The following is a 72,089-nucleotide window of genomic DNA, read 5'->3' as shown; positions in this document are numbered from 1 at the left end:
TTTTTAAAGGGAAAGTACTTCGACTATCAAATGGTCGAATAGTCAAACGATTTTTACTTCGAATCGTTCGATTTCGATCGAATTCGAACGAATTTAACCAATTTGATGGTTGAAGTACCCAAAAAATACTTCGAAATTCGTAGTTTTTTTCATTCGAATCATTCACTCGAAGTTAGTGAATCTGCCCCTTAGTGTAACCACATGGATACGGCACACAAATATATATTTTTTTTAAACATAGTTGAAATACATCACTTTTATGCCACAGTATGGCCAGTAACATTAAAGGGATACGGTCATGGGAAAAAAACATTTTTTTAAAATGAATCGGTTAATAGTGCTGATCAAGCAGAATTCTGCACTGAAATCCATTTCTCAAAGAGCAAACAGATTTTTTTATATTCAATTTTGAAATCTCACATGGGGCTAGACATTTTGTCAATTTCCCAGCTGCCCCAAGTCATGTGACTTGTGCTCTGATAAACTTCAATCACTCTTTACTGCTGTACTGCAAGTTGGAGTGATATCACCCCCCTTCCTTTTACCCCCAGCAGCCAAACAAAAGAACAATGGGAAGGTAACCAGATAACAGCTCCCTAACACAAGATAACAGCTGCGTGGTAGATCTAAGAACAACACTCAATAGTAAAAACCCATGTCCCACTGAGACACATTCAGTTACATTGAGAAGGAAAAACAGTGCAGGCACAAGTCACATGACTTGGGGCAGCTGGGAAATTGACAAAATGTCTTGCCCCATGTCAGATTTCAAAATTGAATATAAAAAAATCTGTTTGCTCTTTTGAGAAATGGATTTCAGTGCAGAAGTCTGCTGGAGTAGCACTATTAACTGATGTGTTTAAGCAATCTCATTTGTTTAAAATGTAGTCAATCTGTATTAATCCTAATAATGTCTTTCTCAAGATAACCACATTCATGCCAATATTGCTGGCCAACATGAACACCCTTGAGCAGGGTTGCAGCTCACTGGTCTATGGGACAAAACTGTCAGCCTTCCTGAGTGATATTTGCTCAACAGAACCCCCTCCCCCATGTGATCCAACCATTGACCTGGGTCTGATCACCCTAATTAGTCACCTCATCTTCAGTGTATAGTCAACTTTAAAGCTGTAAAAAAAATGCTAGATTTGTATACTTCAATCCTCTTTTCTATTTTTTTCAGAATTTTTGAAATCACAGGTTAAGGCTTACATGTCAACCATCTGTGTGCTTTTTGATCGTAAAAGTTAGTTCCATCTCAGTGATTGAAGACCATTAATTCAGACAGTTTATGCTGTTCTCTGCCTCTCCTACAGTATAATTTGCCTCCTTCATTATACAGTACATTAAGACTCCTGTGTTGAACCATCTCCTACTCTAGTCCCTCTGGCTCAGGAGCATTTTGACCACTGCTGGGCTCCAGCGTGTAAAACCCCTAAGATCACATGTCACTGCTTTCTACATCAAAGTTTGAGACATGTTCTAATTTTGACAGACACAGACAGAATTTGATGGACCTTCCCTAGGCTAGTGGCACGCATTATGATTTTCTGTGCCAAAACTCAGCCCAGCCCCTCTCCACTCCATTTGTGTCTGCACTGACAGCTCTGTAATCTAGCAGTCACTGAGCACACAGAGTGGTCTTCAAACAGAAAATGCACATTTGAGTGGATTCAGTCCTTTCAGTGAGCGCACAAATTGATCCTATGGGGGCTGAATCAGAGTTTTCTCCACACTTTAAAATGCAGAATTGTCCTCTCCACTGAATTCTGTAATAGATGTTTCTTTGTTCTATCTCTACTTATACAGTCAGTTATTATCACATTTCTCTCTCTATCTCCTCCCTCTCTCTCTATCTCCATACACACAAATACACATGCACGCACACATTATAAAGCAGAACTACTCTCCCTTTCATTGTGTTTTTGAAGCATGTATCCTCCCACCAAATTAAGCATCATGGCTGCCTCCTTAGTGCTTAGCGAAGGGAGAGGTGTGTAATGGAATGCGGGGGTTAAGTAAGGGTTTGCATTTACACACCAAATGCAGCATCAGGAATATAGGTTCTGCTATCAAATAACAAGTCCAGCAGAGCCGCTTTACAGTAGCTGGCCAAACTCAATAATTTAAGACACAGAGGGGCCAGTTATGACCAATATGTGCAGTTGTAGTTTGGCAAACGAATGGTGCAATTGTTCAGCAGAGAGAATTGCATTCATTAAAGGTTTTTGCCAGTCCTTGCACTTCTGCATAATTGTTCTGGATGTTGTTGGATCTGTTCCACCTCCTCTGGCAAATCGTGCACAGTGTGCCTAATGTCACACAGGAATCCTCTAGCTCCCACCACCCTTGAATGTGGCAGAAGTTCCAGGGTTTCATCTGCAGTCTGTGTAACAAACTTGTGCCTAAAGGATCAGAAGCAGCTGTTATTGTAATAGCAAACGTTGGAAATTACATTTGAATCCCTTTAGACATTTAAGTGTTTGAATTATGGGGAAAATGCTACATTGTGGGTAAAAAACATGTTGACTTTTCTTGTAATTAGGATTTTAGGAGGAATAAAGGGGTTGTTCTCCTTCCAAACACTTTTTTCTGTTCAGTTGTTTTAAGATTGTTCCCCAGAAATAAAGACTTTTTCAATTACTTTCCATTATTTATTTTTTACTGTTTTTTCCGAAATTTAAGTTTAAATTTGAATGTTCCTGTCTCTGAAGTCTGGCAGCTCAGGCGCAGACTCTGTTACAATTTTGCAACATTTAGTTGATACATTTTTCAGCAGCAGCTATGAAGTATTAGCAAATATTGTATCAATTCTAACAGCTGCCTGTAAGGAAACCCAGAGATTCTGCTCAGCAGGGACAAAGATAAGAAATGTATCAACAAAATTTAGAACAGTTTACAGGGTCGGCGACCCCCCGTTTCCAGAGATGCATTAGAAGGTGAATAATGACACTTTACACTTCAATATTAGAAAAACAGTGACACATAGAAAATAGAAAGTAATTGGAAAAAGTCATTATTTCTGGGGATCTATCTGAAAACAATTTTGACATGCTTTTACTCTGCTAAAAACCATTTCCACATAAATAATCCAATATGGATTTATGCACCTTAGTTACCATCAAGTACAATGTACTGGTTTATTATTACAGAGGAAAAGGAAATAATTGAAAAACTTGGAATTATTTACTTAAAATTTACTATATGGGAGATGGCCTTCCTGTCGTTTTCTGGATATTGGGGGTCCAGATATGAGATTCCATACCTGCAAAAGATAAAATGAATTCTTCTTTACACTGCTGAATGTGGGTCCTTACAAGCTCCAAGGCTTTTGATCAGCCATGTCTCCAGTACTACCAATTCTTATAGCAGCTTGCCATTTTTTTTTTGTAAAATAATGACTAATGTAAATCTCAGATATGAAAACATAACATGAAAGATTTCCCAGACAGAAATTGGAATAACTTTAAGCTATTATCATGTCCTGACCTACTTTCTTTGCTGCTAACTTTTTCCTTATTCGCTTTCATTTCTCTGTGCTGGTTTTTTCTTTCTCTCTCCCAGTCTCTCTCCCTGTGCTGCGCATCCCTTTTACAGTTTTCATGAAACCAGATTGGGGGTCCAGAAATGACCTGATCATTCTTCTGGGTTTTTTTTAAAGAATGATGTGCCTGACAACCCTTGTTCCTCTGATTCACCAGTTAAAAAGTTTATGCATGTGTTTGCCTTTATCCAGAATGAAATAAACTATTTATATTGTCATTTTGAGTGGCTATATCAGCTCCCTTTGTATCAGTTGGGTAATGTTAACTCTGATTCTTATTCCGACTTATTGCCCCTTTTAATTTCTACATTACCTTGTACATTGTGTATGGCATATATTGTGAATACTACTGGTATTTTCTCTTTTATTGTTGTATTTACAGAGTTACAAAGACCTAGGGCAGATCTTATTTGGGCCAGACAATATGACTCATCTGGAGTGTGCAGGGGGATTTCACTTTTTTTCAGTATTGTATGCTACGCTAGTCTCAATTCTATCCACAGTTCAGTGCTTCCATCTCAAGGAATTCCAAAACTCCCTCTTTCTCCTTCCATCCCCCTCTAAACCCTGTTTTCTTTATGAGGCAAGTAAGGGATACAATTACACTTATAAAAAATGGAGGTTTGACAAAACAGTCTCCATGGAAAATAGGAAATTGAAGTTGTGCAGAAATGAAAACCAGATGTCCCCTCCACATGCACATACAATCGCTCTGACCCTAGTCTGAAAAAAAAAAACCAAGTGATTTGTTTATTTAAATAGTTGAAGAACACAATGCACGGTTGTGCCCAGTCTGAAACTAACCAAAGCTATATATATCATGCATTTTAATAATAGTATGAAGAGCGAACTTAAAGACTGTAAAAAAAAAAACAAAGTCCCCTTTCAGTTTGCTGTTCATTGAGTTTGGTTCATGTGAAGCCTTTTCATAGAAAAATAAGCAGATCAAATGTCTGTTGCAGAACGGAGACCGTTCCACAACAAAGCTTTTGTTTTAGCAATTCATCAGAAATCTTTGTTTAAGATACTAGGGCACAGGATCATTACATCAAGTATGAGCTTGATTGGGCGGAAACCGCTTGCTCCTAATTAAGAACAATAACTTTAGGGGAAAGAAGGAGAGATCATTTTTTAGGACCCATGCCCTGGGCTTCAATATATTTTCTTTCTACTCCCAAGACACTTGAGACCTAACATAAATAAGGAGTTGAGCACATCTGGTTGCTTTGCCTCCCACTGGCACCAATGGGTGTTACCAAGAAAATAGCCATATGTGTTTGACTCATAGTGAAATGAAGCCTTAGCTATGTCAAATTCCTAAGCTAAGCCTGTATTAAAATAAAGATTTATTCTGGAACTTAACTGCTATTGTTTTATAAGTAAAGATTTTCTTCTTGTACGGATACTAGATACTTTAACACACCCATGTGCTGCATTAAACCAAAACAGGACATTAAGGGGCCGATTCACTAACTTCGAGTGAAGGATTCGAAGTTAAAAAACTTCGAATTTCAAAGTTTTTTTGGGCTACTACGACCATCGAATGGGCTACTTCGACCTTCGACTACGACTATCAAAGGATTCGAAGTAAAAATCGTTCGACTATTCGACCATTCGATAGTCGAAGTACTGTCTCTTTAAAAAAAACTTCGACCCCCTAGTTCGCCATCTAAAAGCTACCGAAGTCAACGTTAGCCTATGGGGAAGGTCCCCATAGGCTTGGCTAACTTTTTTTGATCGAAGGATATTCCTTCGATCATTGGATTTAAATCCTTCGAAGGATTTAATCGTTTGATCGAATGATTATTCCTTCGATCGTTCGATCGAACTATCTGCGCTAAATCCTTCGACTTCGATATTCGAAGTCGAAGGATTTTAGTTCCTAGTCAAATATCGAGGGTTAATTAACCCTCGATATTCGACCCTTAGTGAATCAGCCCCTAGGTATTTCATAATCTATTGACCTACTTCCAATGCTTCGTCCCTTAAAAAATAGAGACTGAGTTGTCTTTTAGGGTTGCAAATAGGGGTGACTGCCCAGAGCCCCACATATAGTGCAGTAGTTATAAGTGGGAGAAGTTAGAGAGAGACCAGGTATAGTAGGGCAAAATAATGCCAGGTTGACAATATGGTATTAGCAAGGCAGAGGGCAGCATGTAAGCAGGTTGGCCTACCCATAGTTGTTCAGTCAATGGATGTAACTGGGTCTCCTAGTACTGCTTGGGTCCCTTAGAATTGATGCAGCCCAAGGCACGAGTGCATGATTCAGCTCTGCGGTGATTAGTGTGATCTCTCATTCATTAGTGACAACTTTAGATTTATTGGATTATGTGCTATCATTAAATTTGAATCAGTGCTGGCTGCGCAAGGAATATTTAATAGAATTCATTAGAGCAGCAGGAAACCTTCTAGTTAGAGGCACAAGTCTTCCTTCTGCTTATTAAACAGCATTCTATAGATGTTTTAACAAAAAAAATAGGTCGCTATTCATTTATTCCCACAAATAATGGAACTGGTCACTTTGTTGTCGATCTTTGGCAAATATTTGTAACACTGCTGAGGCTCAATATATTATTAAAAAAATATCCCACCGCTTCTATATTTTATAATAGCCTGCCAAATATGTTCAGATTGTCTGAATTTCTTGCAGAGTCCTTGTAACTTTGATATAGAACCTTATCTATATATTTATAAAACAAATCATATTCTTAAAGGCCTTCCAAAACAGGCCAGAGTTCACACAAACGTAAGGTTCTTTTATTATTTTATATGAACATGGAAATAGTAACCATTTTAGTAAATGTACTTCTGCAAAGTAAAACTAGTTTGTTCAGCCACAGAACATAACCTGCATCTTGGTAACAGCATGCCCTTACAAACTATGTACCTAACCAGTCCATCAAATACCCATTAGAAATATTAATGGTATGTCTCAACCTCAGCATTTGGCATGCCATTTGCAAAAATATATTTGAAACTGAGATTAATATTTTATAAACAAAGAGTCAGCGAAACATGTGGGGTGCATAGCGGCACTTCTGCCTATGCACATACAGTTGACTCAAAGTATATATTTCAATAATTGCGCTAATATCTAGCTGCACTTAGAGATAAACCAAAGCAGGAACTTGTGTTGCCATTACTGGCATTAAGTGAATGTGATATTATGCCTTGCACTTCCATTAAGGTCATTATATCTGTATGCTATTAAATTATCCCTGACATTTGTGAATCCTTAGTACATTATATAGAAAATACCACTTGGATTCCATACCTCCTTATAATAGTGGTTATTGCCCCTATATGAAAAATATATGAACATTAATTGCCATTGGCTGGGGTGGTGCTAGGAGGAAATATAATCAATATAAAAGTTGTAGAGTAAAAACCCACCAGTACAAGCACTCAGAACCAAAACCCCTCCCTACAATTTGTGTGTTTAGCACACTGTTCTTTCAAATATCTGATGCCTTTATTACACATGCATTAAAAATACAGTTTATAAACACCCTATGCAAGGTAAGAATGCAGCTGTGTAATGATGGACTATAAAATATAATACATAAGCCAGCTATACCAATAAAGTGCACTTCTTAATAAACTGAACCAAACAAATGGTTACCATGACTACCTTATGGACAATCTCCCTATATTTATGCATGCAATTGTAGCAGATACACTTAATATAATGACACCCATGCATCTTGCATAAGTAACATGGGGCAGCTCCTGACTGGGATTCAAAATAGGCCCTGGCATTTCAAATACACAGAGGACCAAACAGCCCCCCACAGGCCCAATAAATAATAACTGTCTATGGCATCTTAGGGCAGCCCATCTTGCATTTGCCAGTCCAGGCCTGAATAGGGGTCATTTATTTCTTTACACTGGGATTTAAGTACTGCTGCGCTAAGGACTGCAAGTGCCCCTTAGTTCTCACTTACAGAGCACATGCACCCCCTCTGCACTGAGCTCCAGATCAAATATCTGGATATGTGCCTCTCACTGCCCACCCTACGTAGACTGAGCACTGTCTAAAGCAGTGAGTACTCAATCCACAGGGTTTGCTGCACGCCTGCGGCATTCTTCACATGCCCCAGGCAAGTGCAAAAAAATGACATATTGCAGCCTTTATGTTGCACTTTGAATACTGCATGGAGCACTGTAAATGAGGCCTTCTGAGTTAATAGTCCTCCCCCATGGAATACAAATACTGGCAAACATTGCTTTCAACTAAATGTAGTCATAACTGCATCTCTCTCTCTCTCTCTCTCTCTCTCTCTCTCACCCATCAATACAGTTAATTTGTAAGGACCCCTTCTGAGTTTAAAGCACAATACACGAAGAAAAGTCAAATAAAAACTTTTATTTAAAATTGTTGCACAGTGTCACTCACAACACAGCTTGGTCCACTCGGTCCTTCCAACAGATTAATAGGTACTCAATACCACCCAACACCACACTGGACTTGCAAATCCAGCCAAGGCATATCAGTTGTACCACCTACTGGTCAAGTAATCCGTTGTACAACCTACGACCCTCCACTTCGGCCCAGCTAGGACTTTTCTTGTCCACACTGTCCCTATTCTCACACTTCTCCCTAACTGTGTTTGAACCATGGCTGCTAAGCCATTCTCAATTTGTTGGGGTGCCAGCTACCCATACTAAATAGCCCTGTCTGGCTAAAGCACCTAGTGCCTGTACTTAGGAGACCTATCTACCTATACCTGTAGGAACCGAAGACCACACCCTGGGCAGAACCCTCCTTTTATACCTTTTACCACCTGTCCCTCTATTGCCCTCCAGTGGTAAAGGGAAATACTACACCTGAACTCTATTGCCCTGCTGCCGTCTAGTGGAAGTTTTACCAAATTACTACTAACACATTAAGGGGCACATTTACTAAGCTCAAGAGAAGGATTTCGAAGTATTTTTTTGGGTACCTCGAACATCGAATAGGCTACTACGGGCTTCGACTTCGACAACGTTTCGAACTAAAAATCGTTCGACTATTTGACCATTCGATAGTCGAAGTACTGTCTCTTTAAAAAATATTCGACTACATACTTCATCAGTTTAAACCTACCGCGGTTCAATGTTAGCCTATGGGAACCTTCCCCAGCACTTTTCTAATGTTTTTATGATCGAATAGAAATCATTCGATCGATTAAAATCCTTCGAATCGTTCAAACGATTTTTATTCGATCGTTCGATCAAAGTATTTGCGCTAAAATCCTTCGAATTCAATATTCGAATTTGAAGGATTTTACTTCGAGGGTCGAACTCGAGAGTTTATTAACCCTTGAAATTCGACCCTTGATAAATCTGTCCCTAAATCTCCAACAGGTCAAATATATTTCAAAATTCCCATACACACAAACAATCATCACACTAACCAACATTTATAACAGCATTTTACACACATTACAGGTCACCTCCTTACATATTGCTCAAAAAGTGTTAGTGTATTGGAGTGATCTTTGCATTCAGGTGAAGACTAAACTTACTCTCTGTATCAACATGTCTGTTCAGGGAGTCTGATAATGACCACAGTCCTATTATGATGCAGAATTTCCTCTGCAAACACTGCAGCAAACTCCTCTGGATGTCTAGTTCCACGTTAGCTGTATAAATCAAAAAAGTTGTGCACCTAGAAATCAAAAAAGTTAAATGAAACAAAGTTCTAACAAATGGCAGTGGAAGCAAGGGTTCAGTGGCATCCAAGTAAATTGAAAAGACTGTTAAAGTTTAAGGGGCCCATTTACTTAGCTTGAGTGAAGGAATGGAATAAAAAAAAACTTTGAATTTCGAATGATTTTTTTGACTACTTCGACCATCGAATTGGCTACTTCGACCTTCGACTACGACTTCGAATCGAACGATTCGAACTAAAAATCTTTCGAATATTCGACCATTCGATAATCAAAGTACTGTCTCTTTAAAAAAAAACTTCTACCCCCTACTTCGCCACCTAAAACCTACCAAGGTGCAATGTTAGCCTATGGGCAAGGTCCCCCATAGGCATTCAAATGTTTTTTTGGTCGAAGAAAAATCGTTCGATCAATGGATTAAAATCCTTAGAATCGAACGATCAAACTATTTGCGGTAAATCCTTCGACTTCGATATTCGAAGCTGAAGGATTTACATTCGGCAGTCGAATATCGAGGGTTAATTAACCCTTGATATTCAACCCTATGTAAATCTGCCCCTAAATGTACCAAAATTCTTCTTCGATTCGCCCAATAATGTACACCCAGGGGAACATTTACCTAGGGTTGAATATCGAGGGTTAATTAAACCTCGATATTCAACCGTCTAAGTAAAATCCTTTGACTTCGAATATCGAATTTGAAGGATTTACCGCTATTCCTACGATCTAACGATCCAAGGAATAATCGTTCGATCGATACGAAGGATTTTAATCCATCGATCGAAGGATATTCCTTCGATCAGAAAATTGTTAGGAAGCCTAAGGGGACCTTCCCCATAGGCTAACATTGGCCTTGGTAGGTTTTAGGTGGCGAACTAGGGGGTCGAAGAATTTTTTAAAGAGACAGTACTTCGACAATCGAATTGTTGAATAGTCGAACGATTTTTAGTTCGAATCGTTGATTCGAAGTCGAAGGTCGTAGTCGAAGGTCGAAGTAGCCATATTCAACCATTCGAAATTCGAACTATTTTTCCTCTATTTCTTCACTTGAGCTAAGTAAATGGGCCCCCCAATCTCCCAGCCATACCTTCAACAGATGAGCAGTGTCAGGGGACATAAGCATATTGCATCAACATTTTGCACAAAAATTACTTTCAAGGCAATAATAAGAGTGTAGAGCCATTAACAGAATATTATGTTGTAAAGCTTGCCAAATGAGTGGATGCTTGCCCAGTCAGGCCACCAACACAGTGGACCAAATCTGGATCATCTGATTGTTTGAACCCTGGGCCAACAATTGAAGTCTGCTTTGCCCAGACACCTAATCACTACAAAAAACACATTATTGAAAAAAAAATACGGACATTGCTCAGCATTAACCTACTTGATTAAACTTTATTTGCTATAGGTCTGGCAAAGAGTGAAAATTGATCTGGACTGACACAAAAAGCTGACTGATTTATTTGGGCTGGTATTTTGCTTGAGTTTAGAGAACTAGAAAAACACAAACGAGTGAACGTTAAATGCCGAGCCAATGTCAGGCATTCTCACCAGTACATCTGAAAGCATCACAGAGTGTGACTGCACCTTTATATGAAGGGAAGGTTGGCTGGATCTTGCAAACAGGAAATACATGTCATTTCTGATAATGAATTATTATCATCCAATAATTAAAAATATTATAAGCTCAGTGGGTGACATCTCTGAGCGTTTGCACTGACATAATAAGTGTTGAGGACCTGCAGTGTGATTCTCCATTGACCGACTCTCAGATGTTATCCTGACAGTTGACTGAGACACAGCTGAGCATGTTCAGTTATTCAGAGAAACACTGAGAAATATATTAGTGTGATGGCTTCATAGCCTTATATTAATACAGGAATATTTAGCCTGTACAATTTATCATGAGATGTTCTAATATATACACATAAGGGATTTAAAAAAAAAAAGTGCCATTCTTTTTGCCCCTTGCCCTTCTTATTACACACAACTCTCTATATTCTCCTAGAATAGAAAGCAAATAGTTCTGCAGTATTGGGGTGTCCCTCGGAAAGCACTGTAGCCTTTTATCGGTGCATATGGGAGATCTTCAACTGAGTGTCAGGAGCCAGTATTCCTACAAAGTACAAAGTACTGTTGGTTCGGCTCATGGGTGGAACGTGTGGATCAGGGCTCTTTTGTATTGCAGAGGTTACCAAAGTATAACATGTAAGTAAGCAAGCAGATCACAAGACAATGGCCCAGTGTGTGGCTTTCATTATTCTGCCTCCTTTCCTTTCACCTACAAAAATAGTGACTAGTCAAACACCTGGCAGAGTTTTAAATGAAATATACAGTACATTGTCTATTTACAGAAACATTGTTTATACAAACTGCAGACAGTCGGTCTATAGATACAGGAATCAAGTTAGTATAATAGCTGTATGCTATTCAAACCTTTCCTCTCGTGATGTATAACTATAACCTAGCATTTTCATTTACATTTTCTCCTTTTCCCCATTATTCGATACACTGTTTTCAACGCTATAACAGTATTAAACAAACACAGCAATATAAGGCACCCCGTGGACTTTCATTTTGTACAGAGATAAGAACTTGCAGGTACTGTCAGATATATATATACTATTTATGCACAGCTTCACTGCGATTCCCCGCTGATCCTCTCGGCCTCTTACTGGTGGAATGCTCCAGTTTTGTTTATTTTGTGCTTTTAGAAAACAGTAAAATCTGCATATCGAAAGCAATCGAGAAGTTTATCTTGAATTCTTATTCATCTGATGGAGCGGAGACAAAAGAAGCCATCAAGCTATCAGCTCAACATTTTTATCTTTTGTCTAACTATACAATGTGTATTTAAATTCTGCAGAACAAAAGAACACAGTAGTAATTAAATTAACATATTTAACTGAGCCCTTGAAAAAAAAGAAAAGCCAATCATGGTTGAATGTTCAGTTTTCTATGCCAATCAAACCAGCTGAAAAAGAGTACAAATTAATTTAGCATGACCAGCATTTCAGAGGCAAATTATACCCATTATTTACCCTGCTTCTCTGTTTAGAGTGCTGCTTTTTAATTCCTAGCATAGTTCTAGCACTACAGGAAATTGTAAAGCTGGCCATAGACGTGAGGATTTTAGCCTCATATCCAATTAATGATCATACGTCACAATCTTCTGATCCGCAACTAACTGTTCAGATTAAATAAAGTCGTTATAAAGGTGTCATAATCTTTTGAAGCAAGCATAACTTTTTCGGTAAGACGTTTTATTATATTCACTGCGCATTGGCTCAATTCAAATTGAAAAAAATACAAAAAAAACTCTAAATGTCCGAATTGATTAAAACAGCAGCTCCCATTGACTTCTATGGGGCCTCAATTAGTTTTACTTGGAGACGTTTTATATTCAATGGTTTTTACGCTTATTCAATATTGACTTTAATGGGGGAATGTAATAAATGTCGGTAACGGGAAAATTATTCGCAATGCGAAAAATGTTAAGCCACTGTGCAAACAAATTTGCCTTTGTGCGAATTTAATATAGCTTTTGCGAACCCGGAAACTGTTTAGCGACCACTTCAGACAGTGGAAGAAGGTTTGCGAATTTTTATAGTTTGAATGTAATAAAACTTCATACTGAAAAAATTATGTTTGCTCCAAAAGATTACGACGCCTTCAAGCGCTTCTTAAAAGTGGGCAATGCGCAATTTAAATTCGCAATGTAATAACAAATTAAGGAAGAGTATTACATTGCAAAATGAGACTTTTTATTCTTATTTGTGCTAATTGTTTTGCTCTTTGCGACTTTTATTACATTCCCCCATTCGAGTTTTAAAGAAATTTTTTAAAAACATAAATATTTAGGGAAAAAATACAATTTGTGGGGGGAGAAAGAAATCTGAATGTGGGGTAGAAAAGAGTTATTAATGGCATTACAAATGGCTGCTTGTTGGTTTGTGTAGGAATTCTATTCACGTAGTCATTTGCAGAAATATTACAGGGTGGTAGATTATTCAGAGTGGATTGGTGTGGAACAGTCATCCCCAACCAGTGGCTTGTAAGCATCATGTTGCTCACTAAACCGTTGAATGTTGCTCCCGGTGGCCTCAAAGCTGGTGCTTATTTTTGAATTCCTGGCTTGGAGGAAGGTTTTGGTTGTGTAAAAACCAGGTGTACTGCCAAACAGAGTTTCCTATAGGTTGCCAGTCCTCATAGCGGCTAAAAAAAATACCCAATCACAGTCTTATTTTGTATCCCTCCCCCCAGGCTCCCAGGAACATGTTTCATGCAGCTTGTGTTGCATCCTATCTCTTTGAACGTGGCTCACGGGTGCCCCTGATGTAGAAGGTTTGTGATTGTGAGGAAAAAGTTTCCCATTGTAAGAGTATAATAAATCAGTTTCTGGCTATAGTGGGACAAAGTTTTGGGGGGAATGCATTGAGGATGGGTCTGAGGAGCAATTTACAAATGCTCATGTGTCTGGCTCTCAATGTACCAGTATGCTCCCTCAGCAGCTTATTCTGCAGTGTTGGGAACCTAATGCAATGGTGTACTGGTTTATTTGGCATCCCAGTATCGGGTGCAGTATTGGTATTCCGTCTCTTGCTAAGCCTCTTTGGTTTTGACATTCAACCCGAATACTGGCTCTGTTTTTGATGCATCTCCTGATCAGGGGCAATCCTGGTCCCTCCACCGCCTGCGCTAGAAGAGCCGGATATCCGGTTTGAAAATCGGAAATTCGGCTCATAAAATACCAGGAGCGACATTTTTGCCGCCCCTGGTACCTAGTGGGGCGCTGCCGCCTGAGGCATCAGCCTCAACTCGCTTCATTGGCGAAGCACCCCTGCTCCTGATACTTCACAGAAAAGCAAAGTGTAAACTCAGTGTTACCATTTATGATTATAGGCCCCTGGGGAACTAGTCTGGGTAGTGTTGTTGCTCCAGGGTTTATCATCTTCATGATCTTTACATTCAGGGGAATTTCAGGACCCAGGGCTACTATTCTCTTGTGATTTAGGGCTAAGAAGGGATTGATAAAGCCAATGGCTATCACTCTTCATCGGCAAAGAGGTATCAAGATAAACTAGGTTACACTGAAGTTAACATACCAACACCAGCATACAAATTTGTTGGCTCTCAAAATAACCTTCAAGTGATAACTGCCCATGCAGAATGACACTGATCATTTAGCCTAGATGTTAAAGGGGTTGTTCACCTTTGAGATAACTTTTAGTATGATGTAGAGAGTGATATTCTGATACAATTTGCATTGCTTTTCATTTTGTATTATTGAAGGTTTTTAAGTTATTTAGCATTTGCATCTTAAGCAATCTGGTAACTAAGGTCAACATTACCCTAGCAACCATGCATTGCTTTAAATAAGAGACTGGAATATGAACAGGCGAGGCCTGAATAGAAGGATCAGTAATAAAAAGTATCTTGTAGCCTTTTTAGAAGGGAATCAGTGACGCCCATTTGAAAGCTGCAGAAGAAAAAGGCAAATAACTATAAAACTATAAAAAAATAAATAATGAAAACCAGCGTTGCTTATAATTAGCAGTTCTATGACATAATAAAAGTTACCTTAAAGGTGAACCACCCCTTTAATTGGGCAAATTATTCTGTGATTGCATTGTCATTCAGGATAATGGGAACATACCTACCATATCTCTTACTTAACTTTTTCATTTGAAAGTAAATCCATAGAGTTTTGAAACCTATTAATTCAATCAAACATTTAGGTGGTCTACAATGACATCTTGGGGCTTCACTGGCAGCATACACAAGCAAGCAGCATGGCGGGAGGACATTATAAACTATTAAGACAAAGACAGAATCGCTACAGTAATTCTCCGAGCCTTTTGTGCTCATGGACGTATGACTCATTGTTAACCTATCTAATCCATCAAAGTGCTATGCATTGTGCAATTCCATTGAAGCCACTGAAGTGATAGGAAAAGCCAGTGATAGTGCACAATCCTTTACCCCTGCTGATACATTGCCCATTCCAAGGAAAGTTATTCCAGCCATCCCTATTTTCACAGCTGTAGAATTGGCTTGATTGATTGCAGCTGCTTTGACAATGAATTCTGGGCAAACACATGCACATTGTGGACATCAGCTTATCCACTTGCTTTCTTTTGTGCTCCAAACTTTTTTTCCAACATGGTGATCTGATCTATATCTCAATATCTATCTAAGCAGGTTGGATACACACAAGGAGAACCATGAAGGAGAACAACACTGACCTGATCTATTTGTTATATAAATGCAGACATTAAATGCATAATTGGTATACGTTAAACCAAACTCACAAAGGGAAATCAACTGTATGGACTTTCCACTATGAAAAATCAGCTCTTATAATCATTGTTATCAACGCTTTAAGTGTGGGGCACATTTGCAAACGGGTACTACCCCGAAACGTTGCATTTTTCTGCATATAACACGCAGGGGTGCTTCGCCAATGAGGCGAGTTGAGTCTGTCGCCTCAGGCAGCAGCGCCCCACTAGGTACCAGGGGCAGCAAAAACGCTGCTCCTGGTACTTTAAGAGTGAATTTCCGGGGGAGGGGAGGGGGGGGCAGCAGCAACTGCTGCTGCCTTAGGCGGCGGAGGGGCCAGGATCACCCCTGCTAACATGCATGGGTTTATCCCTGCTTGCACCAGCCTTGGGGCTCTTACTGATGAGTGTTTGAAGCTGCAGGGGAGCGCAGGAATAGACGCATTTATCTTTTTTCAATGGGGCTGTACTCACTACACAGACGCGTGTAGGCGCCGAACGCAGGAAAAATGCAGCATGTTGCATCTCAACCTGCGTTTGGCGCCTACACACGCCTGTTTGAGTACAGCCCCATTGAAATGTGTCTATTCCTGCACTCCCCTGCGGCTGAACGCAGAAAAACGGAACGCAGGGGAGCGCAGCTTCAACCGTTCGTCAGTAAGAGCCCTTGGAGTGCCAGTGATTCCTTTTTGTACTGTTCAATTTGGAGGGCGCCGACCCCTTCCTCACTGTGCACCAGACGTCGCTTCAGAAGGCCAAGGTGTGCGAGCGGTGCCTTTTTTCCTTAAAGTGGACCTGTCACCCAGACACAAAAATCTGTATAATAAAAGTCCTTTTCAAATTAAACATGAAATCCAATTTCTATTTTTTATTTAAGCATTCTTAGCTGTTGTAAGCTCATTTAAACATCTCAGCTGTCAATCAAATATTGTCTGCCCCTCCTCTATGCCCGTGGCATAGAGGTGGGGCAGACAATTACTTTCACTTTCCATTCAGCACTTCTTAGATGTCACTGCTCCCCAAACATTCCCCCAGTTCTCTTTACCATATAACTGTGTGGCCAGGGCATGGGGATGGACATTGGGTCCCCCATTCTGGTGCACAAACAAGATTCTGAGATGATACAAGGCTTGTCTTAATAACAGTGTCCACAACATGGCTGCTGCCTGCTTGCTATAATTTTGAAATTCACTGACTGAAGGAAACAAGATTCAAATAATTTATATAGTGTAATTAAAGTTCATTATCCTTGACTAATCTGATAAAATAGGATTTTAAATAATTTTTTTGGGTGACGGGTCCCCTTTAAGCACATATGCAATCCTCATGCTGGTTATTGGTTAATAGGGCACCAAGGTAACAATCTTGTTTTTCTTATTCAAAATTCTTAGCAAAATTGGGCATTTTCCTACTGCATGTTAATGATCACATATCAATAAGGAAACGTTTGCACAATTGCATTAATTATACAGAATAGCTGGGAAGGAATTTTGCAGTACATAATACATTGTTTCTATCAATACACCTTCTGTTCATACATATGAGGCGGTACCAATCTGGCACACGTAATGCTTTGATACTGTTTAAATACAGTTTTAAAGATGTTAGAAATTACAATTTGTCCCAGACTGTCTTGTTACTCCCTAAGGCTTTGTCTATGGGCAATGGCTCATATTTTGAACATTTTGTAACTCTGTGGATGGGGAGCAAAATGCTGTCTAGTGACAAGAGATTATTTATTGAAAATGCCACATTTTTCAGCAATAAGTGTATGTCACTGGGTGATTGCAGGCGATTACCATTGAAAGTGAGTAAGGGCAATTTCAAGCTATTTGCCCCTGTCCCACAAAACTACAAAATGCTCAGAATTGCCCTGTCAGGATTCGGCTGCAGTTATCCTGTGGGCAGACAAGACAGCTACAAATCCAACTAACAAGTAGTAATTAATTTGCATACATGCGTATTTGTTCAGAATCAAACTCACATTTATAGCTATTTTATACCTTTTTTTAAATTAACTGGTGCATGGGAAAAGTGCACTCCATATGCTTATACAGGTATGGGTTCCATTATCCAGACACCTGTTATCCAGAAAGCTCCAAATTACAAGAAGGCCATCTCTCATAGACTCCATTTTAATCAAATACTTCACATTTTTAAAAATGATTTTCTTTGTCTCTATAACAATAAAACAGTAGCCACACTAAGGTATAATTCATCTTTAGTCAAGGCTAAAAAAATTCTATTGTGTTTAATTAATGGTGAACTGATTTTTAGTAGATCCCAGGTCCCAAGCATTCTGGATAATAGGTCCCATACCTGTATAAATTATCTGCAGTAGCATTGCTGCCTTTTTGAATTATTGCACCTAAGGACACACATACCACATAATTTTTTGAGTAGATACAGTAATGGAAAAAAATAATTGGTGGGTCAAGCTAAATATACATTAGGCAAGCAGAATACAAAAATACAACAGAGGTAGATAGTCCTCAATAGAACCTACAATTTGAAAGATGCAGTCTCTGCCTTACACCCCCTGGTAGTAGATGACTATTTCATGACTTGCTAGAAGTCTGCCAATAGTTCTATTTTACAAGATGTTTCAGTGGAAAATGCAAAAATATTTCTGTTATGCTTGTAAAGTACAAATGTTTGTCTAAATTATCGAGCTGTCAGTAACATAGCAGAAAATGTGGTTTTCTTTGAGAAAGGTATGAACTGTGTAAAGTAGAACAGACTTGTGCTGTTGTAAAAGACCTGACTGAGTTATTTTGTAAATTTGTGATTTGGGGAAATAGATTTAAACCTGTGTACAATTCCCTAACAATCGGTAATGCCCTAGTGAAACTGTTACTAGAACATCAGATTTCTAGTTATTTTTGAGTAGAATGTGAAAATGTTATGTTGAACCTAGAATGTTAACTTCACACAGCCATTATTACCCCGTCCAGAAGTTTCCTATAATATAATAATCTCCTTACAAGAATTGAGCAAATTAATTAAAATGGCAACACATGCGGAGATCAAATGATCTGGTTTGGTCACCTGGAACCCTCTTGCATCACCCCTACTCTAGTCCATGTTTCAAGAACATATAAAGCAAAGGTTTGAAGAGAGCACTCAGAAGCAGGTCTGCTGTGATCAAACTTTATTCCAAGATTACATATTACACAACACGTTTCGGGCCTTGCGTGCCCTTTCTCATTGGGAATGGGGTAACCCTGATGAGGATTGATGCACCAACACTTTAATTAACTGAAGGCAGAGCATAAGAACATCCTCCATAGTTCATGTTTCAAGAACAATTGGTCTCTAGTGCACTTTAGTTGATTGTTCAGAACAGAGAACCTAGTAGACCACTGACTAACATTGATGCTTGTATTGGGTCATCTATCAAATAGAAAAAGGATTAACCCATGTTTCCATAGGTATCCAATTCATTGGCCCTTAGGACACTTGGTCAGATCATTGAAAAAATACAAGGGCCACGCTGCTATCAAAGGCATTTTTGTCAAACCTAGTGCTCCAACTGAACCCATAATAGGCTAAAGAGATAAAAGCAGTTTAAAAGTAAGATGTAAAGATTAAAGGCCCACATAAACGTGACAATAAAAGCTGTCGACAGACCAAGGCGGCAGTTTATTGGCACTTATGTGGGGCCATCCGACTGACGTCCCTGATTGATATCTGGCTGAAAGTTGGGCAGGGTAAAAAAAAATCCTGTTGATCCGACCGCCCGTATCGCCTCCATTCTGATCCGATCATTGGGCCCTAGGGCCCACAATCAGATCAGCCAGCGACATTGCCAAACGAGTGTATCTCCCTGTGTATGGCTACCTTTAGGATCAACCTACAAAATGCACTTGAAGTTGACCATACTCCAGGTATATATTTTAAGTAGACTGGCCAGTCACTTATGAATTGTATATTTATTATTATTAATTGAAATAAAGAAGTGTGCTAAATTCCATATTCTATTATTTTGTCTTTGAAAAGTGTTAGCCTATAAAGTTATAAAGGGGGAAATGTGTTGTGAGTATAACAAAAAGTCTTGCATTGTATACAAATTTTCCAAAGGAAAAGAAAGTGAGCTTGACCCACCACATAGTGAAATGGTGAGGGTTCAAAAGTCATGAGGCTGCAGAGAAGTTGACAGAAGAAGCCTACGCATACACAGCCGAAACTGCTTATGACAAAATAGACAGCCCTGATAAATGGAAAACTGAAATAACCAGATGACATTTTAAAACTGCTATGAACAGAGTTGAATACCACTGGTGCAAGAGTGTTTGTACAAGACAGAAAACTACAGGAGACACAGAGAAAAGCATTGCAGCTGTGACTGGATCAAATTCCCTGTATCCAATTGCTGCATAAGAGAAAAACATGAACAGAAGCTCTAGCGCAGGATATTTAGTTGTGAGGATAAAACGGAGGCATGACAATGTACTCAGTAGTGGCCAATTGCATTAGACAAAGCCTGTGTGTGAACATAATATGAAACTCCGAGATTAAAGAGAAGTCCTGAAACATAAACATAAAATACTATAGAGCATGAGGCATTTCCCAAGTAGACCATTGTAGAAATACAATACCCCAAGAGTTACTGACTATGAACTTGTTGTCAGCAAGAGGAATGCAGAGATCCAAAAGCTATATATATATATATATATATATATGTGTGTGTGTATATGTTACAGGGCAGCTTGGGTCAAGCTGTACAAGTAAGGAAAGGAAAAGAAAATATGAATTACCCATGCTCCATATAAAGAGTGGCAGATGCAACATTGCAAAAGTTTCTGTTGCAAGCTACGAGATGCCTCAACACAAGAATGATGAAACCTATCGGTCCCTTCTGTGGCTGGAAAAAGTAAACTGAAACCAAAGCCAAGGAACTGAGAAAAAGGATAAGCATACTGAGTTACAATTTCCCATTAGTACTCACAACCCACAGGAAGACAGACGCATTCCTAGAAAGGGGGAGGTGGAGAGGATAGTCTAGCAACAAGTCTAGAGAAAAGTTAGACTATGCCAATTATTGTACAGCGATGTGGTATATGTTGGCACTTTATAAATATTTCTTATTATATATTTATTATATGTTTATAATAATAAGGCACAGTGCAGATTAAACAGAAACCAACAATGTCTGTAGCACGCATCCAATAGTAGTGCCCATTCATGCCAGATATGGTAAAACAGTTTGACAACTTTGACGTTACTGCCCGACTGTCTGCGCATGTTTGTCAGCTTGAGGCTTAGTTAAAATCTACATGTATGGCCAGTTTTATCCATCTTCTCAGCCTGTGGGCCAATTAGTCAGCTCCCCTGAATCTTACAGCATACTCAGTGTCCTGAGTTCAAACCTGGGCACTCCTCAGCAAATCCTTTGTGTGTTCTCTCCATTTGTGTGGGTTCCTTTAGATATGATACTTCAGTTTCCTACTCCACTCCAAAAACATACATGCAAGCGAGCTGGCTCCTGATGAAACTCTGTAGGTCAGACACAGGGGAGAAAATGCTTTTTAAAATTAGGGAAAGGGCGCATGGAATCTTTTTTGTTGCCTGTCATTTTTGTAGCAAACTACATTATAGTTTATGAGCATTTTTTTTGTAGCTCCTTGTTTTTGCTTTGGGGCTACCCCCACCAGCATGAAAAACAAAGGTTGAGAACAGTGGAGCCAACATTTCATGTGCCCTTAGCTACAATTATGTCATTTTAATCAAAAGAGATGTAACTTAGATTAGTGTATTGTTTTTAAACATAATATTAAATATAAGGCCATTTTGAACACTTTGGTGTTCTCAGGGAGAAGCACAGAGGTTGAAAACACAATTCCAAGCTTGCAGTCACTTAATATTCAAATTAATGGGGTGCACTTTGCTTTTGGCAGGTGCTGGGTCTGTCAGGACTATATCATCTGTAATAGGCAAAGATCTGAAAAGAACACACCCTGGAGGTCAGAAGGCCTTGTGTGCCACAATCCTAAGTTTGATCATATAAAATAGGTAATATTTAATAGTGTAAAAAGTAGAAAATCTAATTTCATTAAAAGACAGATAGGCACCAAATGGCTGCAAAGTAGAAGAGCGAGGGTAATTTACTGTATAGTCTCCAAAGCCACCATAATTCATAGTAAAGACTGTGTTTCACACTTTCTGGCTAAAGGAATGCTAGCCCCAAATTATCTGTAGAACATGTGCTGGAAAGTCCATAACCTTGTCTGTCGCCATTTTTTACACTTGATGGATTAGAAAGAATACATACATCTCTGCACCTATAAACTCTGCAGATATTTACATTCCACAGTGTATCTGTGCATTTGGCATCCTCACACATTTGCACCATTGCCTTTGTGATAAATATGCTAGAACGCCATAATAACATTTCTGATATAAAAACTAAACTAAACTAAAATCAAAATCTTCTAAGGGTTAAAAGGTGCATATACATATTTATTGTCTCTAGATTTTCTATGCATACCAATGTGAGGCGTGAAATCGATGAATTGGTGCGCAAATAACGAGTCATGGAGATGGGAGATCTTTTGTGCCTAGTTGCGATTGTGATAAATGCAATAGCCAAGAAAGACATCCCATTTTCAATTCTCTCTGTGTTCAGTAAATCCACCACCACACTGTGCTCATGTATTTAAAAAATATATATATTTTAGTCTCCAATAAAAACACCAGCTAAAAGTAAAGTCTTTAGATAACTACAGTTCACATCCTCTCCGTCCTATGAAAGAAACTGAATGTGGGAATTTTCAGCAAGCCTGGTCTCTAGAGAGAGCCTCCATAAGGGCAGTTAACATTTCTCCGGAGCAGTTCATTGGGTTCGATTTTTTTTTTCCATTCCAGAAGTGGTCTCAGAATGACCTGCCAGATGCAACCCTTCTGTTCTCAGATACAAATTTGTTTTCATTTTCCCCTTTTGTGTTTGCTTAAGCTGATTCCGGGCATCTGGCCGGACTTTGTGAATGAATCTGGGACCTTTTCGGATAACCTTGATATGAGTTAAATTTGAAACAAACCTATTTTTGCAGTAGAAAATCCTTTTAGTATATCTATGGCACTGATGGTTTTCAAAGTAAAAATGTGGAATTTTATTATTATAATTAAAACGGTGACATTGTCTGCACAAAGCCACTTAGTTTTGAGTGTTATATGGTCTCTGTAATTAGGCAAAGTTATATTAAATTGCTACGGCAGTTATAGTTAATGCAGCCTGCAATCTGCTTGAGAGAAGCCAAAATCACTGGTATTCTCTTTGACCTTATCTTGATAAGCAGGTACAGTACATCCTTGTGTTAGACGCCTGCAGACAGCACAACATGGAAAATGCTCCCATGTCAAGACAGTTGAAAGATTCTTTGTGAGATTCATCAAGCTGTAAAGCTAACATCATTCAAAATTAATTACTACAATTGTATACTGAGTCGCCATTTAAAGGCTATTCATCAAGTCTTTTTCCAGTCATAAAATATGATTAATTACAGCTGGCAAATGATTGTTTCAACAAAAAAAAAAGAAAGTAATTTCTGCTGTCAGATTATTTAAGCTTGAAGTGGTTCACTATTTGGGGCATTAATAAGGAGAATCATCATGACGTATTATGTGCCCAAAAAACAAAACCTGTAAAGTTAAGACTAGAAAAAAAACCATAAACGTATTTTTTTATCGAAAGCTACAATGAATGCTAGTCTTTAACTAGTTAGCTTTCTTTCATGCAAACTACTGGCAAATAAATCATGTCCTACTTCAGTGCTGTCCAAGTTTCCGATGCCGTTGGCCTATTATCTACTATCTCCCGTGATTAGCGGTAGGATTATTATAAGGCAATAATGCAATACAAAGAACTATGCATTTGGCCCACGGGCCTCCAGATGGACAAGTTTGTCCTACTTTATGTTGCTCTGCAATTAAGTTAATATGCCCTATTATACAGCAGTCACTTTCAACCTTTGCTATCATTAGAATTTTGGAAACTGTAGTTCAGCAGCAGCAGAACCACTGACAATCACGTGTGCCAATGACACTGTGGTGATAGCATTTGGATATAAGAAGGATAGAAAGAATGGTGTATGCTGACACAGAGGCATCTATTAAAGAAAGGACCTAACAGCAGCTATAAATTATTGTTATTATTATTATTATTATTAACAAGTATTTACCATGTAAGTGGCAGCATATAGATAGAAGGGAATATACATCTAACATGCACAAATATGACTAATGTATGTGGGAAAGAAGGCCTCACCTTCTAAAGTTTAAAAACTTTAGCTTGCCATACATGCTGACAAAAGCTGCTGACTTGGTCCTTCCAATCAGCAACCTATTGGCTTGTGTATGGGGTCCACCAAAAGTCGTTTTGATATGAAAACCCCTTTGGACTAGGAGTGCATATTGATGGAGTCCTCATCCTACAAGTCTCAGTAGGTCTCCCTGCAGAAGGCAGGTTATACAGGGTGTGCCCTGGGAGGCACGAAACGCATGTGGCCAATGGAGATGTTGATGTTTTGGAGGGCCAGTGGAGGTGTTGACCGTTTAAATTAATCTACAATAAAAAAAAAATATTTTTTATATTATTTTTTTGACAGCCCTTGTGGAGTTTTTTAAGTGCCTGGATGCTCCTTTTTTCTGCTGTTGGTTTATCCGCTCCCCAAGCTGAACCAACTGATCACTGTGATAAGTGCTTTACACACTGATTCCTGTGGTCCTATTTCTTGTTTTGTATTGATTGAATCTCCCTGTATAAGGGTCAATGATCAGATCAACCCAATTTGGCTCAGTATGTGGGGGGCCAAAGCAGGCCCAGCTCTGCTCATTCGATGACCTCAAGTGGTTCTGCCTGTGTGTGTCTAGCTTTACTTCTCCCCTTTAGATTGTAAGCTCTTGCAGGGCAATGCAGAAAAAGCACTTTTACAACCTCCATGCTATTGAGAAGGGCTACAAGAAATACTAAATCATTTATGTAAATTATTACAACCATGAAATTTAGCTTAACTGTTAGGCATTGTGCCAGAATATCAGCTCCAGTATTTGAAAATAACCGTACATCTTATAAAGTTTATTTGGCTAGCGCAGCTGGGCATTTTGTATTTTCCTTTCTGTTTAACAAATAGTATTATGATTATTATTGATCTTTACTTAATATTGCGCTGACATATTCCATAGCGCATTACAGAGTTTATTCATAATTCACCACTTTGCTCCAGTGGAGTTACAATATAAGGTCCCTATCACATTTCCATATCACATATACTAAAACATACTAGGGTTTATTTTATCAGAAGCCAGTTAACCTGTATGTTTTTGGAGTTTGGGAGGAAACCAGAGCAGAAAATCCAAACATTAACCAGGAGAACATATCTCAATTAAAATGATTCAGATACCATTTTTTTCTAAAATTGAGTATATGTAGGAGTTACTGAAAGTTACAGAGATAAAGATGATAAAGTTGAGTTCAGTTAGCCTTGATTAGCTAAAATAACATGTGGGTGAATAGGGACTGAAAAGGAGGGGGTAAGAGACAGCACAACAAAGAGGAGAGCAAAGATACGAGAAGAAAGGGTCACAGAGAAAAGAATGGGTTTAGTGTGGTCCAAAAGGAGAGAGATGTCAATGTGGTGTATAGTTTGACTTGAGGGGCAGAGACACAGTAATTCTAGTATCACACTTGGCGCCAATACCGTTCATCCTGCCCTGTGTTTATAACCAGCTTCCTTTATGTCCCCTGTGCTCGTGCTAATTCAGGTTTCTTTGGTTACAACTCTATAGAAAGTACCTGCTTCCAGTTATGGTCTGTGCTGTGTGAGATGCAATCTCTCCACAATTCTGAGCATTACACATATGAGAAACTTTTGACCCATTATCAGGAACGATGGAATTAGCTCCTCTCTTCTTTCTGAAAACTGGCGAGAAATAATTATGCAGGAAAAGAGCATACCATTAAAAGATACATGAGATATCAATGATAACATGTTCCAGTGGTAAATTGGTATCATTTCCCTTTGCAGCCAATTAATAAAAATGAAACAAAGTTAAAACAATCCATCTGGTCAAGAGTCACATAAAAACTGTTTATTTCAGTCATTTCAAACAAATAATGGAACCCACTCAGTAAATTCCATGTAAACGTGGCATCTCTTTATCAAAAGTATATACACCCCTATAGGGCTTCTTTACTACCAATAAGTGGAGTTTGCAGCAAGCTTTGTGCAAATGTATTTCATTTGGATTTAAGGCTGCATTTTGCACCTCTGCATAATTGTGCCGAGCCCCCATTCCTTAAAAAATGTGAACAAGTGCACTTATTGATGCCACCCTCAAAGGCGGTGGTAGGTCTTGAATTCCCACAACGGCCTGTGTTAATAGATGAGAACTTGTGCCCAAATGGCCAAAGTAAGGACATCCTGACATTTTTTTTTTTTTTTGCAATTACCCGATTTGCATCGAAGTGTAATTTAACTAAAGACGGCTATTGCGTCAGAGGCATCTCCCCTTGTGACCACAGTTACGCTGGCTTTATGGAGGGAAATACTGCATTGTGGGTAAATAAACATGGATACTTCTATCAAAATTGCATTTTGCACACTGAAATTATGGTTGTAAATAAGCCCTCATGTTCATTTTCATTATGTTTCCTTTTTATTTTACTTCTCCATCTCTCGACCTACCATTAACCATTCAGATCAAATAAAGTACAAAAGAATAGATCAACCGATGTTCTGCCCGACTGAAAATCATACGATCGGCAATACATGCAGAGAAATTATCGGCAGCCGACGGAAATTTTCTAACCTGTCCGATCGATCAAACGACCGATCTCTGTCGGGCGAAAAATGTCGGGACTCTCCACACACAGTCCAAAAATCGTACGAATCCTCGATTCGTAAGATTGTATCTTTGCATCTATGGCCAGCTTTAGACCATTCAATGGCCCAGCCATCAGGAATTTGTTATTTCAGATCTTAAAATATCAGTGGTCTGAGTTATCGATTTCAGTAGAAGGCTATGGACAATCAAACTTCTCCTTTATCTCCTTATCATGTTTTTTTGTTTTATTTTGTATTTTGAGAAGTATAAGCTAAGTCAGAGAAAGTTTGGTCCCAAGCAAATCATATTCATATAGAGCATTCCAGTGTACCAAAATTACTTTTTTTTTTTATAAATCACAGCCATATTCTTTAAAAATGTACAAGTACATTAAAGGCAAAATATATATATATCTTATTGTTTTTTTTTATATGCTGGGCCTTGATAGAGCTGGAAAAGTAGGCAAAAAAGAATGAATAAAGCAGGGTTACATCATGATAATAAAATTGGAATAAGATGTACTCCAAATATAGATCTCTCTGAGAACACAGACAGCTTTTCTGCCCTTGAAAATATTGTTAATATCAGGTCCAGTAAAGATTCCTATGGATACTTGGCAATTGATAGTGGCATTTGCATTGTGTATACACGTTAAATATGTTATTTTGACAGGCTGGATGCTTTATTCTAGATTACTGCATCATCTTCTTGGCTAGCACAGCGGGTTTTACTGCAGCATTGACCTGCTATAATAAATTAACCGTGTCTCCAGAGATAAAAACTTTTTAACATAAATTGCCAAAGAAAGTTACACTGAAAAGAAAAAGAAAAATAAGCTTAAGTAAAATTACTCATTTACATTCTTTAAATTATGGATTACAGAAACAAAGCGTATGAGCATAGGTACATCCAAGACTTTATTGTCGGTGTGAAACAAGTGGCAGTCATATCTACAGGTGTTTGATCAGTATAAAAAAAGGATTAAATGAATGGTATTTGTCTTTATGGAACAATTTGTATGTTCAGTTTGCACTTAAAAGAAAGGTCAAATATAACACAACTTGCATTCATAAGAAATAATACCAATAATGATATTCAAATACAACGTGGGCTAGACTTGTGAAGGGTGATATAACTAACTGCTTATCTTTATTGCCTGTTTGCAGGAATCAAAAAGTGCTTTAGCCCAGAAATTTCAACTCTGAGAAATTGAACTTCTGGGGCCACAGGATAGGCATCCCTGATTTAGCTCCTTAAAACACAGCTGTTTTAATTTATACATAAGTACTATAATAAACATGGGGCCTTAGCTTGAAATGAAGGACAAACTGAACTTATGAGTAATTGTCAAATATTTCTAATTAAGCAGAGTCATGGGCGACTAGGTGGGATTAATTTGCCAACACTGGGCCAATTCACCCTAGTTCAGTAAACCATAATAACCAATCAGAAATTTGCTTACAGTATTTTACATGAAGTAGACTCACCAAGGCTAATTGCTGATTGGTTTCTATGAATTATTGCATTGGACAGATGTACCCAGTGTTAGTAAACAAGCCCAAGTGCTGTGTCCATGTCATGAGATAATGATCTCCAGCTATAGCTGCCCTAACTGAGCACCTTGTGGTGTGTTGTACTATCACTTATCTCATGACAGCAGTCCACTTGAACTAAATGCTACCCTGTTCTCAAGGGGGGGAGGGACGAAGGAAGGAAGGAAGGAAGGCAGGGAGGAAGGAGGGAAGGGAGGGAGGGAGGAAGGAACAGAGGAAGGAAGCAAGGAAGGAAGGGAGGGAGGGAGGGAGGGAGGGAGGGAGGGAGGGAGGGAGGGAGGGAGGGAGGGAGAGGAATGGTTTTCATGTGTATTTAATTGTGAATTATATTATATACCGTAAAAATGTACAATCATATCTTATTGCAATTAAATAAACTGAGTCATGTCTGTGCACTGTGGGGATTTGCAGCCTGCATGATACAAACTGTTGCTAAGCTACAAATCTCAGCATCTTCCATCTATCGCAGGACCATTGTGCCCAACCTATGCAAAAGTTTCTATGACTTTGATTGAGAGCTTTGGATATTACCGATGCTGTTTTTTTTGCAGGTTACTGGAATGGAAATTCCCTGATCTTTTTGCCACTGCATAGGCACATTTGAGTAAATTCATCTTGAACAGCGCATAGAAAAAGCAAAATTCTTCCCCTCCAATGTGCTGTAAAACATTGCATGCAATTTAACATAGCTTCAGTTCTAACAAGAGACGGATTAGAAATGTCACATTATACTCTTTTATAAAAGAGCAACATTTGTGGTACTGTAAATATTCATTTAAGAAGCCAAAAAGGAAAAAAAGATCCTTTATGTTTTAGTTGTCCTACTGGTCACGGCACCAGTGTATCTTTTATCAAACAGTCCAAAGTTTTAACAACGTAGCAAAACATGCCGTACGAAATACAAAAATAGAATTTATTTCTTTTTAAATAACACATAAATATAAGGTACAAATGTATTTCTAAAATACAGATAGAGATAGTCACACGTGTTTGGTGCACATCTGAAAATGATGATTCTCAGTATTTGACATGCACCAACACATTTTTTTATAAATGCAACCAGTTCTCAGTAAGATTGTGTTTGTTTCAGATTCCCAAAAATATTGGAAAAAAAAAATTAAGCCTGGTAAACACCTAGGTTTGCCTTACATCTTGTAGCAGTTTATTAATCTCTGCCACCAGTTCACTAGCGTCCATCAGTTCATGTTTCCCATCGTTCAGATGGTTAAGTACATTGTCAAAATCATCTTCTTCATAATTCTCTGGGATTTCTTCCATTGCTGGAAGCCACTTAGAAGACGGCTGTGCGCCTGAATGGTTACTTAGTGAAGTGCCAACATTGTTGGGGTTTTGGAAATGAGTGTTCGCTGCCCATGTTGCCACACCTTGAGGGTAACTTACAGCCTTAGCTGGGACTTGTCCTTTCCTACGTTCTAAGGAGTTTGTGCGGTCAACTTCATTGCATTCAGTATAGTTATCCAGAGATGGAGGCAGCAGACGTTGGAAAACACTGCTCATCTCACTGAGAAGGGATGACGTGCAGGCGTCTGCCGACTCTTCTTCCTGAGTCTCCTTACCAAAGGTTGAAAAGCTCTTTTTTTTCTCAGTGGACTCAACGGGAAGCATATCATCTTCAGCCAGAGGGGTCTGAGCTTGAATCAGTTGCTGATTGTGCGGCTGTTGCTGCTGGGACTGGAGCTCCTCTCCTGGAATGAACATGTTGCTTCTGTAATCAGATGATGGAGAGGGTAGTGGGGGCATCCAGCACTGATCAGAGTGTCCTAGAACTCGGCATTCATCTGTGCAGAGCCTCATAGCTGAAAAACAAAAGTTCTTTGTTATATTCACCTATATATATAATGTGAAGAACTGTGCACATTTTACAAACATGTTGCAGTATGACTTAGATCAAACCTGTATCCAGCAATTAAAATATAAATATCTATTTTGGGCAGTAGTTGGTTCACTCCCAGATCAGCCTCAAATTTATTTCCCAGTACAACAGAATGAGCACACTCTCCTGACATATATCTTTCAAGACATATGCCTCTCATTAGGATATGCAGGAACTCACTTTTCCATGCTGTAATATATGGCTGTCATAAATGAATGCACCTCCTGACAGGCAGCACCTGCTGCTATAACTAAATGCATTCCTGTTTAAAGCATCTCTTTTTGTATCACAACTTTGATGGAAGCCTTTTGCGTCACCCTACTAGAATAAGTAGATGCCGTGCCCTCCATATTCAATATACACCAACTGGAGCTATTTAGGGTTACACATGGTACCAATATAAGCCATTATGGATGGTGTAGCGACCACTTACTAAGTGAAAACAGTCCAGGTGTGTTTACAAGAAAATACTGAACCTTAATAGCCACATCACAGAAGCGGTGCATTAAAGAGAATGAAAAGCAAAATGAAAACAATAAAAGGGGGACAGATGGCTTGGCTGGAATACAGCATGCGGCCACATTGAACATAGGTTCCATCTGCAAGGCCCTTACAACTAAGAACAGCAGGAGCTGGGGGCTGCATGGAGTGTGTGCTATCACTATCTGTGGGGGAGGGCACCTAATGTATTGTTCTCAAAGAACCCTTTGCACTCTGCTGACATTCTTAAATAGATTAGTAGACACCCTCCATGATACCTAACTTGTGTGGGGCCACACTAGCTGCTGTTGGCTGAATAAAAGAAGACATTGTTGGAGAAACCGCAGAACAGAAGAGGTAAAATATTAGTGTCTTGAGCCACAATAGTGGGTGTGCCCAGTGACCCAGGGAGAAGGGTGTCAGTATGCTGCTGAATGCTGCTGCCATATATTACAATGACAATTTTACTGAAATCATGAACAGCAAACCCCTACATTCCGACAATACAGAAAGTTCAATCGAGCAATGACCATTGAGTCACAACAGAAAAGAGCAAAAAAAAAAAAAAGATTAAAAATACACATAAAAGAATTGAAATGCAAAATGAACAGGCAGAAAACGCCTAATGTAATTGATGTCTATGGCAGTATAAGATTCTTTTCGGGGCTTGGAAATCCAGTTCTAAAGAATATGGGGCGAAAAAAAAAAATCTTCTAGCTGTCACATGACACACATGCATTGGAGAATAGCTGGCACTGCAGCACTAGCATGAAACGTGAAATGCTGCAGTAGATACCAGCTCTCTCTGATCTGGAGTCTGTGCAGATAATAAAAGAGATGTAGAAATCCCTTCTTTGTAGTACAAATGCACATACATGTGTATTGTTCCACTCACATGAAAAAAAAATAAATAAAACAGCTTTCTGCATAACTGTAGTCCTGAGAGTGGCTTTATGGTTTCCTCTTTCCTCCCACTGTGCTATTTGGCTCACTTGGCTCTTTTGCATGAGAATCAAATCTACTGCTTAGCAGAACTGCATTGCTCTGGGCAAAATTCTCAATATTGTGGCAGTCTTATGTCTACCAACTGTGCACTTGTTATTCTTAGCAGCAAGTGAAAATGCAGAGCTCTATTCTTTCATCCTTTCTGTGTGTGTGTGTATATATATATATATATATATATATATATATATATATATATATATATATATATATATATATATATATAATTTTTTTTTTTTTTATTATTATTATTATTTTTTTACTGAACTGTATAAAGGGAAATAAATCCTGATAATAAACAGTGAACATATTATATATTGAAACTCTGATAGGGAACAAAACTCCCAAATCACATTTAATCTAATGCACAGAGCTGTAGTATACATACCTCTGTACATCAGTCATATACAATACCATAGAAGTAATGTGACACCCACCTCCCAAAACACACAAGTGCACCTGTCATGCCTTTTCTTGTATTGGAACCCCCAGCCCCCTTCAAAATGTGCCCATATGTCATGGCACCCTGGGATGATGTTTCCTAGAGCATATGAACTTACTACAGGGTAATGATGGCTCACGTCAGAAAAGAGCAAACACAAAAGGATTCTGGGATGGGCAGATGGGGCTCAGCATTATGGGAAACTGACTTTTCTATATGCATTGACCTTCTGTACATAAGAGTTTATACAGAGCCTCTATTCAGTAAACACATTAACAAAAACATGTTAATCTCTAATGAGCTATAAAGATGTAAATTCCAAGCAACTTATTATGTATATATTACTTATTTTCTTTAAAGCTATTTGTAAATGTAATTGTTAGCAGTATCTGCTTCTGTTTAATTTTTTCACTAGTCAGAACCAACAGTGACTGCAGAGATTATCTAAGGGATAATGAATATACATATTAAAAAACTGCTTAGACTTATCTTATTTTCTTTCATTAGTCATTTATATTTTTCTAGAAACCCCAGAATAAACCTAAAATGGAAACCAGTCCCTAACTCTGGTGCATTGTGGTTACTGCATTTCTGTGCCTCTACTTAATTAAGCAGTATGGCAGTTCTCACTCAGATAGTAATCACTATGGTAGCTGAGATTCAAATATGTAAATGCAAAAGTGCAATGCAATGAGTAATGTTCTATGCATATTCCAAACTGTACCTTAGGCCTATGAAACATAATGGATTCAGATGCCTCTCTCCACATTTTGGCAATGGTAAAAGATTGGTGTCAAAATACCCAAAAGGGAATCATGTAAACACTAGCACAGGCATTTTTACATGATTCTCTTTCAATAATGAGCCCATACTGACCTACTCATAAAATTTTATAGGCAGCAACAGAGAGAGGTTTCAAGAATTTTAGTGAGGAAATACCTACGTGTGCCATGTACTCATCCTTATGCAAAATGTTTTAATTCTGAGCAACTTTCCTATAATTCCAAATGTGATTGACATTAAAGGCAATAATTGTTTGTCCCTATCTGCACTGCTTGAATCGACTCTTAGAAGAAAGTAGCAGAAGCTAACTTTCCTCCAACCATGACTCTGTTCCCTTCTGCAACCTTGTTTCAAGAGTCAGAACCAGCAGTTGTAAAGAACAGAAAGGTCCAGGCAAAAACTGCTTTTATTAGCTATTACATTTACAAGTGCACTGCAGATTGCAAAGTTGTTTAGAACACACTTTCTTTCACTATGCAAAACATTGGGTGGAGTTACCCTTTAAGATTAAATTCAGGGGGTGATGAGTCAACTGAAAAGATGGTTTCGTTTTGCAAGACAGCAAGGGAATAATGTAGAAGATCAACCAGTAATTAAGAAACAATTGTGCAATTTACCTGAAGGGATTCTGTGTCCATCCAATAAAAAGAGTTCGCTAAATCCTTCTCCCAGAAGTCTGTCAATAGGCGAATCTCTGCCCAAATCATAATCGCTGTCTCCAGCTTCACTATCTCCACGACCACTGTCTTTCAGGCTAAATTTATCCATGTCCTGAAGGGCATATCTGCAGATCATAAAAAAAAAGTACAGGCGTGACTTTAATGACGGACTGTAAATTATTTCGAGACACAATCACTGAGATTGATGGGCCTATTAAATTTCTCACCTGTAACTCCTGGAATATTTGTTTCCTCGAAAGCTTGGCCTTGGCTGGTACTGGCCCTGGTGAAGCATGGAAAGTAGCTGGGATACCTGCCAGTGGAAATAAACAGTATAAAGCAATGTCAATTTAACTTGGGTAAAACACAAGAGTCAGTGAACAGTTGCGATAATGTTGATGATGAGTACTGAATTGGCCTGCACACTGCAGTGAGACTGGAAAGGGAAGGTGACTGTGGAGCAGGCAGGCATTAAAGTGTTATTATAACTCCAACACAAGGACTGGGGAGGTTGCCATGCAAAATGAAATCACACCACTTCTGAAAAGATGATTTATATGCAAACAGGGCAAATGTGCAAATATTGAGCTCCTGTCTGACTCTCTTGTTATTTAAACACTTGACAAACAGAACTATTTACAGAGCATGTGGAGTTTGGCACAAAGTGCATGACAGAGGATAGAAAACAAATGACTTACCTCCACAGCTGGGGTAGCATGAGTTAACTCCAGGGAGAAGTTTTCTGGTACATGATTAGAAGATATTGTCATTAAGCTGCTCAGTGACTGGCGACTGTGTTGGCTCTGCCTGCTACTCATCTGCCCACGTTCTAGAGTTGGAGATGGAGAAGGAGAGGACCTGTGATGCGATCTGATAGGCAGTGTCCCATTCATAGTAGGAACTAAAGCAATGTCCCCTTTGTGGATCTGTCTGGATGGTCTTTTAGGATGGTTCTGATAAGTTGACTCTGCCACTCTGCAGTTGTAAGATCTATTGTCCTTCTTTTCGCGGTTGCATCTAGTAGCAAAGATAACCATGATGACCAAGAGAACAGCACATATAGCCCCCAGAGAGATAATGATAATCATGGACATGTCCATGGAGCTTTGCTTTACGTAGGGTTCCTGAGTTCCTTCAGCAATCTCTATCAGGTCCATGATGTTGAATCTAAGATGTGCTTTGGTAGTCCGGGGTGGGTTTCCCCTGTCCTGCACTGAGATGTGAAGATCCAGAAACTGATTAGGGAAAATGTCCATGCTCATGTTGGTGTATATCTCACACGATCTGGGGTCCATAATAAAGATATTGTGCTCATTGCCCGCTGTAATAGAGCAGTCCAGTTCTGAGTTCATTCCTGAGTCCCTATCTGTGGCCTTGATGGTGGTTACTAAATAGCCAATTTCTGCATCTCTGGGGATTGTAATGTCGGCTGTGCTGTTATTCAGGACAGGGACAACAATCACCGGGGCATTGTCGTTTTCATCTACAACAGTAAGTATCACAGTGGCATTGGTAACAAGTTGGGGGATTCCACCATCCCTTGCCTGCACTACAAACACTATTTGGTTCACTTCTTCATGGTCAAAGGCTCTAAGGGCATATAAGGCCCCATTAGATGGATCAATAGTAACATAGGTTGTAATAGAACTACCCTGAACAGAGCTTTCCAGGATGGTGTAGGTTACTTGGCCATTTTCTGCTTGATCTGGATCTGTGGCCCTAACAGAAGTAATGTGGGCTCCAGGAGAGTTGTTCTCCACAATGACAATTTCATATCTGTAGGTTGGGAAGCGGGGTGGGTTATCATTTTCGTCAATTATTTGTACAGCGAAATGCTTGACAGTTGAAAGACTTGGGGCCCCCCTGTCCTCTGCTATGACTGTCAGGCTGTACTCGGACCTTTTTTCTCGATCCAGGGTTGAATTGGTCAAAATCAAATAATTATTTTCGTAAGTCTTTTGTAGCTTGAACTGTCCGTGGCCATGAAGCCTGACCACTATCTCCCCATTGAGTCCAGAATCTTTGTCTTGAACCCTAACCAAGGCCACAAAGGTGTCCAGGGGGGCCCCCTCTGAGATGTAGGCAATCTCCTTGCCCGTGGACATCAGATTAATGTTGATTTCGGGTTTGTTATCATTCACATCGACTACATTGATGATAATTTTGCAGTGGGCTGGGATAGAGTTGGGACCCATGTCCTGGGCCTGCACATCGATTTCGTACGATTTGGTCGTTTCATAGTCCACCGGCTTGATGAGAGTCAGTTGGCCGCTTTCAGGGTCGATCTTGAAAGTTTCAGTGATTTTGGGGGACACGTGGCTGCTGAAAGAATAGACCACTTTCCCATTAGCGCCCTCGTCTGGGTCGGTGGCATTGAGGTCGATGAGTAGGGTTCCCACGGGTGAATTCTCGGGTAACTGGACGATGTGGGAGGGTTTCTCAAACACCGGGCTGTTATCATTGGAGTCGGAGATGCTGATTTTGAGCAGTGATGAGCCGTACCTCTGAGGCACCCCGTTATCATAGGCTGTCAGCTGCAGCTCATAACCGGACTGCAGTTCCCTGTCCAGATCCCGGATCACCACCAGTTCCGCGTACTTAGCTCCATCTGTCCTGGTCTTCACCTCGATGCTGAAGTAGGAGTTGGGGGATAGTGAATAGGTAAAGAGGGAGTTGTCCCCCACATCAGGGTCAGAGGCGCTGTCCAGGTGGATTCTGGTGCCCACGGCTGCGCTCTCTGAGATCTCAATGGGGATGACAGCCCTGGAGAACTGGGGCGCGTTGTCGTTAATGTCCAGCACTTGCACCTCGATGTGGAACAGTTGTAGATGCTGCGTGGGAAGGGTGATCACATCGAACTCTATGGAGCAGTTGGAGTTCTTCTGACACAGTTGTTCCCGGTCGATTTTAGCCCCGATACTGATCTCGCCGTTATCCTCCCGCACGGAGAGCAGAGGGGAGCTGCCTCGTTGCATGGCTCGGAACCGAACCGAATTTGGGTTGGGCAATTTAGACAGAACATCAGCCACATCCTCGGACAGCCGGGCCACCACGGTACCGACCATCTGCTCCTCGTAGATCTTGTACTTTAAATTCTTGCAGGTTCCGAGCAGACACAGGGACAGAAGCAGAGCCAAAACCAGCGCCAGCTTCCCGGTACCGCTCCCCCCACAGCCCATTGACATGAAGCTGCAGCGGCAGTGATCCATCTCCCCCCAAATAAAGCAAATCAAAGCGCAGATGCCACAACTTCTCTGGGCAGCCCCAGCACAGCCTGCATCTGATAAAGGGGGGAGTGCAGAATCAAATCTATTCTATGCGATCAGTGCAATATTTAGCGACGGAGTGGGGAAAGTTTGTCGGCAATTGGGAGCAGAATCCGAGGAGCCAGTAAATGCCATGAGCTCAGAGCGCACACACTGGAGTCACATTAGGAGTTTGTTCACGTGCACATTTGTATCCATGGATTGCAGGGGTCTTGCTGAATCCGCAGTATTTCCTCTCGCTGCTCTGCCGCAGACTAAACAGCCCCGATTGCTGACTCCAGCCTAAAATCTGGACAACTTCACTCCAACTCAGACAAAGCTCCGGGCTCTGCGTGTGTTCCAGCGCTCCCAGCCAATCAGCTCTGCTCCAAATCAAAGGACAGTGAAGTCACTCAAGTGCTGGGGGAGACTAGAGACATGGCAGCTCCTCCCACCGCATTCACTTTTTTTCCTCTTTTCCTTTTTTTCCAGAACGTGCCATAACAAAGAAGCTACAAATTGCAGAAGAAAAACTTGAAATCGGGACATTGCCTCCCCCTCCCCCAAAAAAATATCTGCCAGGTTTGCAGTCATTTACTCACCCCTCCCCCATGTAGAAATAATAAGGAACAGGCAGTTAAGAATTCATTTCTGGGTTACCCCTGCAGCCTTTCTGTGCTCTGGTTATTGCATGTAATGGAACCCCTGCACTGCAGAACTTACAGTCAGTGTCCCTCCCCATCACCTTTGTTCCCCAGTCCTGTACAATACTCACACTGTGTGCCATCACATGGAGTCATAGGAGTCTTCTCCAGTACTCATAGTGCCTTGGGGTTCTCTAAATGCAACCCCCAGCTGTTATTGATTGAAACTCTGCTGACACTTCAATCCACTACATCTGGAGGGCAGCAGGCTGGTCATGTCCAAGTACACAGCCACCAAGTGATAAATATAGCTGCCACAACATCCTCTAATAGGAAAAATGAGGTGTGAAATCAATACATTGCAGTAAACAAAAACCACACTTATTCCACAGTGAACTGAGATTTCATTAAATCCAAAGCAGATTCACTCTTTCTCCCCCTCCCCTTTCCCATTTTCCCCTCTTTCTGGACATCCTGACTTGGAAGCCTGGTGCATGGAGCAGATCTCCAACAATCCAGACCTTGTTTTCACTTCTTGTGACCTAATGCAGTGACCTCTATCACCTAAGGGATTAAATTGTCCATTTCTCTACTCATCATTGGTCATTTCACACTCACAGCCCCTTGATTCATTGTGCCAGTCCCCAGACCTGTGTAATGCCATGATCCATGAATTATCTGTGGTCAGTGTTTATCATTTATCTGCTTGACAGCATCCTGTCATTTCAAACTCATATCAAACTCAGAATGATAGCATGTCATTTCCCAAGGACATTACACTTATGTAGATGCTGTAATATTATCCTGCTCCCTTCCCATGCCAAGCAACTGGGAGACCATTCTACTCAGTACTGATGTCTTATATGAAGTGGGTTTGGGCACCATGGTATCAGGCACAGGTCTGGACTGAGAATCAAAATAGGCCCTGGCATTTCAGGTACCCAGAGGCCACAACAGGCAACACAGAGGCCCAAACAGCCCCCCATCAGCCCACTTAATAGTGACTTTCTATGGCATCTTACAGCAGCCCCTCTGGCATTTGCCAGAACCCACAAATTGCCATTCCGGGCCTGCCGCAGGCAGTATCTAATGGTGTTGCCCTTTGCACATTGACTATGTCTATAAATAAAATGCACTTACCGATCCTTCATTGCTATTCAAACTTGTATCAATACATCATTTTAATAAATGTCCCCAGATGTGTGCCAGAGGTAACATAATTACCGTATGGAGGAAATGATGGAAGTAATGTTGTTAAATTGTGCTTGATCAATGCAAGGCAAATTGCAGGCAAATGACTAGACGTTAGCTAAAAGTGCCTTTTGCTTCACTTGCTAAACACCCCTTTAATTTACCTGCCTGCGATGTCAGGATGTGCTTCATTCTGAGCTTCCATTAAGGCTATTCCATTTCTAGTGTCTCTGATGGCAGTTTGTCTGGTAAGTGCTTTATTTCCAAAGAAATGGGAAAGTGCAGGGGAGATGTGATGGCAGCACAGCAGATGAGATTTCAGCCCCTCTATAGCTTTATTCACACAGTGGGAGGCTTTGCCTGGAAATGTTATCATGTAACAAACTTAAATAAAGCCCAGCATGATACTGTCACACACTACCTTTTCTGTTTCTTTATTTTACAAAAAGTGAATCTTCGCAGCCGTGGCTGAGTTACACGCAGGGCAGTATTTACCTGCTACTGACTGACCTGACTCCCCTCGGATACATATGCAGTGTAGATAAGCAAAAGTCCATTGCTAAAGTAAATTGGCGCATTTACGTATGAAGCTATTCATTAACATAGCGTTACAGTAACATCAAAAAATGAAAATGTTCTAAAGGACTAAAAATATAATGCAGTGTTGCCCTGCACTGGTAAAACTGCAGTGTTTGCTTTAGAAACACAACTATTGTTTATATAAATAAGCTGCTGTGAAGCCATGGGGGCAGCCAGGTTACACAGCAGATAAGCTCTGTAGAACATAATGGTGTTATCTGTTATCCACTATTTAACCCTGTGCCATATAGCCTTTTTCAATTTCCACCATTGCTCCACAGCAGCTTGTTTATATGAACTATAGTAGTGTTTCTGAAGCAAACACATCAGTTTTACCAGTGCAGGGCAACAGTACATGATATTTTCATTACTTTAAAAGACTTTCATTTTTTGGTGTTACTGTTCCTTTAAGCAATCCTTTCCCCTAAAGGACCCAGACAGGGCCAAAACGTTAGCACTTAGCTGAATGAATTCATTCTGCACACTGGCGACTAATACAAAATCTAAAGGGGTTCTAAACCTTCCAAACACTTTTTTTTTCAGTTCAGTTGTTTTCAGATTGTTCCCCAATAATAAAGACTTTTTTCAATCACTTTCCATTGTTTATTTTTCCCAGTTTTTTCAAAATCTAAGTTTAAAGTTGAATGTTCGTGTCTCTGGTGTTTGAGTCTGGCAGCTCAGTAATTCTGGTGCAGACTCTAAACTATTACAGTTTTGCAACATTTAGTTGATACATTTCTCAGCAGCATCTCTGGAGTTTTAGCAACTATTGTATCAATTCTAACAGCTGCCTGTAATGAAACCCAGGGATTCTGCTCAGCTGTTAGAATTGATACAATAGTTGCTCATACTCCAGAGATGCTGCTGAGAAATGTATCAACTTAATGTTGCAAAATTACTGAATTACTGAGCTGCCAGACTGAAACACCAGAGACATGAACATTCAACTTTTGGAATAACAGTAAAAAAATAAATAATGGAAAGTGATTGAAAAAAAGTCTTTATTTCTGCGGAACAATATACTGAAATGAAAAAAGTGTTTGGAAGGAGAACAGCCCCTTTAAAGCACAACTTATTCAGAGTATTCCAGTTCCTGTACGGTCAGCTAAAAATTAAGCTGGGCATTAGAGGAACACAGTAGAATAACAAATCGCCCAGCTTCTGATGCAGGAGGTCCCACAATTGCTATAATTCACAGAGGTTTGAATATTGTCAAGGAAACACAACAGCGCATCCCTTAGCACTGATGAAGGTCTGGGGGAAGGAATGTCAAAACCATGACACTCTACTGCAGTGATCCCCAACCAGTAGCTAGTGAGCAACATGTTGCTCCCCAACACATTGGATGTTGCTTTTGGTGGCCTCAGATCAGGTGCTTATTTTTGAATTCAAGTTTTGGTTGTATAAAAACCTGCTGTACTGCCAAACAGTGGCTACCAATAGCCAATCACAGCCTTTATTTGGCACCACCCAGGAACATTTTTCATGCTTGTGTTGCTCCCCAGCTCTTTTTACATCTGAATGTTGCTCACGGGTGAAAAAGGTTGGGGCCCCTTCTCTAATGCAATGACTTTTCAGAAATCTTCTTCTTCTGATGTTGGGTGTTCTACACTGTATATGTATGACACTCAACATCACATGCTGTGTTTTCTTTTCTTGAGCCTACCAAAAACATTATGGGCTGACAAGCAATGTTCCCTCTAAGGTAGCCGATATGGAATTAGAGGGAGTATTGCTCTGGCATTTCAAGAACACAGAGGCCAAATCAGCCCACACAGCTCCCACCAGCCCACTAAATACTGACTTTCTATGGGACCTTATAGCAGCCCCTCTGGCATTTGCCAGAACCCACAGATTGCCAGTCCGGGCCTGCTCACAAGGGATGCTGGGAATCGTAGTCCAACACCAGCTGAACTTCTGCTTTTACTCATGTTTTTTTCTCACTTTCTGAATATATTTTTTTTACCATAACCCACATCTTATTATATCTACTCTTCTACTGTCTTCCTACTGCTTTGATCCCCCCCATTCCAGTCTCTCTGCATTTGTCAGCAAAGTCATAGTAAAATTCCTTTTTATAAAGAGCCAAGTAAGAACCCAGCATGGTGCCTCCTCCTTCTAAGAATTCAAAAGCATTTTTTATCTGCTATTGTTCATCTCCTTCAGAAAGCAGCGCCTTGTGGCAAATCGTGCAGAATACAATGGTCACTAATGAATGTATATAGCACTGGGTTACACCAATGGACAACCTGCATGAATAATTCGGTTTTTACAAGATCCCCCCCTTGTCTCACAGTTGATCTCCCCCATCTAGCAAATCTAACATTAGCCAAAGGGATTTCAGTTGCCCAAAGCCATCTGGCTGCAAACTTTAACCTCCCCAGCAAATAATTATATCACTTCAGGCTTTGCTAAACCCCTTTCCAGACTTGAAAAGAGGTTAAAATAGGAAAAGAAAAATCAATGGTCGGTCCGAAATCGCCTGAACAGGATTGAAAGATAATCTAATTTAGTTGGTTCACGGTGAGATTTTCTAAAAGCTTTTGATAAAAACTTCTCCAAACAGTTTTGCAGCACTCTCTTTCATACAATAATTGGAAAAATTGGTTCGTTTAAAAGCCTTTTCAAATGTGAAGGTGTTTTTTTGTTAAAAAAAAGGGGGATAGAAGCAGTTATTGCCTTTTCAACCGTGCGTGTGTGTGTGTGGGATGAATTATTCATGGGGAGAAATAGTTTCAGTGCTACATACTAAAATATTTAAAATGGTGTGTAAATTAATATATACCCGCTTGGAAAAGGTTTTTTTTTCCCTTACAGCAACTGGCAAACACATTTAGAAATTATTGATTTGAATCTAAGAAGCAGGAGATAGGACAAAATTCAATGCTTCTTCGAGGTAATTTAACAATGTGTTCCAAAGCACCGGTGCTAAGTTCAGATCACCTCCAGAGAGTACAAAAAAGTAGATACTTTAATATATTACTGTGCTGCTTAGAGAAAATTGCATCAGGTGCAGCCAAGTGTTCCCATAGCCTGCGCCTAATGCAGTTGCCCACTAGCACTAGAATTTATTGTTAATGTTGGGCTCATTGTTTGTTCTCAGGATAGGAGGCTGATGTTTAGTTACTTTAGCAAATGCATCAGATCAGAGGGTTTTTGGGAGGCGGATCTATGTAATAACTACCATCACTAGAATAAATTCCCAGCCAGGGTCCCTCTGCTGATTGTCCCCTGAAGGTCAGAGCACCTTTGATGTGACAGACTTTGGAGGACACCATTGTTCAGCATTTCCTAGGGAGCGCAAGTCAGTTGGTTGCACCCTGCGGCACAGTTGCACCTTTGACATGACACGCTCTGTAGATGTAGCTCATGGCTATAGTTCCTTCTGCAGGGAGACCCAGAGACACAATGTGACTTGATTGCCCCCTGAAGCTCAGGGCACCTTTGACATGACAGCCTTTGTCCCTTGAGAGCTGCACGTGCAATGAGAGGGCTTATGGAGTGGCTCTTTGTAAGGCTCGTTAGGCCTGTGAATGGAGCGAATACAATCCTACCCGGCAGCCATTGACATCAGTTACACCGCACATCTGGGTCACTCATAGGACTCTGCAGACTGACACTCACATCACGTGATCTTACAACTTGTTACTCTGCGTAATAATTTGCGCTTTGTGCAACATCACATCACTCGTCCCAACATTCCCATCAAGAGCCACTGAAAAGCCTTCTGTGTTTGCGCACCGACTTCAACATATTGCATTTAATACAGGTGGACTGAGACAGGAGAGAAACAGACTAGTAGATGATAGATAGACACATAGACAGACAGACTGCAGATGTAGATAGATGGAGAGAGAGAGAGAGAGAGAGAGAGAGAGAGAGAGAGCGCGCAATAGATAGATAGATAGATAGATAGATAGATAGATAGATAGATAGATAGATAGATAGATAGATAGATGATAGATAGAGAAATAGATGTTAGACAGATAGATAGACAGACAGACAGACAGATGATAGATAGATAGATAGATAGATAGATAGATAGATAGATAGATAGATAGATAGATGATAGATAGATAGATAGATGATAGATAGATAGATAGATAGATAGATAGATAGATAGATAGATAGATAGATAGATAGATGATAGAGCAATAGATAGATAGATAGATAGATAGATAGATAGATAGATAGATAATAGATAGAGAGATAGATAGATAGATAGATAGATAGATAGATAGATAGATAGATAGATAGATAGATGATAGAGCAATAGATAGATAGACAGACAGACAAATGATAGATAGATAGATAGATAGATAGATAGATAGATAGATGATAGATAGAGAGATAGATAGATAGATAGATAGATAGATAGATAGATAGATAGATAGATGATAGAGCAATAGATAGATAGACAGACAGACAAATGATAGATAGATAGATAGATAGATAGATAGATAGATGATAGATAGATAGATGGATAGATAGATAGATAGATAGATAGATAATGATGATAGATAATAGATGTAACATACTCAGACACTAGTAAAATGAGGGAAATGTGAGAGTGAGGCCAGCTCCAGGGCCCCTGACATAAGAACATGCGATTGTATGATCCAATACACACGAGAGTCCGCACCCTAATGAAGAAGTTATGGACAAATGTGCGAGTGCAGAGAGACTTCATTAACCATTGTCAACCCTTGTAAATATGCAATGGGGCAGGTCATGTACAAACACAATCCAAGCGACACAGACACCCTGGCATTTGGAATAAAGCATTATTATGGTGCCATTTCCAAAGCAGCCTTTCCCTTTATGGGATCATATGTAGCTGCCTTGTTTCATCTCGTGTGTTATGGGGCCATAAAGCGATCTCAATGGGCAGCCAACACCCCTTACACGACAATGGGCTCTGTCTCCAACAAAGGATTAAGCAGGTGTCACGCAGGAGAGCAGGGACTGTCCCCATCTCCAGGGTGCCAAAACATGCCTCAAAGTTTCTGTTTGAGGAATGTCTTGGAGGGAATCGGATTGTAAAGGCACGCGAGCATCTGCCGTCTGCCCTGTCTCATTAGCATTCATACAATGAACTCGTGCAGGTCAGTCAGTGCAGCAGCTACAGCCGGGAAAGAAAGCATGCTAATTAAAAGCAGCCCTCCCCCATTCTCTCTGCTTGCAGTGGCTCAGAGCTAGAAACTGGCCGAACCATGTTCTGAAACAGGGGTGTCCAAAGAACAACTTCCAACACTGGACAACAGGTCAATGCTGCCTGGAAAGTTTGGGAACTGCAGTTCTACAACAGCACAAGGAAAGCAGCCTGGACACTCCTCTTGTACAATTTCTTTTGTATGATAGATGCAGTCTCTTCTCAAACTGTCATTATGATGATTGGAATGATAAGTAATCCCTTCTGTCTTATTACAATGTGCCATTAAGTGTGATTTTTACTAGATACCATTTCATTTGCAGGGGTCTGGTATTGTTCCCATTTCAAAGGAATTTGGGGGGGGGGGTGGAGGCATTGTTAAACATCTGCTTCTGGAGAAAGTCTGGAGGTCACTGTGAACAATCGCATTTAATGATTTTAAGGCAATCATCAAGTATAATTATCAGCAAATACATGGAAATCACTTTTGCTTGATTTATCCAAAGGCGAGCATCTGTAATAGATTCTACCAATGGGACATCCCAGTATAATAGCTGGCACTAAAGAAAACATTTCTTGGCTCACCAGGAAGTCAGCTCTTCTCCTTTGTTTCTACTAACACACACACACATATATATATATATATATATATAGATAGATAGATAGATAGATAGATAGATAGATAGATAGATAGATAGATAGATAGATAGATAGATAGATAGATATTGGGGTACATGCATTAGTTTCCCTTAAAGAAGTATGATTTTTTTTTACCTAAAAGAGCTGAGCACCCACAAACTGTAATTTTAAAGGGGTGGTTCACCTCTGAATTAACTTTCAATATGATTTAAAGAGTTTTATTCTGAGAATTTTTTCATTTTCTATTATTTGTGGTTTTTGAGTTATTTACCTTTTTATTAAGCTCTCTCCAGTTTGCAAATTCAGCAATTTGGTCACTAGGGTCCAAATATCCTAGCAACAGTGCCGATTCTGGGGCTGCTGCCACCCCCTCCTCTTCCGCTCCAAGCTTAAAAATTAGCATTGGAGCAGGTTTAAGGGTCAGTATCGCTAGTGTGGGTTAAAATGCGGAAGTTTGGCTCTTAAAGTTACAAGAGGTGGCTTTTTGCCCCCCTTGTAACTGGTCGCTCGCTGCCTCATGGCAGAAGCGGCCCCGCCTAGCAATCATGCATTGATATGAATAAGAGACAGGAATACAAATAGGGGAGGGTCTGAATAGAAATATGAGTAATAAAAAGTAGCAATAACAATATATTTGTAGCCTTACAGAGCGTTTGTTTTTTAGATGGGGTCGATGACTGTAAAGAGTAAGAGTGAAGAAAAAGGCAAATAATTAAAAAAACTATTAAAAAATAAATAATGAAGACTAGTTGAAAAGTTGCTTAGAATTGACCATCAGTGATGGGCCAATATATTTGACTGGCGCAAATCCATGGCCAATCTCTGTGTTTGGCCGCCGGCGCATAAATTCGTGAAACTCCTGCAAATATTTGATGGCAAAAATTTGCCGGTGTCAAAAAATTTTTGGAAGCGCGTCCGAAAAGTCACTCATATCAAATTCGCAACATTTTCGAGTTCCACAAATTTTTTGAAAATTTTTCGCTGTTTCGCGAATTTCACAGGAAATTTGCAAAGTTTTCAGTGAAACGGGAGAAATTCGCCCATGACCATGTTGTAAAATATCAAACGTCAACTTAAAGCAATGTTTCAATATGCATACATACACCTTTTTAAATGGTTTTAGTTATTTGTACAATAGAGAAAAGGAAAGACAAACCAATCTATCTCTGCATTGCTCCTTATATGTGGATGATAATAGCTAATAATAAGATCTTCTTGTATAAAGCAGAGTCCCTCTAACTGATCATAAACTAGTGATCACTGCTCCAAAAGAATTAGCATATTCCGCTCACCACAGTCCACTTATTATATCATGTCACTTCCACCTAAGGAACATCTCCAAAATACGATCATTTATCACCCAAGATGCTGCCAAAATTCTTATTCGCTCGCTCATCATATCACGTCTAGACTACTGTAACTCTCTTTTAATTGTCCACTTCTCCAGTCCATAATGAACACTGCTGCGAGTCTCATACACCTCAGCAACCGCTCCTCCTCTGCCACACCATTCTGTCAATCCCTGCACTGGCTTCCGTTACCTTTCAGAATCAAATTCAAATTAATGACACTGACTTTCAAAGTACTTCATAACTCTGCCCCACCCTACATCTCTGAACTCATCTCTATATACTCACCCACTCGCTTACTACGCTCCTCTACTGACCTGCTACTCAACTCTTCTCTCATTACCTCCTCACATGCTCGCATTCAAGACTTTGCAAGGGCAGCACCCCTCCTCTGGAACTCTCTCCCAAGGTCTGTCTGACTTTCTCCCAACCTTTTATCTCTTAAAACGCACTTCTTTCAAGAAGCCTACCCTCACTTCCAAACGCAACACCACATACAGTACCACATTTCTCACCCACTTAATTCGATCTTGCCCACTCCCACACCTTTTGTATTACTCCCTTCCCTTTAGACTGTATGCCTATGCATAGGGCCTTCCTCACCTTTTGTACTGGTATTGATTGTGATGTATGTAACTCCATATGTTCTATGTATATAATTCATGTGATTTATTTGTATAATCACATTTACTTTACAGTGCTACGCAATATGTTGTTAGCACTATATAAATACATGTTAATAATAAAATAATAATAACCCCTAATCCACGATGACCCGGGTGTATAAACCGCAGGTCCCTTCTGGGTTCGCTGACGCTTTAAAAAGGCATGATAGCAGTAAAGGGGAACGCACTCACCGAATAAGATGAGTGGCCCGAGTGCATCACCCCGAACCCATAGCTGAACTATTGAAATCGTATGTAAAAACGATGAACTATATTTCAGCAAGTTAGTGCATATCCAACTCTTTGCTATTGGGTCTGATGTTTGGAGCTGCAGTGCTGAATGCTGCACTATTCTTGCTACCAAAACTAACTGTATTGCAGGGGGTTGCATGCTCCTGCTTAATGGGATTGCTCATCATCATCAAACCTATTTTTTGAGCAAAAACAGCTGGTGAAGCAACAAACGTGTAATAAACCAGAAGTATTTAGGCTCATATTAATCTTCTTTCCACGTCTTACTATACAATAAGCTCTCAGGAGTAGTGATGCGAGAATTTTTTTGCCAACCCTGGAATCGAGGTGAAATTTTGCTATCTGCAATTTTTTTCACAAAACTGTGGCAAAAATTCACTGCGGAAAAATTTGTAGAGACAAAAAAGTCACCATAAGAAAAACGACCATTGACTTTAATGCATTTGGCCAAAAAAGTTGCCATAAGCAAAAAAGCACATTGACTTTAATGCATTTCAGCAAAAAACTCACCATAATCAAAAAAGGCCATTGACATTAATGCATTTGGATGGAAAGTCGCAGAGACAAAAAATGTTGGCACAAGAAAAAACTCCCGTTGACTTTAAAGCATTTGGAGCGAGAAAAATTGTCACGCGCGTAAAAAAATTGTCACACCCATTGACTTCAATACGTTAAGCACATTTTTCCGCTGTTTCATGAATTTTCTGGCGAAGTGAAAAGGGACAGATTCGCTCATGTAATCTCCAAGTAGGTATGTATCAATATTTTGTGATGCGTTTTTTAAGTGCTGATATATTGTCTACCTGTGTTGTAAAATAAGAGTGTCCGATCTATTTGCGTGCAAGCGAGAAGGTAAAGCACAGTTTTGTGAATCTGACCCATTGGTATTTGCTAAACTTTTCAACAACTTAAAGGAGAACTAAAAATGAATATCGCTAGAAATGCCATGTTTTATATACTGAGCTTATTGATGCAGCCTAAAGGTTTAGCATCTCTATAGTAGTAATAGTAGCCTTCATATCTTGGATTTTGTTAGGAATGTCAGTGACATGCACATGCTCAGTGCAGTCTGGACAGCTGATAAGAAGCTATGCTGAGAGGGGTTGTCACAAATCATCAAGCAGAACATGAGAACATGAAAATGAGGGGTGTCTGATATAAGCTGATGCTGCAGGCCTGATGTTAATTGTGCTGATTTCTGAGCTGCCAATAATCTGAATTATTTACTAATCAATTATATATTGTGACATTTATATTCTATATGTGCTGTATATTGTGAGTGGGTCCCTAAGCTCAGTAAGTGACAGCAGCACAGAGCATGTGCAGTGAATCAGCAGAAAAGAAGACCGGGAGCTACTGGGGCATCTTTGGAGACACAGATCTTTACTAATAAATAGCTGTGGGTTCCCTTCAGCTGGTACATGAGCCCAAAACATGATTACAACATTTCTGCCCAGCTTCTTTAGTTAAGCTTTATTTCTCCTTAAAGTTTATAATGGTTGAACATTGGTTGCTCCCGTATTATCAGCAATTTTGTGACCAACCCAGTGTGCTATGAACACTTTTTGCTTTCAGGGAATTCATTAGTTTTTATTATTGCAAATGACCCTGACTGAGCTACATTTTCTTCTAATTTGGTTTTCAAAGCTATAATAACAACCATACTTTTTTACTGGATTCCGTTGGCATATTACTAGGGCTTGACATGTTTCACTTATATGTTCTGGCCTCATGAATCCTTATATTTTGTGGGACATTCAAACTTGTTTATGTAAATCTGTATATTCTGATGTTATTCGCTTTGCAGTGAATTTGCCTCCTCTGTTATGTAACATTTTTCTTTTGTTGGAGTTTACTTTCAGAGCTCCTTTACTATGGATATTTTCAGATCATTTTGACCAGTGTACCCATTAACATAATTAAACTTTCACAGTACTGGTTAAAGAGTTAACAGTAGCACAGGAAATTCTAACCTTCTATTCTGTGTTTTGTATACTTATTAAAGTACTTGTTCTAGCACCTAGCTCAGTCTTGTCTTGGTTTCTAGTTCCTGGTCAGTACCTTCTAACTCCGAGTGCCTGAAACTGCTTTAATGTCCCTTTTTTGCCAGTTATTCACATGTAGCAAAGTTTGGTACATCTTTCTTTGCCTGTGCGGATCTGCATCTCCCAGGGAGCCCCTTATGGTTACGATGCAACACTGTTCAATATTACATATGGATTTGATAATCTAGGCCACAGTTCTGTTCTGTAGTATTACGGGCAATGTTCTTGTAATGGGGAGCATTATCAAATGATTTGCCGGTATCTGCTACATTTTCTTAATCCAAGTTCCTACAACATATTAAATTAGTTTGCCCTTTCCTCCATATAAAATGCAAACTTTATGCAATCATGATGTGCCTTTACATATATTAAAATCTCTTCAAAGAGTTTCCCTGCAATTGATTTATTGATTGATAAAGTCTCTTTGTTGTGTTTATTGCTGTTCTGTTTCTTGTTTTAATATTTCCCTATTATCTCCTAAAGTAATGTTACCTTTATCAACTACTGGTATGTGGAGCACAGGGATTGTATCTTTGGAGTATAGTATTCATTGCAAATCCTTTGAAGATTGTCAAGTTCAAATGTGATTGGGCTTACCCAGCCCCTGTGCTCCAATGGTGAAATCTGTCAAATAACTGCAGTATTCTTGTTTGATAACTGAGGAGTCTCCAGTTCTGGATTCATTAAAGCATGACTGAGCATACACAGACCACTGAAGGGGGTTGTCAACCTAAACAGTTATAGGAAAATATCCCCTGCTGCTCTGGAGCTGCAGTGGTTAAATGTGCCATAAAGCTGTAAGATTTGGGTTGATAACTCATGTCTCCTGGGCTGTGGATGCATTGAGGCATGACTTAACTGGACATGAACAAACACCAAGACTTCTATATATGAGTCACATTAACTTGACACATTGGGGTATCCTGACCCAGAAATCTGCTAATGGATTGTATTGCCCTTCAACAGGACAGGTAGTACCTAAGGAATACATAAAAAGAACACAACAGGGGAAAAAAAAATCATTCTTTTTATTATCAAATTGTTTATTATTATTTTACTTATCCGGTGTATAATATTTTGTAGGAATGACTTTGGTCTTTGTTTCTATGAGGACTTGCAAAAAAGCAAGGGGTCATATTTCCAAAGTCCATAAACAGCAAATCTGTTCAGCAAATCAGATTAAGCAGCAATTTCTATGTGCCCTTCTGGAGTGCTTAAAACCATCATATGTTCAATCAGAAGAATCATTAATAAACTAAACTAACTAACCTAGCCTAACTAGACTAACCTAACCAGTGAAAAATTCACAGTTCATAAGTTAACAGAGCCAACTGCTCCATTGGAACATCATGAAATGCTCCTTTTTCAACCAAATGCAACCACATTTTTTCCATTATGTGTATGCAAAAAATATTTGCGTGCAGCTTGTGGACTAAACCTCTCACTTCTCAACAATTCTACATTTGGAAAGGCCAAAAAAAAAAAAATCAAAATTTTATTTTGAATGCAAGTGATCCAAGCTCAATTTTTTAAGAGATTTCAATCGAAAAAATCTTGAACATTTGAAAAAAAAAAATCTTGTGAGCTGCTATAGAAGTCAATGGGAGAAGCATTTTTAACATTCAAGCTATTTTATTTTTGTTTTTAGGGCAGCGACACATGCTGCTATTTCGGGAGATAAGTCGACCAGCGACAAATCGCTTCTTCTTCAGGCGACTAATCTCCCGAACTGCCTTCCCGCCGGCTAGAATGTAAATCGCCAACATCGGATCGATTTGGCTTTCAGAAGTCGCCCGAAGTTTCCTCGTGAGGCAACTTCGGGCGACTTCTGAAAACAAAGCGCTCCAAGTGCCATTCTGCCATCGATTTACTCTTTAGCCAGCGGGAGGGTAGTTCGGGGAGATTAGTCGCCAAAGAAGAAGCGATTTGTCGCTGGCCGACTAATCTCCCGAAATAACAGCGTGGGTTTTTTTCAGGCCACAACTTAATGTGTTTGAGATTTAAGTTTAAGAAGAAGGAGGTTCCTGATCCATAGAACTTATAATTAAAGGGGGTCTGCAGAAGCCTCTGTTGTGATCATATAATTGGCACCAGGGCCAAATGCTTTTATAATTCCAATCTGGCCCCCTACCTGGCCACACAAGTGGCTATTTACATTAAAGGCTAATTTTATAAGGCTCCATTGAAGACAATGGACATCAGATGGCAGAGCTGATTGCAATCTCATTGCAGTAAAGAGGCATTCGACTACAAAGAAAACATTTTAATGCACACAAACAAAAAAAGAGAAAACTGTTGTCAATTTAAATTCAAGTGAAAATTTTTATGTGACGGTGGCCCTGGCCCTTTTAAAGGCCCATTCACACCACATTTGTTCATTCATCTTGGTAAGATTTAGATCAGAGACAGCTGGCTCTAGTCAAATGCAAAGCCAACAAACAAATAACCCTCCACACAAACACCCTCACTGATTTGTGTGAGAATCGTGTAGGTCTGTACACATAATGAGATTCAGATGTCACCAGAAGATGGGTTATACAATGTTCCCATAGAGATTTGTGCTCTGTTTTGCACTTTTGTTTTGTACCAGTCCTTAGCAAAATCCTTAGCATCCATTCAGCCATCTGCTTTAATTACTTAAAGTGCAGGTAGAATAATGACAGCAAATATCCAACCAGATTTTGAGAGGTTACTATCATCTACTGAAAGGAGACATATTTGCCCTGTGCTAGTACATTCATTTGGATCTGATTTGGTCAAGTTGCACGGAAGCCTGTGATGTGAATGGACATATGTACTAAAATTTATCACGGTATATAATAGTATTTATAGTGACATTTTTTTACTTCTTCTAATAGTTTCTCCTCAGTACACCCCTGTTTTACACATTGATTAGCCATCTACATCATTCTTTGTTCAGCTTTCCGCCGAATCTGACGTGCGTTTAACTCACATCAATTGAGAACATGGGATGTATAGGGTAACAGAGTACTGTGATCTGTAGTCTTGATAAATATGTCTGTAATTAACATCCACATAAGACACTTCAGTATCCAAAAAAAGTTATAGATTCATTGCTATATAAATACAGAGACTGGAAGAGTCTAGGAACTCCTTAAAATGTAGAACAATCATATGATGAATAAATCATCCATAGTGTGCATTTATACTGTACATACTGTTGACCTTGAATACTGTATCTTGAATTGACTCAACTTTCAGTCCCATATGCGTGTTCCATCTTTGCATAAAATATTCTGCCAATCACTGGTCGCCACATCATAGCCCCACCCTGATGTCACATCTGCCCCGATGCATCAAAGCCCCAACCCTTGCCTGGTCTCCACCAGGCTAAAAGGTGGCAACCCAAGAGAGAAGCAGCAGAGTGAAAGCAAAGTGCTGCAAGGTCCCAGATACTACTGTCTGTGAAAAGTCAGTAGGGAGACCCAGCGGCAGAAAAGCACACTCTATTTATGGTGCGGAATGAAAAGGGGTCTCCCTCCAGCAGCTCAGAAGTAAAACCATCTGAAATATTATGTAAAGCTGCTCCCAAGGAGGAGTATCACAACTCAGTCTCCCCTGTAGAGGAAACACATGACTTCTGTAGAACCACAAGGAAAAAAAAAAATCAGTGCTAGATTCCCCCCCCTCCCCACATGAGCACTCACATGGTCCTGCACTCTTTCACTGTCGTCCACTTGTGAGTGCATGGTCAAATAATTATATATAGTGCTTCAGGATGGACCAGCACACCAAATTCTTTAATCACCTATTTTTATTGCATTTTACTGCATCCAATGGTCCTCAAGGATAAAGGCCCCAATGAGGGCCGAAACACGTTGGATGCACAAATGATGATTCAATAAAAATCGGTGATTCAAGAATTTGGTGTGCTGGTCCAATCTGAAGCACTATATTTTATATATATATATATATATATATATATATATATATATATATATATATATATATATATATATATATATATATATATATATGTATATATAGTATATGTGTAATTACTTTATATATACAGTAGTGAATAATGTTATAAAATATAAGGATATTGTAAGTCACCAAGGGCTTTTATACGGTCACGGAACTCCGAAGTGACTTTTTATCCTCATATTTTACAACAGGTGGTACATTATTATATTATTAATACACAACTTTCAGTAAGTCATATGACAGAAATGACATCACTAAGCTGCTATAACTGATGACATCACTAATCACCATTTATAAAGATATCATTTACAGGATATTCATGGCTCTTGTGTATTACAAATATATGAGTATATTGTGTTGTTGTGAGCTCTAATGAGCAGGGTCCCTTCAGTTGCACATTGCTACTGAATATGTTGCCACTTTATAAATATGTGATGATAATGATAATGATGGGGAAAATACAATTCAAACACTATTTTTGAGAAGCAGATGCACAGTATTTTTTGCCTGGGTGAACAATACATGAAGCCGGATAACATCATTAATAAAATCAAGGACATGGGTTCACATTTTTAATGAATTATTTTAGCTGCAGAAATGGTGTGACCTAAGACATTAATTATCCTGACAGTGCTGGCCCAAATACTATATGTCTCAGCATGCTGTAAGAAATAATTTGCCAAAGTTTTACATAATTACCTTCAGTGTTGTCCATCAGGCCCTTTGACACCCCCACTAAGAACGTTTTCCTTTATTATCATTCAGTTTTTTTTATTTCACAGCACCTAACAAGAGTTGCAAGAAAGAGTACTTGTATATATTTTATATTTTGAAATGAGAACCTGCGGTACAGTAACCCGACTGTTACTGAACTATAACTTCTATAACTGGAGACAGGCTTTCAGCACAATTATTTCAATCAGCTATGCTGGCTTTTTGCATTCATTTATCTCAGCGAGTACGGTGGAAACATAAGCGATAGGAACAAATGCATTTTCATCTCTTTACCAATTTAAATGATCATTTGCTGCAAGGAACTAATTTGCTGCAAATATTATGAAATGGCAGGTAAAGTTGCATTAGATGTATTTCCAAACATATATATATATATAGACAAATGCATAAGGTCCTCTGCACTCAACCCATTATCAATATATTTAAGACAGAGACATTTTTTCCTACTGCTACTGAAAAATGCCTTACCCTTTAACAAAACAGGGATTGTTTGTCCATATATTGCAATATATTTAAGCTGGCCAACTACGTCAAAGTCATCCCATATCTGGCCAGTCCTACGCTCAATTTTCATCTGATTCATTAAGAACTCTGTTACTTCATTATGCATTTTGCATTCTACCTGCAACTTACTAGCTGCTTTCAAAGTATAACTTTGTAAAACCCTTTTATTAGACACCAGTGGGATCACCTGACTATAGTTGGGAAGGGTGGGAGCTACAACATGGAGCTGGTCACTGCTCCTGTATAAACTATAACAAACAACATATGGACAAACAATCCCTGTTTTGTTTAAAGGGTAAGGCATTTTTCAGTAGCAGTATGCACAAAATGTCTCTGTCTTAAATATATTGATAATGGGTTGAGTGCAGAGGACTCTTGCATTTGTCTATATGTATTTTGTGGTCACAGCCTCATTGCACCCCCGCCTAATGGTTTTAAAAAATAGTGGTGAGCACAACTTTCCCTTGTTTGTTATAGTTTATACAGGAGCAGTGACCAGCTCCATGTTGTAGCTCCCACCCTTCCCAGCTATAGTCAGGTGATCCCACTGGTGTCTAATAAAAGGGCAGCCAAGTTTGGGAGTTTTACTTTGAAAGCAGCTAGTAAGTTGCAGGTAGAATTTAGTCCCTTTATAAAATGTATAATTAAGCAATAGAATTCTTAATGAATCAGATGAATATTGAGCGTAGGACTGGCCAGATATGGGATGACTTTGATGTAGTTAGCCAGCTTAAATATATTGCAATATATATAATTTTCTGAGGCCTTAAAATGGTAATGCTGGCCAGACGACTATGATTGACTGTTGTATGATTTTCTGGGTATCCCTCACAGCCCTTTGGTCTGTTCGGAATTCGAAAAGCTTGAAAATTCCATCTGCTGATGTGCTATGTTGACCAGTGCATGGTTTATCCACAGATGAGGAAGGGATGGGGAACCACAGCAACTCTCCACTTAACTATTTTATAGTATGACTATTTCATATGCATGATAGAGAAGGGTTGTTTGTTCCTCGGGAGGTGTGTGCATTCTAAGGGGCTGTTAATTGGATTGATTTTAGGTTGAGTCATGGTCAGGCAAAGAACATTACAATATAGTTCCAGTTCTTTGTACAACTTGCACAGATAAGTGGACGAGCAGCTAAGCAGCCATCAGGGATTTTACTACAGACACAGGCCTGACATTGTCCCAAACACATTTTACTGTATGGGTGGTATAGTTTATCTCATTCATCAACTGGTTGGTTTGCAGGTTTCTCATTACATTCCTCAGAGGCCTCCAGCATAACAGCTTTTAATATATCCTCGCTTACGAACAGGTGGCATTATGAATGCTTAAGTCATTAGGACAAATCCATCTGTGCTAACACCATTCAGCTCTTATGTAAGGATATCCCAGACTCCTGTACTTTAGAAGGTCCCTGAGGACCAGAACTGAGGATTTAGGCATAATCTAGTTCAGATCAGCTCTCTGTACTGTATAATAAAAATCTGAATCTGTATCTGAACTGGGGAAAATTAACCAAACACCTAAAGTCCATAGGATTTTTTTTTGTTTTGCTGCAAATTTTTTTCACACTAAATACATTGGTCATTTTGAATTCTTTCTCAGCAACTTTTTTTCTGTGAAAAATACATTGAAGTCAAATGCTGTTTTTTTCACTATGGGGCAGAGTTATCAAAGGTCGAAGTGATTTTTCGAATGAAAAAAAAAATCTAATTTTGAGCCAACTTTTGTGTACTTCGACTAGGGAATAGTCCAAATTTGATTCAAATGTGAAAAAAGTTAGAAAATTCGAATTTCGAAATTTATCATGTACTGTCTCTTTAAAAATTAGACTTCGCCATCTAAAACCTGCCAAATTGCTGTTTTAGCCTATGGGGGACCTCCTAGAACCTATTTGGAATCAATCGGTGAACTCTTAAAAAGTTTTTTTGGAGAAAAACTTTGAATCGTATGTTTCCAGTGCGCTATTACTTCGATTTGTACGATTGAATTTGATCGAAAACGGACCTATTCGGCCAAAAAAAATTTTTATTTCATTTTGGTTGGTCTTTTTTTATACGAATTTTTCAAAGTTTTTCAAATTGGAAATTCGACCCTTGATAAATCTGCCCCTTAAAGTGGAACTATCGCGAAAATGAAAATTTCATATAAGCTGCAGCATACTGAAATAAGAAACTTTCTAAATGCAATCAATTAAAAATCGTGTACTGTTTCTGAAATAATCAAGTTTATCTTCACTATTCCTCTCTCAGCATATGTTTCTCTTCGTTCTGTCTTTATTCAGGAGTTGAGTGTCAGATGAATTATTCAATATATCTTATAGGGGGGCTCCTTTTGCCTAGAAGATGTATTAGGGCTCACTCTATTAAAATCACCAGACATCATGTCTCTCTACATGCAGGATTTGTGCAAAAGGCAGTTATTTAGTTAGATTTTATTTGTACTGGAATCAGTTATTTGAATGAGCTCTAATACATCTGCTAGTATAAGAAGCCCCCTATAAGATATATTGGATCATTCATCTGACACTTCAACTGCTGCATGAATAGAGAATGAAGAGAAACAAATGCGGAGAGAGGAATAGTGAAGATAAACTTGATTATTTCAGAAACAGTATAGAATTTTTAATTGATTTTATTTAGAAAGTTTCTTACTTGAGTATGAGGAAGCCTATATTAAATATAAATAGTTCCCCTTTAAATAAAGCAAGACATGACTTCTGTTTCATTGTCCCAAAAAAGGAATATTGGGGGGGGGGGCTGTTTATTTGCCTGGGGCTACCGCCATTGCATGCAAGTGCCTTCACTGATTTGTTTTTATTTCATCAGTTGCTTTATATCACATTGGCAGTTTTGCATTATACAACACATTTGCTTTGAGCCTGTAAAGAAATTTAGATGAACTTGTCAGCACAGAGAATCACACAGTGCCACATTGCTAAATAATCCTTTATGTGTTTAAAGATTTATGTAGCACTAATTAGGGCAAAAAACAGAATATGGGATAAAGTTTGGATTGTTATTAGCATAACAGATAAAGACATAGCAAGATCAGTGTACCGTATATGCCATTCTGGTGGGGGAACTATTATTATATCAAGATCCTTTTTGACATTAGGAAAAGCCCTTCATAAAACCATACATATAAATACATTATTATCTCTGAAGCACACTGTGTTTGTATTTATATCTCAATGCCTTGAACTAATACAATGGTCGTCAATTAATTAAATATCACAATGCACTTCCCAGCGGTCAATTAATGACACAGCTGTTTACATTAGATAATAAAATATCTCCAATTATGTGTGTAAATCAAAATCACGTGAAAGTGGAGCCACATTAATGTAAAGCTGCAAACGAAATGTATTTTATGTTTTACTTTTGCTATTGAGTTACTGTATTTCAGTCCGAAGACTTGTAGAGAAATAAGCCCAGTAAACAAAGTTGTGCTCAAAATCTGTTCTACTTGTTGTTTAGATATAAAGAAAGAACTGCTGCTGTTTGATATATTTTAAGAAACACGAATTATCTTCAACAAAGATTCTCCTCCTGCAATCTGCTGAAGTATCACTGGGGAATTCAGTCCCATTACTTTTGCATGATGAATTTCATAAAGGGCTTAGGTTTTGGGTTCATGACTGTCATGGTAAATTATCTTTCTCACCAGCACCTGCTTCTCGTTTGTTTAAAAAGGAAAGGCGCTATCTGTGGCATATGTCTGTAAACTTGTTAAGGTTCTTAAACGTGCTCTAGAACCAAAACGGTCCAAAAAACCAATGCTCTGGAATGACAATGGAAGGACATTATGGAGAAACACTTTTTACCATCCTCTGTCTATACTAGGGTTGCTACCTGTCTGGGTTAAAACTGCCTGGTGGGTTTTTCAAATTAGGAAAACCAGCTTGGGTTTTCCTAGATTGACATGTCTATCGACCAATAACCGATTACCACATCATAGTCCTGCCTTTGGTGATGGCACAGCTTTGTCCCCATGACACCACCGTCCTGCCCAGTAACATCACCCACTGCCCTCCCTGGCCTGACCTATAGGCGGGAAAGGTGGCAACCCTAGTCTATACACATGTTGTTGGGAAAGGGGGTTAGCTCTTACTAAAGGGCAAAGTGACTAACGCTGACGAAAACTGACGTCATTTCGGGACTTCACCGATTTACGAACGGGCGCTCATGTAAATTCATTAGCGAAGAAGATAGACTCTAGCGCTACTTCGCACTTCTAACGCCAGGCAAATTTTTGCTCTGGCGAATGGACGTTACTACGCAAATTCACTAAGATGTGGATTTTAACGTACGTTACCTCTTGCGCCAGACTTGCTTTCGCCACCTCAGACCAGGCGGTGTGCGATAGAGTAGATAAGAGTTCCTCAAAATAATTTGAACAATTTCCCAAAAAACGCTGGCGACTTTTAAGTTGTTCAGGGTGATAGGCTGCAAAAGATTGTAATTTTTCTTTAGGGTACCCGACTTCCCCCCTACATTTCCATAACATATTGCACATAAACTATACACTGGTCTCATGTGTAGGTCAATCTAACAACTCTATTTTATTTTACTTCCCTGGGCTTGTGTAGTGTAATGTATTTGCTGCAACATATACGTCTATTGAAATTTAACTTCCCATTATATGCAAATTAGCCAAAGCTATCGCAACTTCGCTTTGCTTGCCGAATTAACGCTAGCGAAACTTCGCCATCGTTTGGTGCCCTGGACGCAACTTTGCATTTTAGTGAATTAGCGTTGTCCTCGACGCCTGGCGAAGTGTTGCGCTGTGAGCGAAGCCGTCGCTGGTGAATTTTCGGAGGTTAGCGAATTTACCCCTTGGAGTCGAAAAGTTTTTGGCAATATGAGACAGTAGATGTGAACCTAAGCTTGTATGTTCTGTTTCATTATGCTGTGCCAACTTTAGTAAAGTCAATGCTAATCTATTGGAAGTTTCCTGGTATATCTATGTTGTTTTGTTTGTTTGATAAGGATTCTTCCTGAAGAATAAACTACCTTTTATGTAAAAAAATGCTTGTTTATTATTACTATCCGTCTACTATGTCTAAAGATAAATCAGAAACACATAGGAGTTGTATCGCTTTTCAGTTCATGAAAAAAGACCATTCTGACTTTGAAGACATCAACTGTGTTCTATCTCTTTGTGCTTTTTTTTGACATTCAAACCGTGGCATTTTCTGATCAAAGCCTGAGTCGCACGTGACAACAGCTGTCATTTTTTTTATTGCACTTCAGCATGGCTTCCTATCATGGTCACATGAAAATAAATGCAACGCTGGAGAGAGGTCATCTTGCACAGCAGAAATATGCATAGTATAAAGGCATGGCTTTGCTGTTCAGGCAGCTTGGGAAAATGTGTATACTATATATTTATTATCCTTTATCAAGTTACCTCTGCTCTGGCACATTTACACAGGGTTTTTGAAGAGACCCTGTCCCATTGGAGCTTACAGTCTAAGGTCTATCACAGCTTCACTAGGGTCAACATCACCAGTAGCCAATAACCTGCTTTTATGTTTTTGGAATGTGGATAAAGCCCATGCAGATAATTCTCAGTTTGGAAGGAACCCAAATTCTGCAAGTGCTAGCCACTGAACCATATACAATGCAATTTTCTGGCAAAGAAACTGTATTTCTAAAAAAGAATGTTATGTACATGTCTTTTCTTTCAGTTTCCATTCAATAAAATCAATACATTAAGGGGCAGATTTACTAAGGTTCGAGCGAATTTTCGAAGTACAAAAAGTTCGAATTTCGAAGTAATTTTTTGGATACTTCGACCATCGAATAGGACTTTGAATTTACTTCGACTTAGATTCGAAGTAAAAATCGCTCGAATATTCGACCATTCGATAATCAAAGTACTGTCTCTTTAAAAAAAACTTTGACTTCAATACTTCGCCACATTAAACCTGCCGAAGTGCTATGTTAGCCTATGGGGACCTTCTACAATATTTTTCTAAGTTCTTACACATCGAATAAAAATCGTTCGATCGTACGCTAAAATCATTCGAATCGTCGATTTTTATGCGACTGCAGGATTGCCAAATTTGCTGAAAAAACAAAAAAAAAAGTTTTTTAATTCGATGGTCGAATTTCGAAGATTTTTGTACTTTGAAATTTTTACCATTGATAAATCTGCCCCTAAATATCCATTTCTTTGCATCCAAGACAATGCCATGTGTAGCACGTGTGATGCATTGAGATAATGCTTTGTAGGCTGATCGTTAAAGGAACTGAGACAGTGAAGGAAAGTGTTGATTGCTGTTATCACACCCGTAATAAAAACAAATTGCTTTTTTATTGGTCCTGCTGGCAATAGCATTTGAGGTCTTCTTAATATATTCATATGTGCTAGAAATAAAATGGGAATTTGACAGGCCATATTCCATATATAATAATCGGTGAGCTCAAAATCAGCAAGCATGAGATAAAAAGGATAAATATCACCTCATGTTAAAGTTAAAGGGGATGTCAATCCTACTACAGAAATTGTCTAATGAACACAATGAAATGTAATTTTTTTTATGTTTTACATTTAATAAAAGAATGTTGTTGTTATTTGGAACTAACTGACACTAATAATAGTAGATACAGAATCCTGAAACAATATAGCAGTAATCGACTCTCCTCCATCTGGGACCCTATTTCCCATGATGCCTTGCATGTTTCTTGTCAAGCTCGCTTTATTGTTTCAGCAGTCAAAACAGCAGTGCAGAAAATAGCAAGGGAAAGACAGCGTGTGGAGCATCATGGGAAATGGGGTCTTGGCTGGAGAAGAGTGTATTTCTGCAAACATACAAGTACTGGTCGATACTAAAAAGGGCCCTGCTCAGTTGATATAATGAACAGAATCAACCCATAAATATTTTTGTCTGGTTTCAACATGATATTGACTTACAATAGTACATTGAGCCTTTCTGGTAATCTAGATAAACATTCAGTGTTATGGTCCATATCCAAATGAGCAAACTATGTCTAAATGAACTGCCAGTTGTTTTTATCTGGTGTATTTATTCAGCTTGCCTGAAATGGTTCATTGAATAGAAGTCACAGTCAAAGCAAATATTTAAAAGAAAAACACACACATATATCACATTAATATTTTCTTTCTAATAAAGCTTTTAACAAGTCTTATATAAACATACAAACCAGGTAACTCTGTAAATCAGCTAGCTACACAGTGTATGAGTGGCCCTCTGGCTTTATCCATCCAAAACTACTGCAGAAATTTTAAGACGTTAAACTAGATAAAAAAAAGATAAAATGTTAAAACTATAAAGTTTTTTTTTATGCTACCAGTAAGCAGGATAATAAAGGAGGGATATATAACACATTTCCAGTAGGATGAGAGATATTGAGAAGTCCCACGCAGAAAATATGATAACAGAATTCAGCAAGTGCAATAGCACACAGTGGGGCTCATTTATCAACACTGGGCAAATTTGCCCATGGGCAGTAAGTAACCCATAGCAACCAATCAATTTTCATCTAACTTCTAAATAGCATGGAAAGGGCAAAGATGGAGATTTAAAAGTGACTGCTTTATCGTTATAATGGAAGTTCACCAACCTGAACCTGGAGAAATTTCTCTTTGCGAAAATACACTCTTATGCTCTTGGCGTATTGGAGAATTTTCCCTGGCGAAAGTTCACCTGGAGAAGAGAGGTGAATTTACGCCAATGCAAAGAGAATTTTCGCCACTGCACAGATAATTCTACAAAACTTGGTGTGTTCTCCTTTTAGTAAATTGGCGATGTTGGGGGAAATCTTAATTTTTGACCAAACTACACCAAATTTTTACTGTGCCCCATAGTCCTGAGACCATTCTCCAACAGGGGTAGGAGAATTTGCATGCAAAAAAACTACATGTCTTTCATACAGCCATCTTTAATTTTTGATGGAGCAAATTTGGAACCCATGGACGTACCATGCCAATTAGTGATTAAACATCAGCAAACAAAGAGAAGCTGGGAGTTAAAAGGAACTGAAATACTTAAGTATTAAAGGGACAGTAGCATCAGCATTTAAAATAACAATCTATATATGCTATCGAAATAATAGGCTCATCATGCTGAGGATTTGGTACAAAATGTTAAATTATTAAAGGAGATTGTAAAGACACAGTCCCTGTTTGCATCTATAAAGTTCTAGCAGTCATATATCAAATCCTGTGCTACAATAGCAAATAGCGCCTCTAAATGTATTGAAAACCATTGCAGTAGGAGATTTGAGCAGCAAGGTGCAGCACTACACGCCACCATGTGCCCGCCAGTGCTCCCTAAACTAAAGTTAGGGTAAACTAAAGTTAGGGTAGGAGGGGGTCATGCGATAGAATAAGATCATACCGATGTGCTGTCCCCAGCCTGCCATTCAGCCATACAGCACTAACAAATATAGTCAGAGATGTATTCATTGAAGAGGTGCAGAGGTGTCTTTGTGCACCATATTAGCCTGCACCTATGAAGTGTGGGGTAGGGTTCAAACATAAAAAACATTAAGGTTTGCATCTGCTTTTTCACATTATACCCTACCCTGTTCATTGTAGAACTTGTAATTGAAACCGTTCATAAGTATTTTGTAACCTTTTAAGACTTACATTAGAATAACTTAACATTGGAAGGATCCTCCTACACAAGACAGTATCTTGACTGTATTTTTAACATGGGGGTTCTCTCCTCAATTCATCATCAAGTAATTGTTTAGAAGGACAATGCAACACCATTTGTTCTCTCTCTCTCTCTCTCTCTCTCTCTCTCTCTCTCTCTCTCTCTCTCTCTCTCTCTCTCTCTCTCTCTCTCTCTCTCTCTTGAGGTGTATGAGTGTCTGTTTTCACATCTTTCTCTTCTTATGTGTCTGACAATTATCATTATGGGGGTCAGTTCAACAAGTCTGATGTTTTTGTCAGCTTGGTTGTAGGTCCTTCAGTAGAGAAGACTTTCAATGCTCTAATTTCCTTAGAATCACTGAAATAGGAGTCAAAGACCTTCATATTTGGTAAGACTGAAGCTTTGTATAAAGATTTATTCTTCAATGGATTCGAAAACACAGGCTTTAGTCATATTTTCCACAGAATCTGAGCCGCCCCCCCATCAAGCAACATGGATAGCAAGAAATGTTATAAGGTTTATCTTTTGTTTAGCTTTGGATATCTTGGGCTTTTATTTATTTATGCAAGCGTCAATACAGTAATTATATTTGAGAACTAGCAATGAAAGTCCTTTACTTAGTTTGCCATCAAGATATTTCACATATGACGTGTGAGGAACATATTTGATGAATAAGTTGTGTATTTAGGTTGTTTTTCTAATGTTTAGCAATTGAAGAGCTCACTGTTTAAATTGGATAGTAAACATGACAAAGTAAAAGTTAAACGCATAATAAAATTAAATACTTTTTGAAAATATTGCTCAATTAGTCAAGTCCTTCTGATCCCTGCCAAAGCATGGAAACATTTCACTACTAATGAAATTCCTCTTTGATGTGCTGGAATAAAATACACATGTGGATTGTTTAAGATCAGACAACTGTTAGCACAAAATTAATCTGTTTTATTTTCCTAATTGTACAATTAACATAATAAGTATTTTAACTCTTTACATCCTGCTGAATAAGTGATTTCATAGAGACAGCATTACATTCGGAAATGAAAAATGCCCTGCTCAGAGTAAGAACTTGAAATCTCCAATAAAGTATTTCCAGTCTGTGATGCTACTGCTGTTGTACTAAAACTCTCAGCAGTTACAGTCTTAAAGGGATCCTGTCATCGGAGAACATGTTTTTTTCAAAACACATCAGTTAATAGTGCTACTCCAGCAGAATTCTGCACTGAAATCCATTTCTCAAAAGAGCAATCAGATTTTTTTATATTCAATTTTGAAATCTGACATGGGGCTAGACATTTTGTCAATTTCCCAGCTGCCCCTGGTCATGTGACTTGTGCCTGCACTTTAGGAGAGAAATGTTTTCTGGCAGGCTGCTGTTTTTCCTTCTCAATGTAACTGAATGTGTCTCAGTGAGACATGGGTTTTTACTATTGAGTGTTGTTCTTAGATCTACCAGGCAGCTGTTTTCTTGTGTTCGGGAGCTGTTATCTGGTTACCTTCCCATTGTTCTTTTGTTTGGCTGCTGGGGAGGGAAAGGGAGGGGGTGATATCACTCCAACTTGCAGTACAGCAGTAAAGAGTGATTGAAGTTTATCAGAGCACAAGTCACATGACTTGGGGCAGCTGGGAAATTGACAATATGTCTAGCCCCATGTCAGATTTCAAGATTGAATATAAAAAAATCTGTTTGCTATTTTGAGAAATGGATTTCAGTGAAGAATTCTGCTGGAGTAGCACTATTAACTGATTCATTTTGAAAAAAAATGTTTTTTTCCCATGACAGTATCCCTTTAAGAGAGGCCTGTTTGTTCCATGGAAGTCCTTGGGGCATCACGATAATGGATTGATGACCCTGATGAAGGGTTCTGCCCAGAAATGTTGGTGAGTGACTGGGGGAAAGAGGAATATAATTTATTTATGCTACTACAATGTCACATAGTTTTGGTAGATGGTTGGAATTTGTAGCTCTTTTTGTCAGTTACTTACCATGTAATGCGGCATCCTTACTTGCATCCTTATGCTTTAAAGAGATACTGACACCAGAAATGAAACCTTTTTTTACTATCATCTATCTATCATAATATTGTCTTTGCATGCTATTTATAATTTTGCCAAAAAACGTATTTACAGATGCTTTGATATTACTCATCTGATCCCCCATGTTCCTCTATGAGGGGGCTGCCATATTTGAGCTTCAGTAGTCTGACATCTTGGGACTAGAAAAATGGACTTTAAGATATGACAGTAAGGGGCAGATTTACAAAATTCGAGTGAAGAATTCGAATGTAAAAAAATTCGAATTTCGAAGTATTTTTTGGGTACTTCGACCATCGAATTGGTTAAATTCGATCGAATTCGATCGAATTCGAACGATTCGAAGTAAAAATCGTTCGACTATTCGACCATTCGATAATCGAAGTACTGTCTCTTTAAAAAATACTTCGACCACCTACTTCGGTAGATAAAACCTACCAAAGTCAATGTTAGCCTAGGGAGAAGGTCCCCGTAGGCTTGCCTGTGATTTTTTGATCGAAGGATTTTCCTTCGATCGTTGGATTAAAATCCTTCGAATCGTTCGATTCGAAGGATTTAATCGTTCGATCGAACGAAAAATCCTTCGATCGATCGATCGCAGGATTTGCGCAAAATCGTTCGACTTCGATATTCGAAGTCAAACGATTTTAGTTCCCAGTCGAATATCGAGGGTTAATTAACCCTCGATATTGGACTCTTGATGAATCGGCCCCTAAGTGAAATTCTCATTTCATCAATTTGCTCATAGGTGTCACTTCAATCTGATAACAACCTATAACACTGGCAGGTGGTTTTAATTCATGTTAGAAATATCAGAGCACATTTGGCCATTATCTCTGCAACCTCACATTTAGGGGCCGATTCACTAAGCTCGAGTGAAGGATTCGAATGAAAAAACTTCGAATTTCGAAGTATTTTTTGGGTACTTCGACCATCGAATTGGTTAAATTCGTTCGAATTCGAACGAAATCGAACGAATCGAACGAAAAATCGTTCGACTATTCGACCATTCGATAGTCGAAGTACTTCCCCTTTAAAAAAAACTTCGACCCCCTACTTCGGCAGCTAAAAGCTACCGAAGTCAATGTTAGCCTATGGGGAAGGTCCCCATAGGCTTGCCTGTGATTTTTTGATCGAAGGATTTTCCTTCGATCGTTGGATTAAAATCCTTCGAATCGTTCGATTCGAAGGATTTAATCGTTCGATCGAACGAAAAATCCTTCGATCGATCGATCGCAGGATTAGCGCTAAATCCTTCGACTTCGATATTCGAAGTCGAAGGATTTCAATTCGAGGGTCGAATTTCGAAGTATTTTTAACTTTGAAATTCGACCCTTAGTGAATCGGCCCCTTACACTTTGGGTCTCTATTCTGAACCAGACTAAGTCAAGATTCTGTCTGCTGTGCTCCTTTGTGCTATATAAGCACCCCGTTTAAATTAATTGTTTAGTATTATCAAGCCAACACTGGAGGAAATGTACATATATGTTACATATGTAATAATGGATTGCACTGTGCAAAGAAAATGCAGTTTAATATGTCCAGCCTAGTTCTACACTGGTGCCTAATTTCAAATGCTCTGCATGAGAGAAAAGCAAAAGTCAGGACAATTGATTATTTAAGAAATGATGCTAATTAACTTAGAATTAGGCATGGGCGAATTTTTTCGCCTCGTTTCGCCGAAAAAATGACGCCTATAGACTTGTATGGAGATGTGCGTCAAAAAAAAAGACGCGCAACAAAATAATTTCACCGCGCGACAAATTTTTTGTGACGCCCATAGACTTTAATGGGCGTCTGCGACATTTCGCCGGCGACGAATTTTTAATGAAACGGGTCAAATTCGCCCATCCCTGCTTAGAATAAATTTTAAGATACATTCCAGCAGCATACAGAGAAATACAACCAACCTGTTATAAGAAACCTAACTGCGAGGAATTTGCCAATTCTGGGAAAAGGTCAGTAAAGATGATCCAACCCAGAAGGGCTGTGTGAAAGTATCCTGTAAAACAAAAATGCACATGCTGCAGGAATTGAAGCTTAATACATAACATCTGTGTAATAGCAGACATGTCTCTGTAATTTATGCTTTCAGAAACAGGATTTGTTCCAGGAATTATGGGACCCACTGTAAACAATGATTGCCTTACTTGTTAAGTGCACTGATCATCATGTGAGCAGATAAACTACAGTGTGGTTTTTTTTAGCTCTTGGGGCACATCAAATGTCCAGAAATGGAAACGGGGATAATTATGGATGAAACGTTGTATGATTTGTGACCAAGAATAGTGCATGAAGAACTTATTTAAAGTGGACCCGTCACCCAGACATAATAATCTATATAATAAAGTTCCTTCTTAAATTAAATATGAAATCCAATTTGTTTTTTTATTAAAGCATTCATAGCTGTTGTAAACTCATTTAAAAATATCAGCTGTCAATCAAGTGTTGCCTACCCCGCCTCTATGCCTAGGCATAGAGGCAGGGCTGACAATTACTTTCACTTTCCATTCAGCACTTCCTAATGTCACCACTCTCCCTACATTCCCCCCAGCTCTCTTAATGATTTAATTGTGTAACCAGTGCATGGGGATGGACATTGGGTCCCTGTCCCCTGGTGCACAAACAAGATTCTGAGATGATACAAGGCTTGCCTTAATAACAGTGTCCACAAAATGGCTCCTTCCTGGCTGCTGTAATTATGAGTTCCCAGACTGATGGAAACAATATTCAAATAATGTATACAGTGTAATTAAAGTTCGTTTTGCTTGACTAACATGATAAAATAGGATTTGGATAATTTTGTTTGGGTGACGGGTCCCCTTTAACAAGCATAATGAATAGTCCAGTAGAAAGTTACTAATGGAAAATACTTTGGAAACAAATACTGGTAAAAGCTAAAGAAATGAAAAATGCCCTGCTCAGAGTAAGAACTTGGGGTCTCCAATAAAGTATTTTCAGTCTGTGATGCTACAGCTGTTGTACTAAAACTCTCAGCAGTTACAGTTTTAAGAGAGGTCTGTTTGTTCCATGGAAGTCCTTGGGGCACCGTAATAACAGACTGATGACCCTGTTGAAGGGTTCTGCCCAGAAACATTACACAGAATGATGCAATAAATGTGCAGGGGAGTGGCTGGGGAAAAGAGTAATATCATTTATTTATGCTATTATGATAAGGGTTACCAGGTCACATAAAATCACCCAGAGCTGATAAAATATAATTTAATGGTTTTTTTTTAAAGGTCCAAATTACAGAAAGACCCCTTATTCGTAAAACCCAGGTCCCAGTTTTCTGAATAACAGGCCCCATACCTGTATTACCATCTCCCACCTTGATGAATTGGGACACAAAAGTGTACGTTTCAGTATGATTCCATGTTTACAACTGTTACTTCATTTTATGCATTATAATAAACATAATCAGTAAAACATAATCAGTGGTAGCTTCACCCCTAACCTATTAGTTTAATATTTTCTGCATATGAATTGGCTGTCCTAGCCAGAGCAGAACAACACAGACATTACAGCAGACGATTGGGCTCAGCTATTGTGGGAGGGTAGGGGACACTGAACTACCATTTGCACATGTAGGTACAGAACTGGCAGTGGCTGATTTCAGCTCCTCACCACTAGCAGAATCCCCTTCTCTGTTTGTGTCCGGAAGTCTTGTATTGGCTTTGGCATGAACACACTCGACAGATTTCGATGAAGAAATGCAATAATTAGAATTTTCGAGTAGCAGGCCGATTTCTGCCCCATCTGGCCCTACCCATAGTGCTCTAGAATTGCATCAGGGGATACTTTAATGATCCTTTCTGCCATTTTACTTTACATTACAACCTATACGTACCTAATTATTAAACTTGAAAGCACATAGGGAATATCTTAACAATTACTGCAGAAATATCATTGGAAATTTGTTAAATGTTAAAGGGAATCTGTAATGATTTTTATGGTGTAGTTTTTATTTCTAAATGACACTCAACCATATAAAATTTAATTCCTGAACCAACAAGTGTATTTTTTTTAGTTGTTATATTGGTGCATAGGCAGCCATCTCAGGTTATTTTGCCTGGTCACGTGCTTTCAGAAAGAGCCAGAACTTGGATGGAATTGCTTTCTGGCAGACTGTTGTTTCTCCTCCTCAACGTGACTGAATGTGTCGCAGTGGGACCTGGATTTTACTATTGAGTGCTGTTCCTAGATCTACTAGGGAGTTGTTATCTTGTGTTAGGGAGCTGCTATCTGGTTACCTTCCCATTGTTCTGTTGTTAGGCTCCTGGTGGGGGGGGGGGGGGCTATCACTCCACCTTGCAGTACAGAGTGACTGAAGTTTATCAAAGCACAAGTCACATGACTGGGGGCATCTGGGAATATGTCTAGCCCCATGTCAAATTTCAAAATTAAATATAAAAATCAGGTAGCTCTTTTGAAAATGTATTTCAGTGCAGAAGTCTGCAGCACTATTAACTAAGAAAACATATTTTGCCATGACATTATACCTTTAAGTATGTGAAAATTTATAAAAAATTATAATAAACTGTTTTTTATGGTTCATTTTTCAAGAATACTTATGAATCAAAGTTTTGTTTTTACCTTTATGGCAAATAGGGCTATTCATAGGGTTTTGTCACTCGGACAAGGGACTTAATGCTAGAATGCAATCCAGGTCTGGACTGAGAATCAAAATAGGCCCTGGCATTTCAGGTACCCAGAGGCCCCAACAGCCCACCATCAGCCCACTAAATAGCGAGTGTCTATGGCTTCTTACAGCAGCCCCTCTGGCATTTGGCAGAACTCACAGATTGCCAGTCCGGGCCTGGTGCAATCCCATACCTTTGAATGGCAATTGCCTGAAATGATGGGTGCACTTTCCTGACAGGAGATTATTATTCAGTAATGCTTACACATTTTCAAACAATGAGTGCCTGTTAAGAAAATTGCACTCACAAGTGTGGACGATTTAAAGCATTTTGCTTCATCCTTGGGAACTAAAAAAAACACATAGGTGACAAAATGCTTGGAATCTCTCCATGGACTATAGCCCTTAAAGGAATAGTTCAGTGTGAAAAGAAAAACTGGATAAATACATAGGCTGTGCAAAATAAAAAATGTTTCTAATATAGTTAGTTGGGCAAAAATGTTATATATAAAGGCTGGAGTGACTGGATGTCTAATAAAACAGCCACAATCCAACTTCCTGCTTTTCAGCTCTATAACTCTGAGTTAGTCAGCGACTTGAAGGGGGGCCACATGGTACATTTCTGTTCAGTGAGTTTGTAATTGATCCTCAGCATTCAGCTCAGATTCAAAAGCAATAGATATGATCCATGTGGCACCCCCTCAAGTCTCTGATTGGTTACTGCCTGGTAACCAGGGTAACCAGTCAGTGTAAACCAAGAGAGCTGAAAAGCAGGAAGTAGTGTCTGACTGACAAGTTATACATCAAATCACTCCAGCCTTCATACATTACATTTTTGGCTAACTAACTATATTAGAAACATTTTTTATTTTGCATAGCCTATCTATTTACCCAGTTTTTATTTTTACACTGAACAATTCCTTTAAAGCAGAACAATGGATAGAACTACAGATTGTGCACGGTGGGGACAACTAAATAGCAGTGTTTGAAACTCTCAAAACTAAAACATTTATTTATGAAATAAACTGGAAAACTACAGGGGTTTCTATGTATGCTCACTTTCAAAAGCCCTTAGCAATTGAAATGGGTTAAGCAAAGTCAAAACTGCAAGGCCTGTGGGACTTTGTTGGAACATTAATATTCTCTTTAAAAAGAAACAAATGAGTCACAAGTCAAAAATACAAAGTTGAACTGGGGCCATGGTCTTGTAGGTTAAGAGAAAGTGAAAGAAGGATTTCTACCACACAAATCAGGTGTCAAGAAGGTCAGAGGAATGAAAAAAAATATTTAGGCCCATACACGAAACTATATATTTTATTTCTTAAAATGCAGTTATTTATTTATTTTAAGTTTAATCAAAAGCATCATGCTCCTCCTCAGATAAATAATTACCTTCCCCTTAAAATGGACATAGAAAGAGAGTCAGGCAAGTAGAGAAACAGAACTCCAGGCTACTCTTGTTCTGACAGTGCTGGGAATATGAACATTGTTAACAATTCTGCCATTGACCTTCATGTTTTTTTAAGATGAGCCCTTCATCACTTAGTTACTGTATGAAATTAGATGAAAAGGAATGAGTGTGAGATGGATGAGGCTCAGGAAAGCTGGAGCACAGGAGACACAGAAGAGAGTAAATCTCACTAGGAGCAGAAATATAAATCAGGAGTAGAATCAGACAAACCAGGAAAGCAAGGCAGCACCAGTCTGGTCTTAAAACAGTGATTGTAGAACAGATTATAAATAGGGGTTCCTGGAAAAAATATTTGTCCAGGTTAAAACCAGGTGTACATGGAAAGGAAAAGACAATAGTCAGCACATCCAGACACAAATTAAAAAAACCTGACAAGCAGGTGCATTTGTGCTTGTATCTAATTGGTATCCGAGTATGTTGTCCCCCATACATGCAACGAATCCCTTAGAAGTGAATTCTCCCGTGTGTCATTGTCCTAAAGGTTAGAAACCAGGAATCCAAATACAGAAACACATGGGGGCAGATTTACTAAGCTTGAGTGAAGAATTCGAGTGTAAAAAAATTCGAATTTCAAAGTATTTTTTTGGGTACTTCGACCATCGAATTGGTCAAATTCGATTGAATTTGATCGAATCGAATGATTCGAACGATTTAAGGAAAAATCGTTCGACTATTCGACCATTCGATAATCAAAGTACTGTCTCTTTAAAAAATACTTTTGACTTCATAATTCGCCACTTTAAACCTACCGAGGTACAATGTTAGCCTATGGGGACCTTCCCCAGCACTTTCCAGTTTTTTTTAGGTCGAATAAAAATCCTTTGATCGATCGCTTAAAATCGTTTGATCAAAGTTTTGCGCTAAAATCCTTCGAATTCGATATTCGAATTAGAAGGATTTTACTTCGAGGGTCGAATTCGAGGGTTTTTTAACCCTCGAAATTCGACCCTTGATAAATCTGCCCCAAAGAGTAGTGGCCAGGCAGGAGCAAACAAAACCAGGCAAATTCCAGAAAAAAAAGTTGGTAACAGGCTCAGAACAGAATTCAAATAATAAATGTTAGAATAAAACAGGTTTAGCTAAAATAAATTAACTGCAAGAATCAAATAGAATCCTAGAAGATATGGAATGCATCCAGTAACTTTAGAACAAGGGGTAGAATACAAACTTGAGTATCTGACTGAGTAGTGATGACATGGTCCATGGTTACGGACCTCTCCTGTTGGGTCTGTATAAGCCCCTTATGTCATTCAGC

General features: G+C 39.1%; 1 protein-coding gene across 1 annotated transcript; it reads right to left on the bottom strand.

Moving 5' to 3' along the window:
* Nucleotides 1-27,194: 27,194 nt before the first annotated feature.
* Nucleotides 27,195-37,445, bottom strand: pcdh18.L (protocadherin 18 L homeolog). Its single transcript, XM_018231826.2, has 4 exons — nt 33,806-37,445; nt 33,335-33,420; nt 33,066-33,232; nt 27,195-29,664 (listed from the first exon to the last, which is right to left on the bottom strand). Exons 1-4 carry the CDS (start codon nt 36,314-36,316, stop codon nt 28,982-28,984), a joined length of 3,447 nt encoding a protein of 1,148 aa, XP_018087315.1. The 5' UTR covers nt 36,317-37,445; the 3' UTR covers nt 27,195-28,981.
* Nucleotides 37,446-72,089: the final 34,644 nt, after the last annotated feature.

Source organism: Xenopus laevis, chromosome 1L (assembly GCF_017654675.1).
Source record: "Xenopus laevis strain J_2021 chromosome 1L, Xenopus_laevis_v10.1, whole genome shotgun sequence".
Lineage (NCBI taxonomy): Eukaryota > Metazoa > Chordata > Amphibia > Anura > Pipidae > Xenopus > Xenopus laevis.
The sequence above is the reverse complement of the archived record's forward strand: the minus strand, read 5'-3'. Positions and strand labels throughout refer to the sequence as shown.

Excerpts from the sequence above, each read along its gene's own strand:
- pcdh18.L (XM_018231826.2), bottom strand. The coding sequence starts at position 36,316 with ATGGATCACTGCCGCTGCAGCTTCATGTCAATGGGCTGTGGGGGGAGC. Across the intron at positions 33,421-33,805 it reads ATGCTACCCCAGCTGTGGAG|GTATCCCAGCTACTTTCCAT; the intron begins GTAAGTCATTTG and ends TTCCACTGGCAG. Across the intron at positions 33,233-33,334 it reads AAATATTCCAGGAGTTACAG|ATATGCCCTTCAGGACATGG; the intron begins GTGAGAAATTTA and ends TATGATCTGCAG.